The following is a 72089-nucleotide window of genomic DNA, read 5'->3' as shown; positions in this document are numbered from 1 at the left end:
ACGCACATTGCAGAAGGAAGTGAAAAAGAGCAGCTCACGTGCAAGTGCAAGTGGGAGCAAATCAAGTTCAACTGCAAGCAAGAAAAAATCAGACGTTCCTCAGTTTGGACAACAGGCCAAACAGTCGATCCCACCCCTCAAGGTGTTAACCGAGAATGTTCCCCCTCCGGTGCAGGGGCAAGCTTTTGAAAGAGCAAAGGAGTTGGCGGATGAATGTGGTATCTCGGTTGAAGATTTGCTGGCTTCCCAAGACGACAGGATACCCAAGGCTGTGGTAGCCCCTAAGCCACAGTTTTTCATGGAAGAGCCTTTGGTCAGCAAAGATGATCTCCCAACAAATATGCGTTACTTGCATAAATGGTACTTAAGTGAATCAAAGAATGGGAGAACGATGATCGTGCTGAGTGTCCCACGGGAGTACTACGGCCGCTCCGAAGAAATCCATATCGATTTTGATGAACTCTTCCAGATGTACAATGGTGACGCCCTCGACAAATCGCTTATGAGTTGCTATTGTCTGTATGTTTTTTAATTCGTTGCCTACATATAACTTGTTTAGTTATTTCAATTCATTGTCTGTATATAACTTGTACTCTATTATGCAGAATGTAGATTATGGAGTGTAAAAGTAAGAGCATCCTAAATATTGGGTTTATTGACCCAGATAAAATACATATAGCGACGCTAACTGACAAACCCAAGGAGACGGAGGAAAACCTTCTAAGGTTTCTAACAGATGAAAATTTCTGTGTCCACATACTGTTTCCATACAAGTTCAGGTGAGGGTCTTTACTCTTTGTGTTCATTCACTTATAAGTGTAATTGATAAGTTATTGACACAGACACACACACATATATATATATACATGTGCAGCTTTCATTGGATTCTGTTGGACATTCAAATTGATAAGGGAAGAGTTGATGCCTTCGACCCATTATCGAGATCCTTGGAACGGTTCCAAAGCCTGCAGGACATGCTCCAAAGGTAATTTTAATCATTCTTGCGCTCTATGTCTCTTTCGATGATTTTCTGATATATCAATTAATGAAAAACTTAACAAATCATTATCCTTGTCAGGCAGGGTTTGGAAGCGGTTCAAGTGCGTGACTACCGGTAACTTTCCTGAGAAGCTGACCTTTAGAGCGGCTCAGGTAAGTAGTAGTATGATATACTTCTATTAATTTTCAATACATTTATGATGCTAGATTATTATTTTGATTATATATATTCTATTCTCGTAAAGTGCGACCAGCAGCCACGGGGAACACATCTATGCGGATACTATGTTTGCGAGACCATTCGCACGTTTACCTCTGAGTTCAAGGATCACAGATCCGACGTAAGCAATGAACATTCACACCTCTATTTTTACCCGTCATTCTTTGTTATCATGATTGATATTCATATTCATCTCCTCTTCTTATATAGCACACGGCCATGAGGACGAAGGTCCTACCACAGCAACGCGCGATTGCTGTTGCAGAGGAGCTTGCGGGATTTCTGAGGACGGAAGCTATAGAAGACAAAGGACGATTTAGTGTAGCTAAGGGCCATTACTGATGTTCGTCCATGTAATCGAATAGACGGGCTCTAGTCCCGATAATTCAGATCTCCATATAATTGTATATATATGATCGCTTGTAAGATAAGTTAATCTTATATATATATATATATATATATATATATATATATACATATATAATTATTTCTATTTAAATTATATGAAAACTAATTCTTGAACACCAAACGAGGCATCACGTTAATCTCACGAACACCTAAACCCTAAAACCCTAAAACCCAAAAATAATTTCATTCGAAAAAAACCCAAAAACCAGCAAAAACAGAAAATCTTTAGTCCCGGTCCGTGTAACGAACCAGGACTAAAGGGCCTGCCCCTAGGGCGCTACGAGGCGCCCACGTGGAGCACCTTTAGCCCCGGCTTGTAATAGGGCCGGGACGAAATGGTTAGGCCTTTAGTCCCGCCCCTTTAGTCCCGGTTGGTGAACCGGGACTAAAGCCCCTTACGGGCCGGGGCTATAGGCCCTGTCCCCACTAGTGATTTGGAGTTCAAGAGGTCTTGTTTGTAGTATGTAGCCATCTAACAAGTTCATGTGGTTCTAATAGAATCTACCTATGAGTAATTATGTGCACATTTATGAACAGAGGAATAAAACTATTGTTTGACGTGATATTTTGGTATTATCTGCTTATCTAGCAAACATCATTCTAGATCGCTAAGACAAAGACATGTCAAATAACTTGCAGGTTCATTATAATGTCATAAACTGAAGCCAAGCTACGCCGAGTATTAGCAGCAAAAAAAATAAAAATAAAAGATTCATGAATTTGCATGTGTGTGAGACTCTTGTGAGACTGCGTCATATGATGTGAGACATATGCTATCTAAATTATCATATGTCTTAGTTTTGAGATGTTTATCTTGTATACATACAAGATATTAAAGTGGCTAAGCTACTGCCCCTCTCGTGAGTTTCAAGTGTTAGCCATGATATCCTCTATGGTTGACACGTGTTCATTTATTTTTTGGGTTCATTCTTTATTTCTTTGTCTGATTCTTCATTCGGTTACTTATCAAATTTTCTTTTGTGTTCTGCTAATGGTTTTTAAACCCAATACAATAAAAATGGTCGGATACATACATACTCTCATCATTATGAATTCACGTACGCACATTATATCTCTATGAAAACCTTTGAAATACTAAGCCGGTACAACATATTGAGATTGATGAACTTACTGCAAGTGTTTTTGTAATCGACGACGATGCCCACATACAGGTACATACACTCACTCTTATGAACACACGCACACATACCGTGCCTCTGTGAGCACTTCCGACATACTGCGCCGGTACAACATCTTAAGATTAACAAAGTCAACAATGTGTGTTGGTACTCGACGTTGATTCCCGCATACACTCATACACTCACCCCTAAGAACCAGCTTGACATCTTGAGATTTACAAAGTCATTGCATGCATCTTCATGATCGACATTGAAACCCACATACACGCACATACACTCACTTCTATGATCCACATTTCATCTTCAACTACTCTCTCTCTCTCCCTCCCTTCCTCCCTCCCTCCCTTCCTCCCTCTAAACTGATCTATAATTTCCCATTTGAAGTACATCTACCCTTATATATTCCTCCGTCGGTATTTTTGAGTTAATTAAGATTTTTGAGTCGATTGGTGTCTAAACTTAGGGATGCATTCCTGACGTGCTTGCTTGGCACTCTTCCTCCAGATCCCTAATTCTTATTTTCCAATGTGTTGTGTGCACGTCTATGGCAAGGAGGCGTAGTCGCCTAGGACACCTTAGCTGCTTTGCTGATCAATCTTTTTGTGGTGCCATTTATCTGTCCATCTCGAGATCGAAGACTCTTTTGATGCACATTTTTTTGTTCAACCCCAGATCCTCATCCCTAAAGCCAAGGACCAACTAATGATAATCATTCCACACACTTAATTTATGTGGACATGTCATGTAGCCGTGTTTTTGAACTTCCAATATTTTGTAGTACAGAGCATAGTAAGTGTATGGCAAGGAGGAGTAGTCGCCTAGGACACCTCTGTTGCTTCGTTGATCAATCTTTTGTGGTGCCATTTATCTGTCCATCTTCAGATTGCAGATTTTTTTGTTGCACATTTTTTTATTCAAACCCACATCCTCATCCCTGAAGTCAAGGATCAACTAATGATAATCATTCCACACACTTCAGATTATTCATGCCGACATGTCATGTAGTCATGTTTTTTAGCTTTTAATATTTTGTAGTACAAAGTACACTAATCTACTATGAAGATAATTAGACAATAAGAAAGTCAGTTAAAATTTAGATGGTTATTTAATTTACCATTTTACATTGTATATTGTTGCGAGTAGCTAAGTAGCAAAGCTGTTGGCTTTTAATTCACTTATTTTTTTTGACATGGCTTACAACTACCTCATTTATAAAATAGTTATCTTTAGATTTCTGTCTAGATTATACATTTTTTCTTAAACATCAACTTCACTGTATATGAAGAAAATTCAATTCTCTCCTTGGCAATAATTACTTTGAGTTATTAATTTTCTAATTTTCATTCTTCATGTTTCCGCCAAGCAAGAAAACAAGGTATGCAAAATTGTATCTTATGTAATACTACAAATAACACAACTTATTTTCTCAGGTTTCAAATATATAGATAAAATATTATTTTAGTGGTGGTCAATTAACAATTCCGAATCTTAAGGGTGTACCAACACATTGTTTTCATGCTTCCTGTAGGTTTCGCCGTCCCTCCTTCCACATGTTCTCAACAGACATTTTCACTCTTGGATTGATCAAGAAAACATATGCTTCATTTTAGAAGTTTTTTCTAGCATTCTCCTATAGTTAGCTAGGCATGCATGTTTAACACTTTCCTACTTTTTCATATGATGTCTTTGTCATGTGTATCCATTGGGAAGAATTGAGTATATTGATTATCATCTAATGTGGAAAAGACAAATCTTGCCTGTTTGTCCATCTAAGCATTGTCGTAGCAATTTTTTTGTGTCCCCTTATCTTACATGAAAAGATAACAATCCAGTACTAGTCTTGATTCATTTGTTATTACGCACCATTGCTAGCAACTAAATCAGTAAGTTTCAGGACAAAAAATCTCTTTACATGCCTTGCACGGGCGTGGCGTGCCGCCGCGCCTTCGCCCGCTAGTGCCCTTTTATTAGTGCTCACTCATCACTTCTTGCATCTATATTGCTTTCATATTCTCTTAATGCAAGTAGTGTATGTCTATTAAATATAAGGGGAGTGTTGAACCTAGTGTGTGCATTTGCATCCCAAAAAGCATACTCAAAATAGTTCACACATCTAGGGGGAGCTCGTCTATATTTTGTAGATGATGGGGTTTGCTTTCTATCATGTTATACTTCCTGTGCAAATCATGTGTTGTCATCAATCCACCAAAAAGGGGTAGGGCATATATCTACCCTAGTGGTTTTGGTGATTGATGACAATGCATTTGTGGACTAATCGTGTGCACTAAGCCTTTCAGGTATTTTATCATTTGTCACAAGATGATTCATGCCCCTCGATGTATTAAAGTGAAGACAAGTTTCTTTATTGTTTTTCACAACTGGTGGACTTGAGTTGTAGGAAAAGCCGTACTATTAAGAGGGGATCCGCATCAAAAAGGTTTTGGTGGAATCATCACGTACACATTTTATCGCACCATTGCTTCTTTCCCGCCTCGATGGAGCCCCAACCTTGCCTCTGCCCTGCGTGAAAAGATCCAAGAGGTAGTACCTCTTATCTACGGTAGTACCACCCTGGTTAGCAGTAGTACTGCTCTACGGCGGAAGTGCCCTGGCCAGTGCCGCTACCCTTGGGTCTCGACACTTTTCTCGTACTGAGCGGTTTCTGGAGGGGTAGTTTTGGGCGGTAGTACGGCTCAGTGAGCGGTAGTACCTCTTGTTACTACCGCGCCAGGAACACTCAGGTTTTCTTTGTTTGGTCTCGTATCAGATCTTGAGTGGATATAGGAGGCAGCACTACCCCTTATGGGCGGTAGTACCGCTCGTGGCAGCGATAGTACCTCATGGTAGTACTACCTACCTCTACCTCCCTCAGGAGTGGTATTACCTCTAATGGGCGGTAATACTGCTCCCTAGAACGGTAGCGCCGCTCATGTGCGAGTTGTGTGAGTAGGTAATAGTTGGAAATGCCCCCCCCCACTATATAAAGGAGGTCTTCTTTCCCAAGAAGCTCACCTTTCCCAATCTAAGCTCCATTGTTGTTTCAACCTCCATTTTTGCCTTATCTCTCTCCCTAGCCAACAAAACTTGTTGATACTCTAAGAGCATCTCCAACAGCCGCGCTTCGCGCCGTGCCCAAAAAATGTGTTTGCCGCGCGCGCTTCGGCTGGTTTAGCGCGGGGTTAGGCGCATTCTCCAGCAGCCGCGCTATAATGCAGCGCGCGCGCGCCGCTCCAACAGTGCCCAAAAATGCAGCGCGCGCAAACCATTTTTTAAATAGATTGCATTCAAATAAAAAAGCATACAAAGTTATTTTACATAGATTGCAACTTGATAGGTAGTTCGAAAACATAGATAGATAATTCGGTGCTAGATAGTTCGAAAACATAAAAACTAATCTCAGTCGCTTCAATCATCTGCACCATCATCATCGTCGTTGGTGTCGTCGGAGGTTTGTGGAAAAAAAATTATTGGCTTAAAATAGAAAAAACATGGACCAGATAAATGCGAGATGGGCTAATCTTTTGGGCTGAAATTATGTGGCCTTGCACCAATCTGAAATGTAATGGCCTAAAATTCCAATTGGGCCGACTACTACATGGGTTGTAGGTCTTGCGTTGAGATGTACAATAATGGGCTGAAATTTTTATTGGGTTGCTTACTTCATGGGCCGCCACGTCAGATCCATGTCAAACGATGACGTGGTAGACGAGTTAACGCCGTTATGAGCATATGAGTTAAGTGTAAGTCATGACGGTCAAAAAACTGTCACAGATCCATGACGGTTTCGAAGATCCGTCAGTGAGCGCACTTTGGTCAAATTATGACGCGATATACATGACGGAATCTGAATACGTCACGGCTGCCCTTCCTTGACAGTTTACTGCTGGTCTATGACAGATTAAATCCGTCATGTATTAACAAGATTCTTGTAGTGTTGACAGCCAGATTTCGAACCAACGCTCGTCTTCTTTAGTGAAGAAGGAGCTCCCGCCTGCATTGACGAGGTCGGCCTGCGCACTCGCCAATGCCTTCCGCCGACGCCTGTCCAACCGCTCCTCGCGAGGCCGGCGCGTGTCCTCCTCGCGGCGCCTTGCCCAATAACTCTGCTCGTAGGCGACATCCTCTGGGTGGCGCCGGCGCCACTCCGCCATGACCCGCTCGTCCTCCTGGGCGACGAGGAGGCGGCGCTGCCACGCAGTGTGCTCCGCACAGTCTTGTGCGGAGTTTACACGAGGCGGCGGGGCAACGTCTAACGCCTGCTGGAGCGTGTAGACGTCTTGGAAGTTCATTTGGCGGCGCGGCCTACCTAGGCGCCACGCCGCCGCGTCGAACGTGCGGGCGGCCTCGTGCGTCGTGTCATACGTGCCGAGGCTAAGCCGGAGATCGCCGGAGCGTATCTCGGCGTAGAACCCGCCGTTGGGGTGCTCGCGGACGCCGCGGTAGCCGGACGCAGAACGGCGGCACGGTGGCGCGTCGGGGGCGGGGCGCTGGAGCGGTGGCGGCGCGCTGGAGTGGTGGCGGCGCGCTGGAGCGGCGGTGGCGCGAGAGGCAGAGGGAGAGAGAGAGGAGCGGTGGCGGCGCGAGGGAGCGGCAGCACTGCGCTTTTATATGCGCGCGCGAAGCGGCGCGACAAAAATGGCGCGCGAGCTGCCGCCTTTTCGCGCGCGCGCAACTGGTTACCATGCGCGTTGTTTTTCCGCCGCCGCTGGAGCGCGTCATTCCGTACCGCGCGCGCTAAAATGGAGGTTTACTGCGCACGCGCTCCTTTTCGCGCGTCTGTTGGAGATGCTCTAAGGTTTTCTTGAGAGGGCATTGATCTACACTTCCACCAAGAGAAATTTGATTCTCCACACTAATCCCTTGCAGATCTTGTTACTCCTGGTTGTTTGAGCACCCTAGACGGTTGAGGTCACCTCGAAGCCAAATTGCATTGTGGTGAAGCTTCATGGTTTCGTCGGGAGGCTCCAATTAATTCGTAAAGATTGCCCCAACCTTGTTTGTAAATGTTCAGTCGCCGCTTTCAAGGACATCACTAGTGGAATCACGGCATCTCGCATTGCGTGAGGGCATGAGGAGAATACGATGGCCTTAGTAACATTTTGGGGAGCATTGTGCCCCCACACCGCTCCAACGAAGACGTACTTCCCCTCAAAGGAAAGGAATTTCGATAGCACATCTCGTATTCATCGGTTCCACTTGTGGTTACTTCTTACCTTTACTTTGTACTTGTTACTTGCTCGTCGTTGTTGTTGTTAGCATCATATTGGTTGTTCACCTAATTGCATATCTAGACAACCTATTTATTGCTAAACTTACTTTATTGAAGAAAAACCAAAAATTGATAGTTGTCTATTCACCCCCCTCTAGTCAACCATATCGGTCCTTTCAACCGCCTCATCTCCCTCCTCTAAGTTGTCAATCTCCCCCCCCCATCGCCACTCATCTCGTTGGATATCCGAGCGAGGCGACCTCATCGACATCCAATTCTCGCCCTCTCACCTTCCTCTCATCTCAGGCCCCTTTTTCCTGGCCCAAGCTACGCTGGCCAGCCCTCCTCATCACTGGGCTGCCAGCCCATGTAGCGGGGACAGCTCCATCTGCCGTCCCAAATGCGGGGGGAACTCCTATGCAGTGTTGCAAGCTCCCTTAACGATCCAACGCGTGCAGCGCTGCTAGCATGGGCCGGCCCACTAGAGTGCTTTCCAGTTTTTTCTTTTTTGATTTTTTTCGTTATGAAAAAAATATATAATAAAAAAAGTTTTACATATTTAAATAAAAAAGATTCATCCATTTGAAAAAAAGTTCATATCCTTAAAAACGGTTCACCAATTTTGAAAAAAGATCATCAATTTTCATTGAAAATAAAAAAAAGTTCATCCAATTTAGGAAAAGTTCATTAAACTTTTCAACAGTTCAATTAATTTGAAAAAGTTCATGAAAATTCAAAAAATGTTTATGTATTTAAAAAAATCATTGAACTAAAAATAGTTCATAAATCTTAAAAAATGTCATCCATTTTCAAAGAGATGTTCATCAAATTTCAAAAAACATTATCGATATTCAAAATATTTCATAGAATTTTAAAAAATATCACAAAGCCTAGATGCGCCGGCCCAATTCGAACGCCACAGGCGCCCATTAACAATAATTCCCGTTAACTGGTGCCTGTGGCTCCAAATAGAAAATTCCAAACGCGGGTGCCTCCATACTTATTTGTGCAAAATGACCATACACTACTTTATAATGGTGTCTACATACTTTCAAAAATATTAAGGTATTTCAAACAAGTGCTCACACCTTTTAAAAAATATACTATGTTTTCTATTAAATCTTATCATGTAACTCACTCTGTTTCTAAATATAAATCTTTTTTGAGATTTCACTATGGATTACATACGGAGCAAAATAAATAATAAATGAATCTACACTCTAAAATATGACTATATACATTCGTAGTGAAATCTCTAAAAATACTTATATTTAGTAACTGAGAGAGTATCAAAAACTGGTGAGCATGTCTTAAAAGAATTTTATCATGCCTCAAATCAAAAAATAATCATTGTATATTATAAAACATTAAGTTTGTATTTAAAAAAATCGGTGTGTTATACAAAATTATCAGTCAAGCATTAAAAAAATTTCAACGTGTATGAAGGATGCGTTTTGCTTTTTATAATGTATGTGGTGCATTTAAGAAAATGTACATATCATATTTAGAAAATATGTATCAACTTTTAGAAAAAAGGACTGCCGCCTAAAAAAAGTGATCATAGGAAAAAAGGCCAGCCCTCGTGATTACTAGGCTGCCAGCCCATGTAGCGGAGGGCAGCTCATTCCAAACACGGGTGCCCCTAGGCGTATCTTGCACAGTGACAATGTACTTTATAATGATGTCCACATATTTTCGAAAATATTAACGTATTTCAAACAATCGCTCACAAATTTATTAAGAATAAAGTTTTTATTAAAATTTTATCGTGTATCAAAAAGTGTTGAGCGTGTCGTAAAAAAAGTTTGTCATGTGTCAAAATAAAAAGTAATCATTGAAAATTTTAAAACACTAACTTCGTATTTTAAAAAATCGTTGTGTTTCTAGAAAATTGTCAGTCATGCATTTAAAACTTGTTCAACATGTATTAAGCATACTTTAGTTTTTTAATAAATGTCTGTAGTGCATTTAATAAATGATCATATAATGTTTAGAAAAATATTCATCTATTTTTTTGGAAAATACATATTAGAAAAAAGTGATCATAGGAAAAAGGGCGAAACTCCCAAAAAAAGAAATATAGAAAATAGGGACGTGGAAAATATAAATTAAATTAAACAAAAAGGGAGAAAAGTACATAGGAAAATAGGAACACAAAATAATTTAAAAAAATGTTCACTTATGTATTTTTTTAAAATTCACGTATACTTGCACAAAAATTTATTTTGGTAAAATTGACGTATATTGGCGCAAAAATATATTCAAAATATGTTTATGAAATTAATAAATGATGCACGCATTAAAAAATCATGTATTCATCAAATATATTCATGTAATTAAAATTTCGTATGTCTTTTAAAAAAACGTTTGTGTACATTTTGAAAAAGTGTTTGCATTATTTCAAATTGATTGAGTATTTTCAAAAAATAGGTATGTATTTGTTATAACAAGAGACCAAAAATATAAGAAAACAAGAAAGGAACACTAAAAAAATAGGAAATGCAAATAAAAGAAATAGAAAAGGGCAAGCTTTACTTAGCAGGTGTAGACCACCACTATCTGCATTGTATCTTCAAAATTTGAAAGCCTGCTTTCAACTGGACGTCTCAACTTCTGACGGGCTGAATTTTGTTCAGCAATTCATAAGTTTGATATATCTGTTACGCTGGCGCAAATCAATATTTCAGCTAAGCAGGGCAAACCTTTCACACCTTAATCGTGCACTGCATCGCACTTGTTAATTAAGATAAGAAAAGAAAAAGATATTAACACTGAAGAGCATCTGCATTGGTCTCTACTATGGCAGATCGTGCAACCATAGTTTCTGCCTTCGAAACGTACTTGGCCACCTCCTTGTCATCACCGTCCAGCCTTCGCCGAAGTTTCAAAGCTCCGGCGAAGGGATACCTCCCTCTGGGCCGGGGTTGTGCCGCTGGAGCTCTGCAACAGCAACATTCGCCGCACAGCACACGTCCATTCTGCAGCTGTGTCAGTTTGACATCATCTTCTTCGTCTGTCTTTTGAATGATGCAGTTTGACGATACAGTGGAACACAGGCTTATACGAGCAAAATGTTCTTTCTTACATTCAAAGAAACAAAACGAAGTTCCTCACTTGCATTGAAAGAATCAAAATCATAAAGAAACAGAATGCAGGTTTGGCAATACAGGTTACGCAATTTCAGTGTGGCAACGCCTCAGGCCCAAGCTCAGAATGAAACACAACGAAATTCATCACTTCCACTGAAAGAAAAGAACCGTGCCAAAACAAACTTCATCTATTACATTCAGACAACGAAACCGTGCGGCGCAGATTCACTACAGCAAAGGGCCCCCGACCCCAAGTTCAGAATGAAATAAAACGAAATCTGCGGGTTACATCCAAAGAACGAGACCATGCCATGCAGATTCAGTACAACTAAGGTCTCCGGAAAAAATTCAAAAAGGAGTAACATGAAACTCGATACATTAATTCCAGGGAACCTGCCCAAAGAAAAAAAGGACACTTCCTTCACCAGCTCGCTACACATCTTCAGCATGGACAAGCCTCCTCAGCTTGGTATGAGTATGACTCGTGTTTTGCCACCCGAAAAGAACCGCACCACCAGTCCTAGGCTGCCACCATTTTATATAATATGATTAGCAATATGGGAGCAAATGTTGAGAAGTTATGTTTAGATGCCAATATTATAAACTCTAAAAGGACGATCATGATAACCTAAGTAACAACATAGGGTTCCAATGCATGAATCGAATGAGTTACAAAATTGTCTTGTGGTTCCACCCTCTCCTTGTTCATATATACGTGGTTGACACATTCAAAATTGTCTTGTGGTTGCAACCTAAGTAACAATATAACCTAAGTAACTATGACTACGTGGTTGACACATTCAAAGACAATACAAAATATCCAACCGGTGTGCAGTGTTCATATATACCTTGAGCCTTCGACCTCCCAAACATCGTGAAGACATCCAGGTCCTCGCCATGAAGTCGCTGGTGCTGGTCTTGAAGCCCAGACACCCAACCTAAGGATATCTCTTGCATATCCTTGACCAGCCCCAGCCGCTGCAAACTATCCAATCCATCTACATGGCTTAAGTTTGGACAACCACCCACATACAACTCCGCCACTTCAGGGAGGTTGGAGACCTTCTCTAGGCCTTCACAATCCTCAATAATAAGGACCTCAGAGAGCACTTGGCGGTCCTCCACAGCCTTCAAGTTGTTTAGTCCTCTTAAACTGAGCTGCTTCAAACAAGCGGTGTCCTTTCCAAGCTGTTGCGGCAGATCCCTCAGCTTCGGGCAACCGTGAAGTTGCAGCCCCACCAAACGAGGAAGCAGTTGCAACCTTGAAGATTGGGCATCCACTTTTCGAATCTCACTGGTTCCACCCTCTCCTTGTTCAGCAACAACTTCTTCCACAAAAAAAGACCACATCTCCCAGTTGGGCATACCATTGAAGATCAACCATTCAAGTTTAGGGAAAGCAACCAACTCATTGCATACATGATCTCCCTTCTTGCAGCCAACAAATTCAGGCCCAACCTTGGTAACTGCATGTGCTCCATCAATCCTCAGATATTTCAAGTTCGGTAACTGCCAGATCGCTGGAAGTTCCACACATGATCGTACATGTTTGAGTTTCAAGTATACTAATGAAGACAAAGAGGTGGTATCAAACCAGGCAGGATACCGCCGACCAAAGAATCCAAAGATACACAGATCTTCCAGGTTGTGTGGAGGTATTAGCTGCTCAAAGACCTTCTCAGCATTGCTGACGTCATCTTCTGAATATGATCCCTTTCCACGTCCATCCCAATCTAGTACTAGTGTTTTTAGATGCTTTTTGTCCGTAAGCACTGTATTTGTACTGCAATAAGCAGCTCTTTCCAAATTAACAAGAGAAAGATACCTTATCTGCAACAAAGAAGACAACTCTTCCAAATTCCATCCATCTTGTATACCAGGATTATCACTTCCATCACCAACATGGTAATCTCCTAAATAAGTGAGGAGATTCAGTTTTCCTATCCCTCGTGGAACTTGATTTATTTTTGTGCCATAAAGGTCAATACATCTTAAACGGCTCAACAGTGTCACTGCTGAAGGAAGACCTTGCAGATCATTACAACATTTCAAGCTCAGTACTTGAAGGTTCTTTAGGGAGCCAATGGATTCCGGAAGACAAGATATGCCGGTATAATCTAGATTCAGTAGGCGTAGATGTACCATTTTTCCTATATAGTCCGGAATGCTTTGCACAAGTGAGTAATTCAGTACTAAAACACGAAGGAGGAGAAATCTCTTTAACAATGTATCATCAATTCTCTGTGGACCACGAACAGTTAGGAAAGTCCTCACCTTAACTACCACCTTATCCTTGCTAGGCAACACTAATATATCCTTCTTAGCCGCGACAGCAGTAACACGTCGCAGTTTTGACATATTTTCACCCCTTAATGATTCAATATCTCCAACAAAACATTCTTCTCTTGATATATTTAAAGCAAGCTGTCTTAAGAGGTCATGCATTTTGCATTTAGTCTGGTCAAAACTTATCCTATCTGGCTGGAGGAGACTCCGATGGATTAGCTCGTAGTAGTACTCTTCTGCTATGTCTTCTAGTAGTTGGCCTGGTTGATCCTCGATGAAGCCTTCAGCGATCCATAACATAGTAACTTGTTTACGTTCAATGATAGAGTCTTCAACATACATAGCACAATATAGGAAACACTGCTTCAGACGATGAGGTAACTCGTCATAGCTTAGATATAAAGCTAATTCTATTTCATCCAAGAGAATGCTCTCGGAGCCAATATATTTGCCTAGATACTGTTTCCACTCATTCTCTGTTAGATCTCTGCTGGCCAAAGCACTAGATGTGACCTTGATTGCAAGAGGCAGGTGACCACATTTACGAACAATCTCAATCCCAGTGTTTCTCAACTTCTGCACTTGTTTCTCTTCATCAATGTTCATGCTCCTCCAAAGCAGCTCCCATCCCACCTCTGCTGACATGAGATCAACTTGATGGGTGTACTGTGTGCCTATTCTCAATGCAATTTGATCATCTCGTGTCGTTACTAATATTACTTCTGTAGTTGTTGCATGTAAGGGAAGTCTAAATAAATCCGTCCATACATTGGAATGCCATAGATCATCTAGAACCAGAAAGAAACTCTTTCCTTCAATTGTTTTTGCAAGCTTACTCTGCAGCTCTGCTATGGTTTCACCTTGTTCATGATGCACACCAATATTCCGGAGAACCTCTTTCAGAAGAGTAACTTCATTGTAGTCCCGTGAAACACAAATCCATGCATGCATCTTGAAGCTTCCTTTTATTTTTGTGTCATTGTAAATTTTCTGAGCGAGTGTTGTCTTTCCAACTCCGCCCGTTCCAACAATAGCAAGCTTGTAAGACTTATTTTCCTTGTGTGCAAGCACTAAGTCCACCAACTTCCTACTTGAATGAATGATCTCCTTTCCCACAAGATTAGGCTCAGCAAGATTGGAGCTTCTTTTCAGTTTGGATGTTGAGCCATTTTCTGTAGGTTGTGTACTACTATTTAATGATAAGAATATCTTGTCCTTTGAGATATTCTCTATCTTTCTATTGAGGCTTCTAATCCGAATAGCAACATTGCGATGTGACCGGATGTTACAGAAGAAAGAGGAAACTGAAAGGGCTTTACAATTTGCTGATTTGCTTGATGATGGTGATGAAGGATCATCAAGCAGTAGCCTGCTTCCTTTACATCTAGCCACGTCCACGATTTCATCAACATCATATATAACATCTCTTAGTTGACCAAGCCAATTGTTCACTGCCAGCTCTTTTGTCCTCCTTTTCTCAGCATCATGTATACAACACTGTATCAGTTCTACCCGCCGCAACACTTCTTCGAGCTCTTGTTTCACCCCTAAGATTAGTATGGCCTCACTAGTAATGATATCTTGCAATTTGCTGGCACATGATCGAAGCAAAACTTCCAGTATTGTTCCCATGGATGAGACAAACTCAACGCTAGGGGTCACCAAAAAACACCAAGGTGTGATGACTTGTTTTGGGGAATGGCAAAAACTGAAGGCTGAAAATGAACAAACACACACACACACACGGTGTTAACATGCTTTCAACATGTGTCAAGTCTCACAAAATTTATAATGAAATAAAAGATATTTACCTATATAACTACTGACTTGCTATTAACATATTTTTTCAAAATTAGCATACTGGAGCTATGCAACATACGTACAGATACAATACCCCTGGTGTATATAAGCATACATATATACTGAATCACAGGAAATACTGCATTGAGTTTGAGTATTTGAGTTACAACATACTGATTGACCATACAACTCATTTTTTGTTTGTCGGTTCCAGCTTCTTTACCCCTGATCAATGCATATGCTAGACTAGAAATGTTACTACTTATTCCATCTTAGTTATACATGAAAGTATGATAGCAAGTCTTTACCTCACAAACCACCCTTCCAACAAGGGAAAAATCGTCAATAATAAGACATAGTTTGCTCCAATTGTCAGCCAATTGCTAGTTTTCAGACCTTGCAAGGCCGAGCGCAAGATAGAATCATTAGATAATAGAAGATCACCGGCCAATCACCAAGAGAAAACTATGGTGCTACAGCTGCAATAGATGACACAAGATTATCGACGAACTAGTGAACAATAGGAATACCACCAACTGTGTTATAGATCCACAAGTGCAGCACACTGAGATCGGATATATATACCTGAATCTATACCACGACTCACCTCAATCGGGGGTGATCAATGGACTAAACTGATCAGAGTTCTGCAAGGGAACCAGCAGCAGTAGAGTAAATGCACATACAGATACTCTAATTAACTGGAGAAGATCGAACAAATCCTTCCGATTTCAGATGCCGTACCAGATCCAATTGCAACAGCGTACTGGAGGAAACAACAGTTCTGCTATAAAGCCGTCGGGTGCCTTCCTCAACTTGTGTAAAAACTGCAAGCTAGATAGCGGAGCCTACCAAGCCAGCCAGCTGCAATATATGGTGTCTCGACTCTTGTGACGGAGAATGGTGGGCTGTCCATTGCTTACTTATTGTCATTACTGCTTGATTTACCAGCACAATCGTCGATACCAATGAAACACTTTTGTTTGTACTGATACCTCCAGATCCAGTCTGTTTCGCAGAGAGTATTATACATATATATGTGGTATGTACTACATGTTTTGTATCGAGCTGAGAGAGACCTTTTACTTGTTTTTCCTTTTTTGAAGCAACAACACTAGTTCCCTTTTCTAAGTGGTCTCCAGCTGGGCTCATGTTTTTCACAAAAGAATAACTTGTAGGTTTTGTGTTTTGTGCGTTCAAAGAATTTTGCCGTATGCTAGGGGGAAAAAACATTGCGCGGAGGCCGGGCGTGTTATACCTCTTTTCAAAAGAGAAAAAAGGAAAAGAGGAACAACAACGGAAGAAAAACTAAATACAAATGGTGAAAATGCAATGCTGACTGTCCAGCGCATAACAAAGATAGCTGTCCAAAAGCTTTGGCATCCTAGCTCATCCTGAAAATTAGAAAGGCCTTTCGATGTCAGTTTACAGTTACACATGAGGTTCCTTGACATTGCCTCAAAATATGAAGACAAATAGTGAGCAGGAGAAACCACACTCATTGTCATAATTAAGGAAAGGGATATCATTTCAATGTGAAAGTACATCTACATCTGACCATAAGCTGATTTGTTGTATAAGAAGGCGTGGCGGTATATATGAACACGTGGAGACAGAAACCTTACCAACTGAGCCTAATCAAAGAGTAGTGCAACAGTTCACAGTAGCAAAAAATGTAGCACCAAATCAATCAGGAGCCAGATGCACCTCCGTGGACCCTGTGCTTTCTAGCCACGTTGTGGCTTGGAGCTAGGGTGTAACAGCGAACAGGCATAAACCTTGGCCTGGCCTGTTCACCTTCAAACTGTAAAAGACAAGTAGTGAAAATTTAAAGCCATTTGCTCTTCCTGATTCCTGTGATTATCATTTTTTCAGATCAACATTCCTGTGATTATCTTGTATGGACTACAACATAGCAGTGTGTGGAGGCGTAGCTTTGTTCGAATATAATCCACTGCAAGTGTGCACGCGAAACAGGAAAAATGGGCAAATGAAAATACTGAGAGAACTTGAGAAACTTTACATTGTTGGATCTCTATGGTGATGAAGATAGCTATCGATAGCATTGTAAGTTCAGAGACTTGTACAATGTACAACGCCCGGCATCGTAAGCTTTCAGCAAGTTGGATACACCTAATGCAGTAGGTGCTTTCGGACATCAACTTTATAACAACCGCAGCTGGTTCCAATTCCAATCATAAAAAACTCAAAAGAATGAAAAAGAGGTGATGCTTTCCTACGCATTTCATGTCTCAGTTGCAGAAACAAACGTGGTCCATGTGCTGCCAGACATATATGACTTTAATCCTCTAGCAAACAGATACACGATTCATACCCCAAACATGCCCCCATTTTGTGAAGTATAGAGCTACAGACTGCATTGGTCACAGCTGGTCCAGAGCACACGCTACAGACTGAGAACGCACCATCAAAGGGATCTCAGATTGGCCTATTTTATACACCACGTCCAGCTCTCCAAAATTACATCAAGAGATTTGCACTGCTATACACACGAATGAGATCTCCCCCAGACCCAAGTGAATCGCCGAGCGAGCGAGCGAGCATAGACTCACTGCACAAGGAATACAATACCTGACGGCTGACGCCCTTGGCAAGAGGACTAGCCGCGAGGTGGAGAAGGAGTTGGTCGGTCGTTGTGCCGCCACCGCACGCTGGAGGAGTCTCCGTATGCGCCCGCGCCGGCGCCGGCTAGTCGGGGTTGGTCGGCCAGCGGCGAAGAAGAGGAACACACGGGGGTGGGGTCGCCCCGTCAGTGTCGGTCCTCTTTTTAGGGATACATACACTTCTCTGTTTTTCGATTTTCCCTTATGAATTCTTTATGGGGAGATGACACATTTCATCTGTGCTCGTACTCGTGCTCTGACATGTTCATCTTCTAGATGTGTCCTTGTTGTTATACATCTAAGTGACTTAATCAAATACAACGTATATAAAAAAATATGCATACATATACTCTGTGTAAGATCAGTAACATAAGATTTAGATGTGCAATACTTATAACACATCAACATGTGTTTCAACGGTGCTAGTTGCCCCCTCCCACGGCCTAACCCTAGACGACACGAGCGGCGTCCTTCACTGTGCCACCACATGCTCCCTTCACTTTCGGCCTTCCACTCGTCGCAGTCGGTGGCCACCTTCAGGCGAAGCCTGTGTTGAGGCGGCGGCAGCAGGCCACACTTCCGTGCAGGCGTGGGCCCTTGTTGCTTGCGCTACGACAGATGACGGCGCGGCATGGTGGGTGGTCACGTGGCTCCTGCGCAACCCCTGCTCCGACGGGAGGCGGCCTCGCACGGTGGACGCCCCTCCCCTGCCGGATCTGCGGTGGTGGCGCCTTGCTGGTTCCCTTTGGCACGTGGGGCTCTCGTGGCGTTCCTATTCTAGTCCATTGGATGCCCGTCCTGTGTGCACCTCGCCCCTTTCCCGACAGCTTCACGGTCCGGGTCGTTCTCCAGATCCACCTCCTCCAACGTCCCCGCCCAACCTGACGGCTACTGGTTTGACCATGTCGGTTGCTCCCCCAGTAGCCGAGTGTTGCCTCGTTTCCTCTCTCGGGCTGCCTGCGTGATGTTGCCGGTGGCAGCAGTTCTCGGCCTCACCTGCCCAGATCTGGCTTCTTGTGGATGATGCCCGGCTCGGGTGCCTGCTGTAAGGTTGGCGTTAGTCGACGCTATAGATGGTGGTGATTTCAGCGGCGCCCAATTACAGGTGCATCTCTCCTTCTAATGAAGTGGTTCCAGCCAAGCAATTTGGTTTCACCACTCTTGATCCAGTGGCATTTGTGATCGTTCGGTCAAAAGCCAGGCCAAAACCCTGCTCGGCCTCTCATGCTGCCAGCGATGACACCTGCGGGCGTCATCTCCTTCTTGAAGGCGATGCCATGGCGAGGTGTGGTTTACCAGATCGTACGACATCGACTAGGATGTTAGTGTTGAAGATTTTTGAGACATGAATGTTGCCGGCACTACTACCCTTCATAGCCTTTTGATTCTATTTTCACTATATATTTTTTGTTTGGGGTATATCCAATTACTTGTTGTTTGTGCTTGGAGGGTTTGTGGTGTTGGTTATCATAATTTGTGGAAATCAGTATGGACAGGTGTTCTGTTGAATATAAAAATTATACATGGGCACTTACCAAACTACAAAAATGATGTATTGTTGGACAAGTGTCGATGTATGTAGCTATTCATTTTCTCAATCCATCAACAAAATGTTCTATTATCTTTATTACTTATCATCAAAGATCACTGGACATATGATAATTGAATGAAGGGAAAATCTAACGAGTGGCATGCGCACGGTCGTCGTCCCGGTGCGACGACGGTGCGAGACCTGAGTGCCCTGACTCGCGGACAAATTGTGACATGCAGGTGGACAAATGGGACTGGTTTTCTTTGTTGTTGTTTTCTGCGGAAAGGAACTAATTTTCTCGTTGAATGCTTCTCGCCGTTGAGTACAAACGTGCACTATGCATGCATGCAAGGCCTACTACTAGGATCTTGTACGGCTACATGACCAGCTATAGGATTCTCTTCAATGCTTGAAATTCAAAAAAAAATCTTTAAAACCGTTAATTCAATCGATGATCTGTTTTCACTGTTGACTTTGCCGCGACAAGATCTTCGAAACTAGATGCCATGTCGACATGTTTCGATAAACTTTTTTCCTTCCGTAATTGCCACATTGTTCCACTCACTTGCTATATTATTAACCACTTACTTTCTCAATAAAAATAACTTAATTGCCATATTTTTTGACGTCGTTTCGTGCAAAGATTGCCGATGGTTATAAATGCAGTCCTCAAAATGTTTTGATGTGCTTGTCATTTTTATTCTACTAAGTTGTCATGTGGTCTCGCAAAGCTTGTAGGTGCTTATAAAATCATAGTTGCCACATATATTTTTTGTGCTTGTTTTAATCCTACCTCATTATCATATTGTCTCATACAACTTGTCGGTCATTGTAAAAAAAGAAGTTGTCACGGTGTTTGTTGTATTTATCTGTTAAATTCTATCCTCGATTGTTATGTTGTGTCTAAATAAAAGGACATTTGATTGTTCTGAAACGTAGTTGTGGTAGTGTTTTATTGTATCGGTCAGTTAAATTCTACTCAAATCTCATATAAGCTTGTCAGTTGTTATAAATACTATAGTTGTCGTTTTTTTTGGATGTGCTTGTCATTTTAATGCTACCTAGTTGCCATGTTGTCTCATAAAGCTTTTCATTGCTTATAAAATACACTTGTCACAATGACAAGCACACTTTTTTTTTGTGGCAACTGGATTTAAAAACACCAACAAGCTTTGTACGAAACAACATTGAAATATGGTAATTAAGTTATTTATCTCAGACAAGTAAGTAGTTAATAATATGGCAAGTGGGTTAAACATTGTGGCAAGTACGGACGTGAAAAAAGTTATCAAAACATATCGATATGGGATCTAGTTTTGAAGAGCTCGTCGCGAGAAAATCAACGACGAAAACGGATCATCGATCAAATTAACGGTTCTTTAGATAAAACTTTTTAAAGTTTAAACATTAAAGAGAATCCTGATAATATCAATGCATGCATGCATGATAGAATGAGGAACAATTAACGCATAGCAATACATATGACAAGTACATGCATGTGCATGTAGCTGGGCCCCTTTGTTAATCTTTTTGCAAATGTCTGTGCATGCGACACCATAGTAGCCGCCGCACCGGAGTACCTGGGTGCGGGGCCGCTACCTAGTTAACTCCTTGAATGAATCAAGCGGGTTGGGTTATGTGTTGTCCCCCTTTGTAAGAAGTGTTTTTTTGTTTCTTATTTGGATGATATGCAGAAGTATTTAACCCTTCATCTTTTTAGCCGTTAATTAATATGGAATTACATGATCCTTATATGTGGATTCGATTTGGGCTTTTTGTACATAGACAAATTCAGATCCATAGTGAACTACAATTTATTACTTTTAATCATCAGTAATTTCATAAATTCTCTAATAAAACACATATTAATCTAGTTAACTAAACTAATTATTTTTATTTTTATAACCTGACAAGTTGGATACACATGGTTCTTGTGGCACCAGCGACCAACTAGGTTAACAAACTAACCTGTGCATGAAAGTTTGAAGAGGCACAAGGGATGAGTCACCTATCATATATGCAGAACTGCCCCAGTCTAAGGCAGAAAAATTCCCCCCCCCCCCCCCCCCCCACTTTTCTAGGGAAAAGGAAGTTCTTATAATGGATATAATTATCTTATATACTACTCGAAACTCATAGGAAAGCTCATGTCAAAAGACTTTAGATAGTCTCTGTACATGGTCAGCAAGCCACCTATGGGACCATTGTTTCCCGCAGCATTATATTTTCTTTGTATTAGTATGAACCGCAGATCTATTTTTTGTTGGATATCTTCGTTGGTGTAATGCACCTGATCTATAAGCATCAGGGTTCATTCATTGTGTTCCTTTTTCTGGTTTTAGCGAATGTGTATTCAAGTGAGTCGATCGAATACCTTTCTTTTCTTGTCTTTAACTGTCTGATGCATGTTGCATATGATTTTTCTAGGTACATCAAGATGATCAATTTTGTTTACATTGGTAAATATTCCTTTCGGTTGGTCACATATTTCATCTGTGTTGGTTCCCTCGAGCATGTTAATGTTTAGTTTACAAATTTTCGCCTATCAATGGACTTTACATGGCATTTTGGAAAATAAAAATAAAATAGACTTACATGGCTCGAGTTATTTTGCTCGAGAGGATTCACTCATAGATTATAATAGTGAGTGGCTTAAAATTATTGTCACTGCTAGAAGGAGTCAGAAGAGGAGACGTCGGCAACGGCGTGCGACAGTCCGAGTTGGAGCCGAGTCGCCACCCCACCTCCTCTCCTTCCTCTTGGGCGCGACCCCACCGACACCCATCCGCCATCCCATCGCCTCCATATCCTGTCGCTGGATCCCAGCGGGGCGACCTCGTCGACGCCCACCTGTCACCCCGACGCCTTCCTCTCCTTCCGGGCTCCTTTTCCCTAGCCCGAGTTGCGTTACACTCGCCAACCATCATCCTCACCGCTGGGCTGCCAGCCAACCCATATGTAGCGGGGTGCCTCTCTAAATGGCTTGTTGCGAGGTGTAAAATTCGAGAATATATGTTGAGGTTGCTCTAAAGAAATATATATTGGAGACATGAACACTTATTTTTTCTAAATGACCATGTCCTTCAAAAAGGTGTCCATATATTTAAAATAATACCCACTCCATTCCATAATTCCTGTCGTGGTTTTAGACCACGACAAGTATTATGGAACGAAGGGAGTATTAATGTATTTCAAAGAAGTGTTCATACATTTATAAAAGAATCATATAGTTTATAAAAGTTTATCGTGTACCAATAAATGTTGAGAAAGTTTCTAAGAAAGGTTCATCATGCCTCCAAAAATTATCATCATGTGTTTTAAAAGAAACTAATATACATTTATAAAAAACTGTTATATTTGTTAATCCTGCATTTAAAAAAACATTCTATGTGTATTAAGTTCTTGTTTATTTTAAAATGTTATTGGTGCATTTAACAAATGTTCACATCCTAGTTTTAAAACAGTATGTATCCAGCCTTTTAAAAAAATCATCATGTTTCAAAAAGTGTTCGTAGGGAAAAGAGGGAAACTCCAAAAACAGAAATAGAAAATATAGGAGAGTGAAAAGAATAAAAAGAATAAGAAAAGGAAAACAACAAAAGGGGAGAAAATGTACATAGGAGCACATCTCTCCCTAATAATAAAGCAATGATAATTTCTATCGTCCGTCTTGGCTCTTTTGCAGAAAGGCTCCTGTATTTTCCTCTAATTAACCCGCAGTCGGTTTATAAGTGAGGCCGAACCGTTTTTTCGCATTTTACACAAGACCCCCTTACTTTCGTGTTAAATAACCCGCGGTCCAAATTGTAGTCAGAGTGAATCGTTTTTATTTTTTTATGTAAACCCCTCACATATGCGTTAATAACCTCGAAGTCCATTCAGAATAAATATGTATTTTCAAATAACAATATCTTTTAAACTGTAAATTCAATTTAAACATGTTATATATGAAACTTGATTAGAAAAATGTGTAGAGTTTGAATATGTTGTTATTTTACATGTTAAATATTTTTTTTTTAAATACTATATATGATACAATACTAATCAATATTTGTCTTTATTTCGTATCGACTATTTGTATTGTAACATGTTAACTTAAGCATCAATATTTGAGAAATGTTATAATCTTTGGACATGATGTACTTGCACTGGGTTTTTTCTTTGTACATATTTTATAGTCGACCTTACGTATGTGCCTTTTTTTTGACAGTATCCATGCACGTTTTTACCAATGGACTACACTTTTTTCATTGTTCATTTTTCTCCCCCTTGCAGCGCACGGGCATTTGTGCTAGTAAACACAAAAAGAATAAAAGATGTTCAACTACGTACTTTAAAAAAATGTTCACATATATTGAGACAAAAATTATCTACATTAAAATAGGTTTATGGAACTAATTTTTTTCTTTACATTTGTTTATTTTGACGTATTTAAGAAAAATATTCATGTAATAAAAAATACCGTGTCATTTAAAAATATTTTTTGCGTAAATTTTAGAAAGTGTCAGCACCCTTTTAGAAAGGTTTGTATATTTTCAAAAATATTTCTCTTTTTCTTGTAACAAGAACACAAAAATAAAGAAAACCAAGAAAAGAACGTAAAAAAGAATGGAAAAAATAGGAAAAGAAGTAGTAAAGGGCAAGCTCTAGTTAGCAGGTGCAGACAACTACTATCGGCATTACATTTTCAAATTTCCAAAGCCTGATGTGAGCTCGACTTCTGACTGAATTTCATTCAGCGTTTCAACCAGGAAATTTGATACTACACTTTATAAACTAGGGCGAATTCAATACTTTTGAGCTAAGGAGGGCAAACCTTTCATCGTCTTAATTCCGCGCTGCAGTGCACTAATTAAGTTTAGAAATAAAAGGATAGCACTGAAGAGCATTTGACAGAGCTCGCCCATTCATAGCTCACGCTTCTCCCCCAAATAGATGCTTCAAAACGTACTTGGCCCCACCTTTGGTCGAAGTTGCAGAGCCCCGGTGCAAGGTACCTCCTGAACAAAATCAACATTCGCCGCATTGCACAGTCGTGACGTGTTCATTCTGAAGCTGTGTCAGTATATGCCATCATCTTCATCGTCCACGATTTACCGCATGTTGAAGTAATCTAAACATGTGATAGTTGTGTCGAGTTAGAATCAATAGTGTAATCAGCATTGCCGGTGATTAAATTAGGTAAGTTGAGTTAGTACTAGTTGAAGCAGCCTGTGCTACGTGTGTGTCAGCTAGCCTAGTCCAAACCGGATTGATGTGTTTCCATGTTAGTTTCGGTTGGAATAGCTAGTCGTAATATTTACGTGTTGTGTATGCATCGGGTCGTGTATCAACTAGTACTAACCCTTAGGTGTTTCGAAAGAGATTGTCCGTTTTGTACACGAAGTGCATCCAGTTTTTGCCGTAACCCTCTCAACTTTCTCGCACATGCTATGTGGGCGAAATGATGATACCATGCCAACTTGGAACCTTTTCAGAGTTCATTTCAAATGCTTTTCAATTTCATGGTCTTATAGCTCAAAATAATCATTAAATGCATGAAAAATAACAAATGAAGTCCGAAAGGGTTGTAAATTGATGATGTGGCTTTGAATGGTGCATTTTGAACACAGAAAAACTATGGAGTTCAAATAAGTTCAAAAAAATGAAATCCCTTTGTAACAGACGAGTTTCCGGGACTAAAGGTCCAGCGAAACCACGTGGCGTGACGTGCAAACACGTGGCGTGCCGCATATGTTATTAGTCCCGGTTCAGGACAAAAACCGGGACTAAAGATCCAGCAAAACCACGTGGCGTGCCGCGCAAACATGTGGCATGCCGCATATGTTATTAGTCCCGGTTTTAGATATGAACCGGGACTAAAGGATTGCCTATATAAACCCTCCTCCTCCCACCCCTCTCTTGTGTTTTTGGGCGTTGAGGTGTGAGCATGCATGCCATGCTCTTGCCACTCTAGCTCATGCATGTGAGAGAAGAAGAATGCCGGCTGTTGTTATGGGGGTCACTCTTCCTTCTTCTCCTTGTGCTAGATATTTGTTATGCATTAGGGGAAGAAGGAATAGCGGCCATCATCGACGGTCGAAAAATCAGGTGAGGGAGTGTCCACCATATATGAAAAAAACTTTAATAGCAAAAAGAATTATCATAAAATAAAATTAATAAGTAATTATAAACAAAATAAAATAAAATAAATAATTATTTGGTTGTAAGTAGAAACAAAACAAAATAAGCTAACTAGCACTTTGAAGTTAAATAGAAACAAAACAAAAAATAAAAGAAAAAATAATCAGTAAATGCAACTAAAATTATCAAAGTATTTTCTGTTAAAAATCATTAAAAGCAAAAAGAATTTACATAAAGAACTTTTTTTGTTAGAAACTTTAATGGCAAAAAGAATTTTCATAAAATAAAATAAATAAGTAATTAGAAACAAAAAGATCAAAAAAATAAGTATTTTGTTGTAAGAAGAAACAAAACAAAATAAGCTAACTAAAAAAAATAAACAAAACAAAAATAAAGCAAAAAACAAAACAAAAATAATGGAAAAAAAATAAAAAATAGATGTTCCTCCCCACGTTGTAGCCGCGGCGGAGCTTATAGACAGGCTCGGAAGCCCTTCGCTTGGCGAGGTGAGACTAAACATTCAACCGCACCACGGCTATGGCAGGCAACCGGTACCAATGCAAAAAAGAAATAAAATAAATAAAGCAAAAAAGAAAACAAAAAAAACTGGGAAAAAATAAAAAAAATGCCACCAACTGGGCCACCACGCCCTGAATACGACTAGAAACCCATCCATGGGCCAGGATTCAGGCCCGCAGTAGGCCCAGAAGGCCCATCAGGCAAAGCATTAGCAAGTAGGCCCGTAAGCCTGCAGTGGAGAGGAGCTCGAGAGGGGTGCGGCAGTGGGGCTTATAAACCACTGCGCGCCCCTCTCAACTAGCGAGGTGGGACTAAACTTTGGCCGCGACGCGGGCACACATGGGCCTTTGGTACCGGTTCGTGGCACCAACCGGTACCAATGCCCACCCTTTAGTCCCGGTTGGTGCCACCAACCGGGACCAAAGGCGCCGCTTCCCGCCCTTTGGGCTGCTGAAAAGTGACCTTTGGTCCCGGTTGGTGGTACCAACCGGGACTAAAGGGGGCATTGGTACTGGTTGGTGCCACGAACTGGTACCAATGGCTTTGCTATATAAGCCAGCAGTTGTGAAGATTTCATCAGTTTCTTCGATTCCTTCGACGACGACGCTAGGCTGCCCGAGCTCGCCGTCGTTGCCCGTGCCCCCGACCACGCCGCCGTTACCCGGCCCGACCACGCCGTCGTCGCCCCTGCCCCCCCCCCCCCCCCCCCGACCACGCCGCGCGCCCTCGTCGTGCCTCTACCACGCCCCTACCCGCCATGTCGACGCCATCGCCGCCCTTTGCCCCGTCGATCGCCATCGCCCCTGCCCCGACCACGCCGCCGTCGCCGCCCTCTACACCGACGCCGGCGCCGTGCCTCTCCTTGGTCAGGACGGCGCCGCCCACCCTGTCCGCTCCTTTGTTCATATAAATGATGATTTGTTTTTTGCATTTTTATAAAAATGTATATATGTATGTATGTTCTTTGTGCATATAAAAGTTAGATTTTTAGTACATTTTGGTACATTTTAGGTTAGTTTTATCTATATATGTTATCTGATTTAGTACATTTTAGGTTAGTTTAATTTTTAGAATTTTTTTATATATTTAGGAAAAGAAGGAAGAGAAGGAAGAAGGAAGAAGAAGAAAAAGTTTTATATATGCAAAAGTTACATTTTTAGAAAAGTATTATATATAGCTAGGAAGATAACGAAGAAGAAGAAAAAGAATGAGAGGAGAAAAAGGAAAATAAGAAGAGGAAGAAAGGAGAAGAAGAGGAGACGAAGAAGAGGAGAAATAAATAAGAAGAGGAAAAAAGAAGAAAAAGAAGAGGAGGAGAAGAAAGGAATAGAGGAGAAAGAAGAAAAAAAATAGAATTCTCCTTTTTTTCTTCTTTTTTTTCTTCGATTGCTTCTCTTCTATTCCTTTCTTCTTCTCCTCTTTTTATTTCTTCTTTTGTCTTCTTATTTTTTATCGGGTATGTCGTTGTCGATATACCCCCTCCCGATCGAACTTCAACACGAGGGGGGGTTACCGATATACCCCCTCCCCGATAACATTATTTTCCCATGTATATGTATGTCGCGTCGTTGTCGATATAACCCCCTCCCGGATAACTTCGACATGAGGGGCGGTCGATATATATACCCACTCTCGACCGTGATAACTTATACCACGGGAGCACCCCCCTCGGCCCTCTCGCTCGACCAAAACTCTCGAGGACACCCAAACCCTAGAGAAAAAACGATGTTGGTCTCCTACCCCCTCCCGCCGCTCCCCTACCCGACAAACTCTCTCGAGGCCACCCAAATTTACCAAGTTAAAAGAGGTTGTCATCGAGGCCACCCCAAACCCTTGAAGCGTTGTGTCGAGGCCACCCCAAACCCTTGAAGCGTTGTCTAGGCCACCCCAAACCCTAGAGAAGCAGCGTCGAGGCCACTAACATGATTCCTTATTGTGATTAGCTAGCTAGTTCTATGTTTGCCACTAATATATATCCATCTGTACCATGTTCAAATAATAATTGACATGTTGTAAATATTTGCAGAAACTATGGATCACTCCCGAGACGAAGAGGAAGAAGCGATGTTGGGGGAGATAATCGCACAAGGAAGTGATGTCATTGCGTCGTTTCTCACAGACACCGATGGTTTGGAAGGACCGGGTGGAGAAGAGGGGTATGTTCATGATAATATGGAAGGACCGGGTGAAGAAGAGGGCGTTCATGATGACCTGGAAGGACCGGGTGAAGAAGAGGGTGTTCATGACGGCTCCGTTGAGCGAACCGAGTCCGGCCAGGTATATATATATTAGTTAAGCCCGTGTTGACTAGTTAATTGATGCATTCATTGTTTTCATATGTACACACATTAATTAACTCTCGTCTTTCTTCTTTTTTCTCTAGCCCTCCGGATCGACCTCAACTTCGGTAAAGAAACGAGGCCCGAAGAAAAAGTTGCGCTCGGATGAAAGGTTTGAGATCACAGCAATCGCGCGCGATGGCAAGCCGGTTGAACCCATCCGGACAAGGCATGCATTTCGTGCTTAGTGCGGGGTTCTTGTTAGGGACAAGATCCCGATCAGTATCCAGCAATGGTTAAAGCCAAAGCAGGAAGACCCTGAGGTGCCGACGTCTTATGTCTCCGATAAACCGAAAGAAGATCTTTGGACAACGCTTAAGGAAAATTTCACCCTACCGCCAAAGGAGGATCCGGAGAAGCCAGTTAAAGAGGAATTGATCAAGTCTCATGCTCTTAAGAAGATGGCAGAACTATTCAGGAGGTGGAAGAATGAGCTAAAAATGTTTGTCGACAAAGAAGAGACACCAGAATTCACCGGCCGGTTTGAGAAGATCAGAGATCAATGGCCCACATTTGTGGCCCACAAGACATCGGAAAAGAGTAAGAAGATGTCGGCGACAAACAAGAAAAATGTTGCGAAGAAGAAGCATCACCATCGCACGGGGTCAGGTGGTTACCTCAAAGCCCGACCTTTGTGGGACAAGGCTGAGAATGACCTGATTGCTAAAGGGGTCGAACCAGAGACATTGAGATGGCCAGACCGTTGCCGGACTTGGTTCTTCGGGGTTGGCGGAACCTTGGACCCTGTATCAGGGGAGTGCATTTGGACAGAAGAGCAACTGCGAATACCCGTCAGGAAGCTTCATCACTATATCGCCGCAGCACAGGAAGGGGCGTTCATTCCAGACAGAGAGAATGACGAGCTCACAATGGCTCTCAGGAATCCTGAGCACCCTGGACGGACACGAGGCACGCCAGACTCCCTTCCGTGGAAGGCTGGGTTTCCGGACGCAGGGGGTTACAAAACCCAGGAGAGGAGGAAGAAAGCGGGGCATAGCCAACTGCAGGCGCTGCACGAAAGGGTACAATGACTAGAGGAACGAGAAGCAGATCGCAGCAAACGACCTGCCGAAGCTTCCCCTGAAGCTACCCCGCCATCTCAGCGGAGAAGCAGCGTGGCTTCCACCGAGTAGACTCAGCAGCTGGAGCCTGTCTTCACGTGCTACCCCATGGATGCTATCACACAGTCTCAACATTGCTACCTTATGACGCAATGGATGACATTCAAAGTCAAGGCGGCTGTTGGCTCTGTTATACCTAATGAACCTGGCTCAACCTATCACGGCCAGCCGATTCCAGAAGGATATGCTAGGGTGATGGTGGATCAAATAACGGAAGGATTTGAGGACCTTGAGCTTGACCACCCTACGGGTGAAGGGGAGATTCGGCTGAGTTCTTCTCTGAAGACTCCATGCCTATGGCGGAAGGAGCTCATCCACCTTCCGAACTGGACGCCTCCGCCTCCTCCTCCTCCTCCGGCGAGTCAAGGCCTTCCTCCTCCTCCGCCTCCTCCAGCGAGTGATCAGGGCACTCAGCCTCCTTCTCTGACGCGTGACGGCACTCCGCCTCCTTCTCCGCCTGCGCCGGCGCGCCCGAGCAGCCAGCTGCCTCCTCCGTCTCCACCTCGTCAACAAGGGCTGAAGAGACCCGCCGCTGCTCCGGCTCCTCCGGCGCGTAGTCCTTCTCCTCCGCCTGGTAAGAAAGGAAAGACAGTCGCAGCCGCTCCGTCTGCTCCGACGTGTAGCAGTACAGCCAGAGGAAGACAATACAAATACGGTCCTTCTCTGAAGCCTCTAGAGAAGTTACCATACGAGAGGAGCCCGGGGGAAAACGAGAAGATCGTGGAAGCCGAAGTGAAGAACTTCTTTGAAGGGGTGAAAGCAAAAAAACATCCACCTCCGGAGGAGAAGATAGATCTGGTAAAAGCAAAGCGTACTCTGGCTGCCCTAAAGAAACCACCAAAGTCTCCGACGAAAGGCAACTATGAGCGCATTATTACAAAGTCATTTATCGAAGCGCAGCGGTCGGGAAGTACTGTCAGTGATCAAAGGTTAGCAGAGCGACGAGCTTGGAAAAAAGTTTCCCAGCTCGGCGAACAAGCATACCAGTCGTCCCCCCCCCCCCCCCCCGCTCAAGGTGTCTAGCGATATCGTCGCTAATCATCCGGGGATCTTGTTGCCCGGTACCAATCCTGCAGATTACCTGCCCGATGATGCACATTTTGATTTATGGGAGGTGGACGAACACAAATACGTGTACGGGAAGCCTCTCATCAAAGATGAAAGATCTCTATCAACGATGATGCGAAGATTCCATGATTGGTACATGAAAACTTGCAAAGAGTCTGGGGGAGTAATATTTTGCCGCTGGGAGTTAGAAAGGAGGATGACCTCGTTGGACTTGAACTGTTGATGGTTCCATTTGACGAGTTCTTCCCGTTTTTCAATCTAAAGGCCCTCGATAAATTAATGATCACTTGCTATTGCCTGTAAGTAGTACTACTTTTGTCATTAAGTCTCTATACATAGGTCAGCTCTTTCATTGCATGCATTTTTAATTATCCTCACTATATTATATGCAGATTGAAGATCGTCGAATTGAAGAAAAGACAAATTGGTGATATTGGGTTCATTAACACAAATCTCGTAGATGCATTTATGATTAAATCTCAGGCCAAAGATACCGAGGCCAACCTGCTACAATCGTTTGTATTGAATCAAAACAAAGCTATAATACTCTTCCCTTACGAATTCCAGTGAGTGTTACTGTCTTGTGCATATTCGGTTTCCCTTATTAGTCAAGGTTATAGTAATGTAATTGATGAGTTATGCATGCGTGCGCAGCTTCCACTATATTCTCCTAGAGATTAAGCTTGAGCAGGGACAAGTAACCGTCTTAGACTCGAGACGAAAAGATCCCAACGAGTATGCGGACATAACTGAAATTCTAGAGAAGTAAGTTAAATCGATCATTATCGCACCATATCGGCAACTTTGTTCATTTCCTGATATCAAGTAATTGTTTTCTTTGTCTGACAGGGTTTGGAAAAAATTCACCGCAAAAACTCCAGGACTGCCGAAGAAGCTGCAATTTAGACACCCAAAAGTAAGTACTATAGTAGCATGTTCCACACATCTCCTAGTGATTCAAGCGCTAGTTTCATCAATACCATTTAGCATGCTTGCAAACTATCAGTTTGATTGACCTCTATTTCTTGTAAAGTGGTTGTGGCAGGAACCAGGGAATGATTACTGTGGATACTACATTTGCGAGTCCATCCGCCACGTGACCTGTGAGCACGGCTACTCTGACAAACAATATGACGTGCGTAAATAATAATATTCACAATTTTATTTTATTACCATCATTTGTGTTCAGTTTCATTTATTCATATATATGTATTGATCCCCTTCTTCAAATTAGATATATCGGATGCGGAATGAACTCCTACCAGCGGATCGTATGCGAGGAATTCAAGAGGAATTGACGGCATTCTTTCTTGACCACATGATCGCTAAAGACGGAGAATACCATGTGAACCCTAACGAGTTGAATTTTAATTAGGAGATTATATTGTAAGAGATAATTATATTGTATATATGTAGCCAGTAGCGTCGGATAGATATACGAGAACTTGTTGTTCGACCAATCTCTCAGAGAAGGAGAGGTGGTCGATATCACTTCTCTTTGTATGCATATGTTCATGACGATCTTCTGTTTCCTTCATTTGCTTACTAGCTAGTGTGTCTAGTCCTCTCTATACATATAGTATGCAGCGTCGACCAAGCACGGAGATAAGAGAGGACAATTCTCTCTATTCATTAGCTAGCTAACACAATATATGAAACACCTAAATTAACCCCCCCAAAACCCCCAATCCCCCCCCCCTTTAAAAAAAAACCCATCACCTGAAATGCTAACGCGTGGATGCCTTTTGGTCCCGGTTGGTGTCACCAACCGGGACTAAAGGCCCCCCTGCCCGGCTTCGCCGCACCGGCCACGTGGAGGCCCATCTGTCTCGGTTCGTGTAAGAACCGGGACTAAAGGCCAAGGGCATTAGTAACGACCTTTTAGTCTCGGTTCCGAAACCGGGACAGAAGGCCCTTACGAACCGGGACAAAATGCCCTTTTTCTACTAGTGTGATGTGACATCTTCTTTTGACAACCCATCTTCTCTTGATACTTATGTTGTATCTTCAAGTGATGTGATGTCTTCCTCTGATGTGCCATCTCTTCGGTGTCTTCCTCTGATGTGCCATCTTCTTTTGACAACCCATCTTCTCTTGATACTTATCTTGTATCTTCAAGTGATGCGGTGTCTACTTCTGATGTGCCTTCTTTTCGTTATCCCCTTCGGCGACTCGACAAGTTTTGGAGACTCTTGATGCTACGACGACACTCTCAAGACGCGGATTTGAATTATCATTTTTTTAGTATTACACTTCTTCAAATGCAATGCTATTGCATACGCTTTGCATTTGAGGGGGGTGTTAGGAAGTATTAGTATTAGTCTAGAAGTCCTTATTAGTCTATGTTTACTTTCCTTGCACCTCAAGTCATGTGTATAATATATATATGCCCCTTGGGCCTTCAATAAAGATAAGTTGCTTTCCTAACAGTTTTGTCCAGCATAACTGGGTTGGGAAAGAAACCGTAGTAGTTACAAAAAACATATAATATGGTTAGACAAACAAGTTACTACAAGTATATGTGGCCGTTCAGATATAAAACTGGGGTATTATTCGTCACAATAAGAGATCAAGGCACGCAGCAGTTTATGCAAGCACACATGTAGAGAAAATAGGTTTAGATCACTGCCTATATTATAAACTCTAAAAGGACAATTATGAGAATCTAAGCAACATAAATAAGTTCAGATTAATAATTTGTATGCCTGCAATCTGTGCGTCCATGGACATCTACTAAAGCACTTTTGGAATATGTACAGGAGATTTAAGCATTTCTGGTGCTTAACAGCATACACATAATGGCATATAAAGGTTGAAATATATGTATCAGATGAGGCAGAAAACTATGATGTGTGAATACTAATTATGGTTCAGTAAATCGAAGGAACAAAACGACATGTCCAACTAGTGTATATATACAATGCTTGTACCTTGTGCCTTCACCACTGGCATCTAACTAGTAGACAAAGTGTAGATGTCCAGGTCTTCACCATGAAGCTGCTGGTGCTGGTTTTGAAGCCCAGACACCCAGCGGGAAGAGATCTCTTGCATATCCTCGCCCAGCCCCAGCTGCTGCAAACTTACCAACCCCTCTACATGGCTTAGGTTTGGACAACCACGTACACGCAGTTCTGTCACTTGAGGAAGGTTGGAGATCCTCTGCAGGCTTTCACATTTCTGAATGTTAAGGAGTTCAGAGAGCAACGGGAGGTGCTCCACGGCCTTCAAGCTGTTTGTACCAATTAATTTGAGCTCCTTCAGGCGGGTGGTCTCCTTCAAACTGTTTCAGACGATGCGGCAACTCATCATAGCTTAGATACAGAGCTCCTTCTATTTCATCAGAGAGCATGCTCTGAGAACCAGCATATTTGCCCAAATAATTTTTCCACTCATTCTCCATTAGATCTCTGGTTGCCAAAGCACTAGCGGTAACCTTGATTGCAAGAGGGAGGTGACCACATTTACGAACAATCTCAATCCCCATGTTTCTTAAATTCTGCACTTCTTTCTCTTCCTCAATGTTCATGCTCTTCCAAAGTAGCTCCCATCCCACCTCTGCTGACATGAGATCAACGCGGTGGGTATGCTCTACACCTATTCTCCTTGTAATTTGATCATCTCGTGTGGTTACCAATATTACTCCGGATTTTGTTTCATGTAATGCAGGCCTTAATAAATCCGTCCATACATTGGAGTGCCACACATCATCTAGAACCAGAAAGAAACTCTTCCCTTCAATTGTTTCTGCAAGCTTCCTCTGGAGCTCTGTTATGGTTTCACCTTGCTCATGATGCACACCAATGTTCCGGAGAACCTCTTTCAGAAGAGTTACTTCATTGTAGTCTTGTGAAACACAAATCCATGCTTGCATCTTGAAGCTTCCTTTAACTTTTTGGTTATTGTATATTTTCTGAGCTAGTGTTGTCTTGCCAACTCCTCCTGTTCCAACAATAGCAAGCTTGTAAGACTTACTTTCCTTGTGTGCAACAACCAAGTCCACCAGCTTCCTGCTAGCATATTTGATCTCCTTCCCCACAAGGTTGGGCTCAACAAGGTTGGAGCTTCTTATCAGTTTGGATGTTGGACTATTTCTGGTAGGATGTATACTCGTGTTGAGTGTTAAGAATACTGTGTCCTTTATAATGTTCTCTATTTGTTTGTTGAGGCTTCTAACCCGAACAGCAACATCACGACGTGACCAGATGGTACAAAAGCAAGAGGAAACTGAGAGGCCTTTACATGCAGCCGATTTGCTTGATGATGATGAAGTCGGCTGCATGTAAAGTAGATTTGCTTGATGATGATGAAGGATCGTCTGGAAGTAACTTGCTTCCTTTACACCTAGCCACGTCCAGGATTTCATCAACATCATATATAACATGACCAGATCTACGATCGCGACCGAGATGTCTCCCGAGGCGACAGGAGGGGCGATCTCCGAGGCGGCCAACGGGGCCCTCTCCTTGGTCGCCCGAGAGTTGATCGGAGGGACCTCTCCAGCCACCCATAGATCGCTTGGAGTGGAGTCCGTGCAGCTGGGCGGCGCGTCTTCCATCTCAGCGAAAGGAGGGGCGATCTCGGAGGAGGCCAACGGGGCTCTCCCCTTGGTCGTCAGAGAGCCGATCGGAGGGACCTGTCCGGCCACCCATGGATCGGTGGAGTCCGTTCAGCTGGGCGGCGCGTCTTCCATCTCAGAAGATGGGATTTGCAGGGATACGCATCAGACCTGGACGGTGTTGTTCGTGGACACCTCCTCCGAGGAACATGTGCAGAGATCGGGTTCCATCAAACTCCATCAGGTATCTCGCTGGATCACTATTAGGGATGAAGATAATGATATTCTTGCAGGCCGTTACTTGCAAGATGAGGAAACTCCGACGATCGAACAAACCATGGACATAGATGGATTCAAGCTCATAGTTGAAGACCGCTATGAGGCTCATCAGGTGAGTACTGACCTTATTTCTAGTTCCCCTCGGTTTGGAGGGCGATTTTGGGTCCTGGCAGATCAGGAATCGGAGGACGAGGTCGAAGAGATCGATGTCGAGGTTTTTGAGCGTTCTACTGCTGCAGATTATGTTGTTCGTTTTGAGAATGCCATCAGACAACAGGTAAAAATTACAGCTAGGGGGCCGAAGAAGGCTGTGTTGAAGCACACCGTTCGTCCATGGATCGGCCCCTTACCAGCGGTGCAGCTTGCACCGATTACGCTTTCTGATTTCCTACCGGCGGCGAGATGGTGCCTAGCCAAGGGAAGGAAGAAGAAGAACTTGGCAGGTCCGAAAATTGTGCCGACAACGACGACCGAGCCGAGTTCTACGCGATCTGATCACAGGGAGGCTTTTCTCAAATCGGTAACGGAGGCTGCTGGGTTCGTTTTCGAACCGGCCAAAGTTAACTCTATTGGGTATAAGGCCCAGGAGGAAAGCCCGGTCGACAAGTCCAAGTCGGACAGCGTCTGTTCTGGGTATAAGGCCCAGGCGACAGCTACGTTGACGACACATAATCCGGAGCGATTGATTGCTTCAGGTGATTTGCATCACGGGAACTCTACCACCTGCACGAGGACGCCTGAACCTAGGGTTCCTCGACATCAGCACCGTGGCTTCCCATCGCTGGGGTCTGGACGAGCTGCGCGGGTGCCGCCTCCTCCTTCCACTGCTGTGAGCATGGCAGGTAGGGGCAATGCCAAACCTCCACCGGCTGCGTAGCCGCGAACTGCTGGGCAGGGGGATCGCCCCAACGCAAAGCAGCCTGCTGCTGCTCATATGGCGCGGCCACCAGGGGCAGCAGCACAGGCAGGACGGCAGCTCGGCCCTCCCGGTCAGGTTGGGGAACATGCAGATCAGCGGCCACAGCAGTGCAGTAGATGGGGCAGTGACGACGACAATGCTTATGGAGAGGGCCAGTTTCGAGGGCCAGCATATGGTGGCGGCCGTGGGCATGCAGCTCCCAACAATGGACCTAACCAGACTTTCACTGCACCGCCCGGGAATTTTGTGCCAGGGACGTCGGGACCTCCTCATCACAAGAGAGGGGGATTTCGACAGAATTGGGCGGGCACAGGTGGAGGTAGGAAGCCAAGGCCTAATCTGCCTGTTCAAGAGCCGCCGGCAGATGATGCTGTTAGGGCGGCTCTTCCAGAGAAGGTGGCGGCTGACCCGGTTTTACCTGAACAAGCTACTGTGGTTGCAAAAGGAGAGGGAGGTGATAGGCCCTCCAAGTGGGCACGCAAGAAAGAGAAGATGGTCTGTTATCGCTGCAGTGAGACGGGGCACTTTATGTCTGAGTGCAAGGCTGAGCTCTGTGTGATTTGCCTTAAGCCGACGCATGGTGAGGCTAAGTGTCCTCTGACAGTTGGGAGTATGCCGGTTGTGACCATCTATGGCGTATCCAGTCAAGAACTTATGTTCTTTGAGTCACCGGCGGCAACGGCAACTCTTCACACCCCGGATGCTGGTTTCACGGGCACGGTGACGGTGACTCGGGGAGTCTTGACTGTGGAGCAGGTGGTGCAACAGCTTAAGGAACTTGTTTCAGCAACTTTTCGGTGGGAACCGGTTTTGATTTCAGACAATGTCTTCAAGGTCGTTTTTCCTACCAAGGAGGACTTAGCTCGCTTGCTGAAGTTCGGTATGTGCAGAGTGGCTAGCACAAGTTGTGTTCTTGAGTTTGATGCCTGGAAGAGTGAGGAGCCGAAGGGCGTTCCTCTACCTCAGATCTGGGTCCACTTTGCAGGAGCTCCTACCAGGGCTATGAATGACTTTAGCGTTGTATGGAGTTTGGGTTCACTTATTGGTAAGACAGAGGAGGTGGACATGGTGTTCACTAGAGCCAAAGGTATCGCCAGGATGCTTGTGAGTGTGCTAAATATTCAGATTATTCCAGATGACGTCATTTGGACTTTTGAGGGGATGCGATACACACTCAAGTTGGAAATAGAGAGTCCTACTCTTTTTGATTCACCGGTCATCGATAAAGATACCAATATGACCGATGGAGATGATGCAGATGGAGCCAAGGACAATGGTAGTTCTTTTGAGCCAGGGCCTACTTTTTCTTCTCAGAAGAATTCACAACCCACTCAGGATATGCAACACTCAGGCACTCGTACAAATCACGGGGTTTCTGCGTCTGATCTGGATTTGCGGTTTGGTTCTTTTAAACCTGCATCGGCACCGGCAAAACTCGGTCGGTCCTTATACTCGTCTTCGGGTATACAGACGAGACTTCCGAGGTTCACGGGAAAGAATCCTCGAAACAACATAGGTATTCTGCAGTCTACCAATATGTTGCAACCGGTTTCTTTGGAGGCATATTTGGCAGATGCAAAGTTTGTTAGTAACCGAACTGAGAATATGTAGTTGGATTCGGAGGCTCATCCAGAGAGGTGTCTTAGCACGGTTGAAGATGCTCCAGTGAGGGAGTGAGGTGCTGGGGAGGTTCCCGCTACCATGCATGATGTTCATGCTCAGGAGGTTCCCACTACCGTGCATGGTGCCGCTAGTTCCGACAATATGGCTGCACCAGCACCAGTGCACTACCAGCGTGCTGCGACTGAGGTGATGGACGTTGGGGCTTGCACGGGTGGGGAACCACGTGCGCTCGACGCATCCTGCATGGCGGTGCAAGTACACCATGCAGCAGAGACGCGGGTCCATGCTGCGGCTCGACCCAATACCCTGGCTGACAGCTAGGTACACGTTGATGCACACGCTTGCATGACCGTTTCTGAGCCGGAAGTTGGAGGTGAGCTGGGAGCAGCGTTGGAGGAAGCCAACAATGGAGAGGCGACTTTGGCCACAGATGGTGTTCTCACTGGGATAGTTCGACATGCACTGGAAGAGGGTGCTGATGTTTCTACGACACGGCCTGTTGAGATCTCAGTTGATGAAGTCATAGCGTTTGGTGGAGTTCCAGATCCGATGGGTCCAGACAGACGGTCTAGTAATCGGGTACAATCCTAGCCGGACGTGGATGACTTGCAGATTGGCCCTGCTATGAGGGCGGCTAGAATGAAGGATGTTCAGAATTCGACAGGTATGTCCATTAATACTGAGCACTCTATTCTTCATTTTTCACCGCAAGACATCATAGATAATGCCACCTCTGTGGGGGTCATCTTGGGTAGTAATAGCAAAGAAATTTCTAAATCTATTAATGACTTATTGGACTTAGAAGTTGATAGTGTTGGAATTATGCCCTAGAGGCAATAATAAATGTATAGTTATTATTATAATTCCTGTATCAAGATAATAGTTTATTATCCATGCTATAATTGTATTGAATGAAGACTCATTTACATGTGTGGATACATAGACAAAACACCGTCCCTAGCATGCCTCTAGTTGGCTGGCCAGTTGATCAATGATAGTCAGTGTCTTCTGATTATGAACAAGGTGTTGTTGCTTGATAACTGGATCACGTCATTGGGAGAATCACGTGATGGACTAGACCCAAACTAATAGACGTAGCATGTTGATCGTGTCATTTTGTTGCTACTGTTTTCTGCGTGTCAAGTATTTATTCCTATGACCATGAGATCATATAACTCACTGACACCGGAGGAATGCTTTGTGTGTATCAAACGTCGCAACGTAACTGGGTGACTATAAAGATGCTCTACAAGTATCTCCGAAGGTGTTAGTTGGGTTAGTATGGATCAAGACTGAGATTTGTCACTCCGTGTGACGGAGAGGTATCTCGGGGCCCACTCGGTAATACAACATCACACACAAGCCTTGCAAGCAATGTAACTTAGTGTAAGTTGCGGGATCTTGTATTACGGAACGAGTAAAGAGACTTGCCGGTAAACGAGATTGAAATAGGTATGCGGATACTGACGATCGAATCTCGGGCAAGTAACATACCGAAGGACAAAGGGAATGACATACGGGATTATTCGAATCCTTGGCATTGAGGTTCAAACGATAAGATCTTCGTAGAATATGTAGGATCCAATATGGGCATCCAGGTCCCGCTGTTGGATATTGACCGAGGAGTCTCTCGGGTCATGTCTACATAGTTCTCGAACCCGCAGGGTCTGCACACTTAAGGTTCGACGTTGTTTTATGCGTATTTGAGTTATATGGTTGGTTACCGAATGTTGTTCGGAGTCCCGGATGAGATCACGGACGTCACGAGGGTTTCCGGAATGGTCCGGAAACGAAGATTGATATATAGGATGACCTCATTTGATTACCGGAAGGTTTTCGGAGTTACCGGGAATGTACCGGGAATGACGAATGGGTTCCGGGAGTTCACCGGGGGGGGGGGCAACCCACCCCGGGGAAGCCCATAGGCTTTGGGGAGACACACTAGCCCTTAGTGGGCTGGTGGGACAGCCCCAAGGGGGCCTATGCGCCAAGAGAAGGAAATCAAAGGAAAAGAAAAAAAAAAGAGGGAAGAAGTGGGAAGGGAGGGGGACTCCTCCCACCAAACCAAGTCCAACTCGGTTTGGGGGGGGGGAGTCCTCCCCCCCTTGGCTCGGCCGACCCCTTGAGGGTCCCTTGGACCCCAAGGCAAGGTCCCCCTCCCTCCTCCTATATATATGGGGCTTTTAGGGCAGATTTGAGACGACTTTCTCACGGCTGCCCGACCACATACCTCCATAGTTTTTCCTCTAGATCGCGTTTCTGCGGAGCTCGGGCGGAGCCCTGCTGAGACAAGGTCATCACCAACCTCCGGAGCGCCGTCACGCTGCCGAGAACTCTTCTACCTCTCCGTCTCTCTTGCTGGATCAAGAAGGCCGAGATCATCGTCGAGCTGTACGTGTGCTGAACGCGGAGGTGCCGTCCGTTCGGTACTAGATCGTGGGACTGATCGCGGGATTGTTCACGGGGCGGATCGAGGGACGTGAGGACGTTCCACTACATCAACCGCGTTCCCTAACGCTTCTGCTGTACGATCTACAAGGGTACGTAGATCACTCATCCCCTCTCGTAGATGGACATCACCATGATAGGTCTTCGTGCGCGTAGGAAAATTTTTGTTTCCCATGCGACGTTCCCCAACAGATAGGGCTTTGGATATTATTCGAACCATAGCTGCCATTATACCAATGAATGATGAGGCAATATCTAACATGGGAGGTCTGAATTTACTATGTGATAATTTAGTCTCACCTGAAGATAGAGAGGAGTCTTAGGAGGGCTTGCAGATAGATCAGCAGCCCAATGCTACACTACATGAGGGTGCCGAAAATACGACTGGTTATATGACCAGGAGTATGTTTCTGAAAAACCAAAACGCACTTATAAAAGGAGGGTCTATACTGTCTCTGCAATTCGTAGGAGTGCTAGATTCAAGACTGCTAAAAGATTCCATGATGAAATATGAAAGGAATGTTTTGGAACAGCAGAGGTGTGAGAGACTTGGCTAAAATCCGGTTCCTTGCAGAAACAACGTTACATCATAGTCTTGACTTCATCGCGTCGATGGAGACGGGTCGGGATAATTTTACATCGCAATTTCTAAACTCTCTTTCGGGAGGTGTTGATTTTGATTGGCATTGTCTACCACCAAGAGGAAGATCCGGAGGGATCTTACTTGGTGTCCGGTGTCATACACTCCAAGTCCGAGAAGTAGTGCTTGGGGAGTTCTCGGTCAAATTTTGAATTAGAACCAAGGAAGATGGGTTCCAATGGGCTCTGGTTGCGATTTATGGGGCTGCACAAACAGAGCAAAAGCCAGCTTTTCTGGCTGATCTGGTTCGAATTTGCGATGAAACTTTACCACTAGTGGTGGATGGTGATTTTAATATTATCAGGAGAGCTGATGAGAAGAACAATGATAACTTTGATGGCAGATGGCCTTTTATGTTCAACACAATTATAGAGAGTCTCAACCTACGGGAGATCGATCTCTCAGGTAGGAAATTTACTTGGGCCAATTCTCTACCTAATCAAACTTTTGAAAAATTGGACAGGGTACTTACGAGTGTTGACTGGGAACAGAAGTTCCCGTTAGTCACAGTATGTGCACTTCAAAGGGCGATATCTGACCATACACCTCTCCTACTAGATTCTGGCCTGGCCACTCACAAAGGGAAAAGTGATGCTTTCTCTTTTGAATCAAGCTGGTTCTCACGTGAGGGGTTTGTCGACATGATTTCTAGGGAATGGAACAAGCATGCGGTTGGGAACTCTAGTGTTGATGTCTGGCAAAATAAGATACGTCATCTTAGACAATTTCTGAGAGGTTGGGTTAAGAATATATCTGGGGTCTATCGAGATGAGCAAGATAGACTGCTCAAATTTATAGATACTCTAGATCGTCAGGCAGAAACTCGCATGCTGGATGACCAAGAGAGGGCCTTAAAGTACGAGGCTGAACAAAGAGTCCGGATCCTTCTTCGAGAAGAGGAAATGAAATGGGCTGTCAGAGCAAAAGTTAGGGCAATTGTCCAGGGGGATGATAACACTAAATTTTTCCATTTGATTGCAAACGGCAAACATCGGAAAAAGAGGATTATACAACTTGAGCAAGATGAGGGTACAATAGTAGGTCATGAGAATCTAAAGTTGTACATCACAAACTATTATAAAAGGTTGTTTGGTGCTACGACTCATAGTTTTGTGTCTATGGACGAGCATCAGACCGCGGATATTCCTCAGATCGGACAAACCGATAATGAGTGTTTATCCGCTCCATTCCTAGAGAAAGAGGTGCTACAGGCGATTCAGGGTATGAAAAACGGTAAAGCGCCGGGGCCAGATGGGTTCCCGGCTGAGTTTTATAAGAGATGTTGGCATATTATTAAGAAAGATCTCATGGCAATGTTTCACGATTTGTTCTCCGGGCACTTACAACTCTTTCATCTTAATTTTGGTACCATCACGCTGCTACCAAAAAAAGAGGGTGCTTCGCGTATTGAACAATTTCGCCCCATATGTCTGCTTAATGTTAGCTTCAAAATCTTCACAAAGGTGGGGACAGATAGGTTAACTAAGATGGCACATTCTATGGTGCAATCTTCGCAGACGGCTTTCATGCCTGGTCGGAATATTCTTTAAGGGGTGGTTGTTCTCCATGAAACCCTTCACGAATTACATTCCAAGAAGCTTAACGGAGTCTTATTTAAGGTAGACTTCGAAAAGGCTTACGACAAAGTCAAATGGTCTTTCTTGCAACAAACTCCGCGCATGAAGGGGTTTTGCGAGATTTGGCGAAAGCATATCGATCGTTTTATACGAAAGGGTAGTGTCGGTATTAAAGTGAATGATGATATTGGTCATTTCTTTCAGACACTAAAGGGTCTTAGGCAGGGAGATCCTATGTCACCTATTTTATTTAACATCGTAGCAGATATGTTAACGCTCATGATCAGGAGGGCTAATGAAAAAGGGTTAGTAGGGGGACTAGTACCACATCTAGTAGATGGGGGTGTTTCCATCCTACAATATGCGGATGACACAATCCTTTTCATGGAACATGATCTCAACAAAGCCAGAAACATGAAGTTAATATTATGTTTATTCGAACAGCTATCTGGGCTGAAAATTGTAACGACCAAGATACGGTCCTTTCCGATCTGGGGGTCGAGGCCCCCGAATAGGAAAGAAGCGCATCTAAGTGTTTTGCAAGCAAGTAAACATAGCACATAATAATAAATATGGTAGACAATCTGGGATTCAACTGTCTTCTTATTAATAATACAGAGTACAACGCAGATACAATCAAGGTAGTTCCGGTACGGACTACAAAACAAGGAAAATGTTATGCTACCCGCTGCAGGCCCACGATCACGACCACGGCTCAGTCCTCTGAATAGTTCACGTAAAGGCGATATGTCTCCTCGTCGTACTGCCACGCCAGCTGGGTGCCGTCGGGATCATCAGTCTCTGGGGTACCTGTACCTGCTGGGAGTTTCGGAGGAATCCGTGAGCCACGGGGACTCAGCAATCTAAGACCTTGGTGCCAGAACTAGTCATGTTATTGGGAAAGGAAGGGATGAAGTGTTTCAGGCTGCTGCAACCTATGATTGAATAAGTGGCTAACCAACGCGAGAAGGAAGTGAAAGGGGTCTACGCTAACGATCGTGAATACTTGATCAGAAAGTGATCCTGAACACCTACCTACGGCATTCATAACCCCACCGTGTTCCCGGTCGAAGAGAGATCTTCGAAGGGACAGTCACGGTTACGCACACAGTTTGCATTTTTTTATTAGTTTATGTTTAAGTTCTCTAATACCGGGTGTTAACAAAATATTCCAAGTTGCCACATAACCGCGGGCACGGCTTTCCGAAAGATTAAACCCTGCAGGGGTGCTCCAACTAGTCCATCACAAACGAACACAGGCCGCAAAGGCATCCTCTATCACGAATCTCGTGATCTCGTCGGATACCTTAGAGGAAAACCTCAACTCTGGGTGAAACCAAAGCTTCACCGGGATTCCTATACGCAAGATATACCGCTAAGGAAAGACAAGACTAGCAGGACCTCCCGACGTGTCGGCGACCCTGATAAGAGCCGCGTATCTCAGTCACAGGACACGCCGGATGAGCACAGCGTACGGTGGCCTGATAGACATCTCCCGAGTTGCCCCGGGTTGGCCCCGCACACGACTCAAGTTTGGACCAACGCTCATGAGGAGCACTGGCCCGGGTTGTTGATTAGATTCCTCGGGGTAGCTATTCCCTATGCAGTTTATTATTAAGTGATTGGCAGATTAATACCAAAGTTGGGTCCTGCCGGACAAGTCTTAACACTACGCGATTTATCAAGGGGGTCCCCATAACAACCCCGAACGTGTTAGGAGCGATCATTATGGAATCAAACACCGGTAACCGGTAACTAAGGCGGCAATAACGGAACAAGACACCCGGCAAAAGGCTAGGCCTCCCGTCATTTACCAAGTATATAGATAAATTAATTAAATAATAGTAATTAATATAATGATATCAAGCTCATGTCAACTCCTGAGTTATAAACACCTGCAACTAACAATGCTAACATTAGTAGCTGAGCAAGCCTACCTAGCCATGCAAGTTTGCTAGGAAAGAGTAAGGTGTTTAGGCTCATGGCATATGAAGAGGCAATATATTTTCAGTGGTAGGCAGCGAGCAATATGACGAGGAATCGAAACTAACATAACAAGTCTAGATATGGGATCAAGGTCATGTCATCTTGCCTGTGATATCCTCAGCTTGGAATGGTTCTGGATCGTCCTGCACGTACTCTCCTGACTCCACGTAATCGGTCTCCGCTCCCGGTGCTACCCAACACAATAATAACAGCCAATGAACAGCAGCACCTCAAAATGCAACAATCACATGATGCATGAGATGAAAGTTGAGCATGCACCACTATTTCTAACACTAGCACAAGCAAGATAAACTACAACAAGTTCCTGGACAGAACTTTGCACTAAACTATTTGGACATGCATGGGAATGATATGAACAAATGCATCTCGTAAAAACGGTGCAAAACCATGTAAAGAACTTTGCAAACGGAGCTACGGATCAACGGGAATCAACGAAACACGATATGAAGCCCTACGTGAAAGATTCATCACCACACACAGAATTGGCACAAATCTGGTGTTCCCAGGTTGCCAAGACATATATTAACCCAACATGAATGAAATGGAGCAAGGTAGAACACCCCAACAACAATTAAACACAAACTTTGAACAAAATGGCAAAACTACACAATCTGCCAGTTTCTGCATCTTAGCTGTTTGTAAGCCACATGCAACATAGCTACAGGTCTTCAAATATGACAAATAATATATGTGGCTGTTGCCAACCAAGACCACTACAAGCTCCAGCAAGAATCACAGCAAAAGGAATCAAACTCTAGAAGATACACGGCCACAAACTTTCCCAAAACCATCAGTTCTCAGGGACTAGTGAAAATTCCTGCACCTGAGTTTCTGTTTCTGTTCTGAAGCTTTTTTACAGCAATCCAAACACAAGCTAATGGACTCCAAATAACTTTAAAATTAACAGGAAGCTTCACAAACATCCCAGGTTCAAAACACTAGCACTGAACTAAGTCCAGTTCTCAACAGAATGACCAGCACAACCTTATCTACAGGGGAAGAAAATGTTTTCAGCATTCCAGACTTAGTGAAATTTTCAGAGTTCAAAAATCTGGAATTTTCCAGCCACATGCCCACTTTGTCTAGGCATAGTTTGCACACACATGTCACCAAGAGGTGATTGACACCACTATGGTGTTGAGCACAAACCCCTACTACTAACACACAAAATTCATGCCCTTGGGCTCCATCTATACCATGGAAACAAAGGCCAAACTTTCAACAAAGTGCAAATGCAATTCCACAAGGTATGCTTCTAAGATGACAAATACATAGGTGAATCTTATGTGCACAATGACAAAGTGACATGGGGGTTTGAACCCCATGTTTGTGTCATGCACATCAACAACACCCACACCCATATCACAATATTATTAGATTAAACACATCACAATGGAACCCTAGGCCATCAAGAGAGTATGCACCCCCCACATATGGGCATGTGATGGTACACACTCTCACATGCATTACTAGGATCTTCCTAGGAATTATGTCTTACTCAAGGTGCAACCCTCACAACAATCTACCCTAGCTAAACTAGGAATCCACACCTACACATGCTATGATGGCAATAAGCACTAGAATTAGCTCGCACACATAATTATATGTGGTGGGGAGGGCACCCCTACATTCACACACTTGCACAAGGCCACCCTCATGAGGGCCACTAGCACCCACATGCACTAGGCTAGCAAGGCACCCAAGTGAGAGCACCAATATACACACACTTGCACACACATCACACCTCAAGCACCATTTGCGAGCACCTAGGTCCACACCACTACTACCATCACAATTATTCTCCTACTCCCCCAACAAGTAACATGGAAGGAAGGAATACATAGGCATAGATTCACCACTAATATCATCACAAGCTACTCCTACACCTCCTACAATTAACATGGAAGAAAGAACCACATAGGGCAAAATATTCTCTGAGCTGGACATGGGGTTGCTCACATAGCAAGGGGAAAAAAATGACTGCAAACAGGAAAAAAAATAAAAGAAAAAGAAATCTGGGCTCACTGGTTTTCGAACCCCAGCCCCCTTAGTGCAACAACTCCACAACACACCACTGCGCTGCTGCTACTGATGTTAACAGGAGAAGGGAAAATGGCAAGGTAAGGTACCTGCAGGAATAAATCAAAACAAAAGAACAAAAGGCGCTGAGGGGGGGACTCGAACCCACGCCCTTCTACAGGCGCAAGCATAAGACAGAGCAACACTACCATCGGGCTACGGATCGAAGACTGGCTAAGACAAGAAGGTAAAATAGAAAACCCACTCCACTCGCGAGAAGAACTCCGCCGGCGGCCGGACCCGAGGGAGCTGGCGGCGCCACTCCCGGCCACCACCAGCAGGGGAAGCTATCGGCGGGGGCTGCGGGAACCTCAGGGGCTCCATTCCCGCCCTGAGCATGGGAAAAGGCCCCTCCTTTGGCTGCCCGGAACGGCACTGGTGTACCCTGCCGCTGCAGCTGCTAAGTTTGCATCGTCTAGCTGCTGCTGCTACTGCTAGCGCCTGCTACCGGCTGCTGCCGCTGCTACTACGCACACACACGCACGTAACTCGCCCAGCTACTGCCCCGCACGCTCTGTTGCCGAACTACTGACAAGGAAGAAAACCGAAGCATCACGGCGACTCCGGCCGACCCAAGGAGGAAGAAGCACAGGGGCGACGTGCAGCCTCACCTTGGGGCGAAGAGGGGGCGCCGAACCGACGGAGAGGAAGCCGGACCGAGGAAGGAGACGCTGAAGAAGTTCCTCCGCCGTAGACCGAAGCAGGGAAGGAGACTCCTGGTTCGCCCCGTTGACGAGGACGAGCTCGACGGGGGGGGGGGGGGATCGCTCCTTGGGGGTCCTAACGCCGGGAATGGGACGCGGGGAGCCGCCCCGAGCCCCCGGACATGGCGGCCATGCCGCCGACGACGCAACGGCGGATTGACGGAGGAGGCGCTGCACTCTCTCTCTCTCTCTCTCTCTCTCTGCTACCTCTCAGAAGCTTACCAGGGAAGAACGAGGGAAGGAGGAAACTGGCGGCGCTGGGGGGGAGGGAGAGGGAACCCTAGGGCGGAGGAGGAGGCCCCGGGCTCCTTTTATCGTCTTGGAAGGCGAGCTCGAGCCGCTGGATCAAGGAGAAAGCGATCGAGAGGTGGAGCGTAGGTCGTACAAGAGTGACGTCGGGAGGAAGAAGAAAACGCTCGCCAGCGGGCTCTGTCGCCAAGGGTGGAGACCTACTGGGCCAGCACGGGAGAAGACTTAATGGGCCAGGGAAAGAAATGATTACACAGGAGGTTTATCCAATTAGGTAAACAGAAAAACAAATGCACCCAGGGAAGAAAAAAGATATTACCCAAAATAACTACTGGGTTAAAAATTAAAAGGAAAATCCTGCTAAACATAAGAAATTATGGCCCAATAGGGAAAAATAGGAAAGCAATATTTGGAGATGTTTGAAATAAATGCAAAACAGTAATTAACCTACTGTTTTGAGTTTATTTGCACCTCTAAAAATCAAAGAACAAACCAGAAAAATTGCACCCCCTCATAAACACATTTTTATCTAACCACCAGACATTTTAGAATCATTTTTGGGAAGAAGGAATTTTGACATGGAAAAAATAGAGGGAAAAGGAGTTAAATAGCAAGAGCTAAAAAAAATGACTAGCTCTCACTCCTACATTACACACACCATCATCACATGCATCACAAGATAGTGCAATACCACCACTTAACCCTAGCAAGAACACATGCACTCACAACACCACATCACTACTCCTAGCAAGAACCAATGCAACATGATCATGGCATGCAAACATAAGGTATGGCAAGGAATGATATGTTATGCATGCATGCAAGGGAAGTAAGTACTAGGGAACACACATGAAATCATGGCACAAAATGATATCATCACAATCTTTGACAAGGTGGCCCCACATGGAAGGTTACAAAAAGGGAAAGTCCTACACTTGGGGCATTACAAACTCTCCCACACTACAAAGAAGATCTCGACCCCGAGATCTAAGACTGAAAGAAATCGGGAAATTCGAAACGGAGGTGATCCTCGCGTTCCCACGTAGCCTCTTTATCGGAATGGTGTGACCACTGCACTTTGAGAAACTTGACAGACTTGTTACGGGTCTTGCGCTCAGTCGCCTCGAGAACCGCAACTGGATGCTCGCAATAAGAGAGGTCAGGCTGAAGATCGATATCTTGAAGATGCACAGTGCGCTCGGGGTTCTTGAAACACCTCCGAAGCTGAGAAACATGGAACACATCATGGACATTTGCAAAGGTTGACGGAAGCTCGAGCTGGTACGCGAGGTCGCCCCTCTTGCCAACCACTCTGAACGGACCAACGAAACGAGGCGCAAGCTTTCCTTTTATGCCAAAACGCTGCATACCCTTCATAGGCGACACCTTGAGATAGACAAAATCATCAAGCTCATACGACATGTCACGGTGCTTGCTATCATAATAGCTCTTCTGACGGGACTGAGCTGCTCTGAGGTTGTCGCGAATGATCCGACACATCTCCTCGGCTTCTTCTATCATATCATTGCCAAGGATCTGACGCTCGCCTGCCTGGGACCAGTTGAGCGGAGTACGGCACTTCCTGCCATAGAGAATTTCGAACGGAGCCTTGCCAGAGCTAGCTTGATAACTGTTGTTATACGAGAACTCCGCGAAAGGCAGACAATCCTCCCACTTCATGTCGAACGAGATAACACAGGCTCTCAGCATGTCCTCAAGAACTTGATTCACCCTCTCCACTTGACCACTAGTCTGAGGATGGAACGCTGTGCTGAAGCGGATCTTCGTGCCCATAGCAGACTGAAAAGAGTCCCAGAACTTGGAAGTGAAGATACTCCCGCGATCTGATGAGATCATCATAGGTACACCGTGCAACGAGACAACCCTCGAGGTGTACAACTCTGCCAGCTGAGCTGCTGAAATGGACTCCTTGACGGGAAGGAAATGCGCCACCTTACTCAATTTGTCGATGACGACGAAGATAGCGTCATTGCCCTTCTTGGACTTCGGAAACCCTGTGACGAAGTCCATCTCAATGTGATCGAACTTCCACTCGGGAATCGGCAAAGGCTGCCAGAGGCCCGCTGGTCTTTGATGTTCTGCTTTCACCCTTCGACATACATCACACTCATTAACGAATTGAGCAATTTCACGCTTCATACGGGTCCACCAGAACGACTGCTTCAAGTCATGGTACATCTTGGAACTTCCCGGATGAATAGAAAGCGGAGAATTATGAGCTTCTTCCATGATCACCTTCCTGAGATCACCTTTCGGGACGACAAGGCGGTCCTCGAAAAACAAAGTGTCCCTGGCATCCACAGTGAAACACTTATACTTGGGAAGGCTCTTTCCCACACCAATCTTGACCTTCTTCACCATAGTATCAAGTAGCTGAGCTGCTCTGACCTGATCTTCCAAGGTAGGAGAGATCTGAAGGTTCGCAAGAAAACCCTGAGGAACCAGCTGAAGATTGAGCTTCCTGAAAGACTCAGAAAGACCCGGCTGGAGAGGTTGCAGAATCAGACTGTTGCAATATGCTTTCCTGCTCAATGCATCTGCCACAACATTTGCCTTGCCTGGCGTGTACTCAACACTCGGATTAAAATCCTGGAGCATTTCCACCCAACGTGTTTGCCGAAGATTCAAGTTAGGCTGAGTGAATATATACTTGAGGCTCTTGTGATCGGTGAAAACTTCAACCTTACGTTCCAACAAGAGATGTCTCCAAGTCATCAAGGCGTGCACCACAGCTGCTAGCTCAAGATCGTGCACAGGATAGTTCTTCTCCGCAGGCTTCAGCTGCCTGGCGGTATAAGCAACCACCTTCCTATCTTGCATCAAGACTGCCCCGAAACCCTGGAGAGAAGCATCGCAAAAGACCTGGTACGGCTTGGAATCATCTGGAGGAGCCAATACCGGAGTGGAGGTAAGCTTCTCTTTGAGTGTATCAAAAGCCAGTTGACACTCTGGAGACCACACATACTTGACACCCTTCTGAAGAAGACTAGAGAGCGGCTTGGCGATTTTGGAGAAGTTCTCAACGAATCTTCTCCAATATCCGGCAAGACCGAGAAAGCTTCGAAGCTGCTTCACATTCTGCGGAGGTTCCCATTCAACAATGGCTTGAACCTTGGACGGGTCAACCTTAATGCCCTCGGCAGAGATAATATGCCCAAGATACACCACTTCTTTCAGCTAGAACTCGCACTTAGAAAACTTGGCGTACAGCTTGTATTCTCTCAGTTTATCAAGCACCAACCTGAGATGTTTCTCATGTTCTTCCTCATCCTCAGAAAAGACCAGAATGTCATCGAGATAGAGCAAGACAAACTCATTCTTGAATGGCGAGAAAATATAGTTCATCAATCGGCAAAAAGTCGGAGGAGCATTAGCCAGACCAGAAGACATGACCGTATACTCATATGAGCCAAAACTGGTCCTGAATGCCGTCTTTGGAATGTCTTCCTCACGAATGCGAATCTGATGATAGCCCATTCTGAGATCAAGCTTGGAGAATACTTTGGCACCTTTCAGCTGCTCGAACAACTCATTTATGTTCGGAAGCGGATATTTGTTCTTGATTGTCTTCTTGTTCAATGGGCGGTAATCGACACACAGTCGTTCCGTGCCATCCTTCTTCTTGACAAACAGAACACCACATCCCCACGGAGACGAGCTTGTTCTGATCAAACCCAAACGCTCCTGCTCATCGAGTTGTCTCTTGAGTTCCTTCAACTCCTCTGGACCCAGCTTGTACGGCCGCTTGCACACTGGCTCTGTGCCTGGCTCAAGCTCAATGACGAACTCCACTTCACGGTGCGGAGGCATCCCTGGCAGCTCTTCAGGAAACACGTCCTGATATTCGCAGACAACTGGAACTTGCTCAATGGGATTGATCTCACCCTTTTCATTCAAGGAGAACAAGCGGACTGTGTCATCGCGCGCCGTGAATATAATCACATCCTCCGAAGAGTGGGTCAGCTTCACTTCTTTAGCCGCACAATCAATTGATGCTTTGTTCATGGCCAACAAGTCCATACCAAGGATCGAATCAATGTCGGACTTGCCCAAGACAATAGGAGACGCCAGAAAAGCATAATTGTCCAACTTGATAGAAACATCCGGAACCCGACAATTGAAATTCATCAATCTACCAGGAGACACTATGGACATAGGCTTAACCAAATCTTGACAAACAAACTCATGCTTAGCAAAGAAAGGACGGGACATGAAGCAGTGTGATGCACCAGAATCAAACAAGACTTTAGCAGGAAAATCATTGACTAAGAGATTACCCATGATCACATCCGATGAATTTTCTGCCTCAGCTGCATTCACCATGTTAACTCGAGCTGATCTGGGGTTGAACTTCACAAGAGCGTTGCTAGGAGGTTTGCCTGGAGGAGGAGGCGGCAGACGGAGCTGAGAAGTGCATTTGTTGGCATAGTGACCCTTCTGCCCACATTTGTGACAAGTGACATCTGCTGGCTGCCGGAACTGAATCTGAGGAGGCCCTTGCTTCTGATGCTGATATCTCTGCTGGAATCCAGGGTTGGGTGGGCAGGAAGAACCACGTCCACCTGAGTGCTTCGGCTGCTGAGAGTGCTGAGGAGGAGGAGGAGAAACCCAAAACCTCTGTTGCTTCTGAACCACCTGAGTCGAGGAAGAGCTGGAATCTCTGAAACGTTTCTTGGAGTTCTCCACCCTGAGCAAGGCTGCCTCTTCTCTGAGAGCTAAATTATAGAATTTGTCAAACTCCTCAGGGTCGTGCAAAGCAAGTGCTAACTGCAAATCCTCCTTCAAGCCACCCCTAAACTGGTATATCTTGCTCTTCTGATCCGGAACATCATGCAATGCGTAACGGGCCAGCTCGTGGAACTCAACATTGTACTTGTACACAGAATTGCTGCCCTGCTTCAAGCGCCTGAACTTCTCATGCATCTCCTCAACAAAACTGGAAGGAATGTAGTGGGACCTGAAGTCACGACAGAACTCGTCCCAAGACATCACCCTGCCACCTCTGGAGTCCTTAAGCTGTTGCCACCAAATAGAAGCCTGCCCCTTCAACTGGAATGTTGCAAACTTGACATAATCCTCTGGACGGACATTGCTACACTCAAAATGCTTGTTCATATCACGGATCCAATCTTCCGCATCAAAAGGCTGGTCGCAAGAAGTGAACGTCCTAGGCTGGTTTGAGAGGAACTGACTCAGACTGGCGAAGTGATTGCCACCGTGCTGGAAATTGCCTTGCTGATGATTGGCTCTGTCTTGGATCAACTGCAACAGCATCTGAGTATTTGCATTGGTAGCTGCCATCATTGCCTGCCAAGCCTCTGCAAGAGGAGGCGGCGGCGGTGGCGGAGGAGGAGGTGGAGGCGGCATATCCTCACGCGCTGGGGTCTGACGAGTTGGTGGAGCCATCCTGAAAACGGACAGCAAATTAGTCCACAGAATAATTGAAGATAAGCTGAATCAAAAGACAGAATATCTGAATAGAACTTAGCATTGCACTCGAACAACATAGCAAGAGTGCATTCTCAAAGTAACAGACGACAAAATTCCGATAAGGCCACAGCAAACAAGTGTGAGCTAGAACTGCTCGGAACAAACATATGATCGAGATTTCCCAAACCTCAATCAAGCGTCTGAAGGAAGATAGTCCTATAAGATACTACCACATATCCCACCTATGAATTCCCGAAATAACTGGTCATGCAATCAGGCACCCGGATACAAGGAGTATTTCACACAACTCCTAAACTAACCCGTCACCTGTATCACACCCTTCAACACACGACCAGCATCTCGGACCTTCGTCTACCACAGATCCTCGTGATCACCCGATACCAAGTGTGGTAGTACCCCCGAACAATCTACACCAGTACTGGGGACGTCGGGGTTATCTCACCACTACCCGTATTGAAGCAATAACGAACACCCTCCGTTCTTAGGTACTCAGAAATCTGAATGATGGTGATGTGCGCGATAATCCCTGGAGCTCGACTCCCCTGATACTTAGAGCCGATAGGAGGCACCAGGACACGATTTCGTCACATCGAAATCATATAGATTTCGCAAACACCCGCGTGATCCTAAAAAAAAATTGAGCGAGAAAAGGAGTAGAGTTAAAGATTTCCTAAGACGGAAGCCTCACCAGAGCAAAGAAGAGGAGAAAAATGAAACCTACTCTCCGATATAACTAAGACTCAAAACATTTACTAGACTCGACTCGGCCAAATACGATCACACAAAGGCTCCTATGGTCGTAAGGCTCTGATTACCAACTTGTAACGACCAAGATACAGTCCTTTCCGATCTGGGGGTCGAGGCCCCCGAATAGGAAAGAAGCGCATCTAAGTGTTTTGCAAGCAAGTAAACATAGCACATAATAATAAATATGGTAGACAATCTGGGATTCAACTGTCTTCTTATTAATAATACAGAGTACAACGCAGATACAATCAAGGTAGTTCCGGTACGGACTACAAAACAAGGAAAATGCTATGCTACCCGCTGCAGGCCCACGATCACGACCACGGCTCAGTCCTCTGAATAGTTCACGTAAAGGCGATATGTCTCCTCGTCGTACTGCCACGCCAGCTGGGTGCCGTCGGGATCATCAGTCTCTGGGGTACCTGTACCTGCTGGGAGTTTCGGAGGAATCCGTGAGCCACGGGGACTCAGCAATCTAAGACCTTGGTGCCAGAACTAGTCATGTTATTGGGAAAGGAAGGGATGAAGTGTTTCAGGCTGCTGCAACCTATGATTGAATAAGTGGCTAACCAACGCGAGAAGGAAGTGAAAGGGGTCTACGCTAACGATCGTGAATACTTGATCAGAAAGTGATCCTGAACACCTACCTACGGCATTCATAACCCCACCGTGTTCCCGGTCGAAGAGAGATCTTCGAAGGGACAGTCACGGTTACGCACACAGTTTGCATTTTTTTATTAGTTTATGTTTAAGTTCTCTAATACCGGGTGTTAACAAAATATTCCAAGTTGCCACATAACCGCGGGCACGGCTTTCCGAAAGATTAAACCCTGCAGGGGTGCTCCAACTAGTCCATCACAAACGAACACAGGCCGCAAAGGCATCCTCTATCACGAATCTCGTGATCTCGTCGGATACCTTAGAGGAAAACCTCAACTCTGGGTGAAACCAAAGCTTCACCGGGATTCCTATACGCAAGATATACCGCTAAGGAAAGACAAGACTAGCAGGACCTCCCGACGTGTCGGCGACCCTGATAAGAGCCGCGTATCTCAGTCTCAGGACACGCCGGATGAGCACAGTGTACGGTGGCCTGATAGACATCTCCCGAGTTGCCCCGGGTTGTCCCCGCACACGACTCAAGTTTGGACCAACGCTCATGAGGAGCACTCGCCCGGGTTGTTGATTAGATTCCTCGGGGTAGCTATTCCCTATGCAGTTTATTATTAAGTGATTAGCAGATTAATACCAAAGTTGGGTCCTGCCGGACAAGTCTTAACACTACGCGATTTATCAAGGGGGTCCCCATAGCAACCCCGAACGTGTTAGGAGCGATCATTATGGAATCAAACACCGGTAACCGGTAACTAAGGCGGCAATAACGGAACAAGACACCCGGCAAAAGGCTAGGCCTCCCGTCATTTACCAAGTATATAGATACATTAATTAAATAATAGTAATTAATATAATGATATCAAGCTCATGTCAACTCCTGTGTTATAAACACCTGCAACTAACAATGCCAACATTAGTAGCTGAGCAAGCCTACCTAGCCATGCAAGTTTGCTAGGAAAGAGTAAGGTGTTTAGGCTCATGGCATATGAAGAGGCAATATATTTTCAGTGGTAGGCAGCGAGCAATATGACGTGGAATCGAAACTAACATAACAAGTCTAGATATGGGATCAAGGTCATGTCATCTTGCCTGTGATATCCTCAGCTTGGAATGGTTCTGGATCGTCCTGCACGTACTCTCCTGACTCCACGTAATCGGTCTCCGCTCTCGGTGCTACCCAACACAATAATAACAGCCAATGAACAGCAGCACCTCAAAATGCAACAATCACATGATGCATGAGATGAAAGTTGAGCATGCACCACTATTTCTAACACTAGCACAAGCAAGATAAACTACAACAAGTTCCTGGACAGAACTTTGCACTAAACTATTTGGACATGCATGGGAATGATATGAACAGATGCATCTCGTAAAAACGGTGCAAAACCATGTAAAGAACTTTGCAAACGGAGCTACGGATCAACGGGAATCAACGAAACACGATATGAAGCCCTACGTGAAAGATTCATCACCACACACACAATTGGCACAAATCTGGTGTTCCCAGGTTGCCAAGACATATATTAACCCAACATGAATGAAATGGAGCAAGGTAGAACACCCCAACAACAATTAAACACAAACTTTGAACAAAATGGCAAAACTACGCAATCTGCCAGTTTCTGCATCTTAGCTGTTTGTGAGCCACATGCAACATAGCTACAGGTCTTCAAATATGACAAATAATATAGGTGGCTGTTGCCAACCAAGAACACTACAAGCTCCAGTAAGAATCACAGCAAAAGGAATCAAACTCTAGAAGATACACTGCCACAAACTTTCCCAAAACCATCAGTTCTCAGGGACTAGTGAAAATTCCTGCACCTGAGTTTCTGTTTCTGTTCTGAAGCTTTTTGACAGCAATCAAAACACAAGCTACTGGACTCCAAATGACTTGAAAATTGACAGGAAGCTTCAGAAACATCCCAGGTTCAAAACACTACCACTGAACTAAGTCCAGTTCTCAACAGAATGACCAGCACAACCTTATCTACAGGGGAATAAAATGTTTTCAGCATTCCAGACTTAGTGAAATTTTCGGAGTTCAAAAATCTGGAATTTTCCAGCCACATGCCCACTTTGTCTAGGCATAGTTTGCACACACATGTCACCAAGAGGTGATTGACACCACTATGGTGTTGAGCACAAACCCCTACTACTAACACATAAAATTCATGCCCTTGGGCTCCATCTATACCATGGAAACAAAGGCCAAACTTTCAACAAAGTGCAAATGCAATTCCACAAGGTATGCTTCTAAGATGACAAATACATAGGTGAATCTTATGTGCACAATGACAAAGTGACATGGTGGTTTGAACCCCATGTTTGTGTCATGCACATCAACAACACCCACACCCATATCACAATATTATTAGATCAAACACATCATAATGGAACCCTAGGCCATCAAGAGAGTATGCACCCCCCACATATGGGCATGTGATGGTACACACTCTCACATGCATTACTAGGATCTTCCTAGGAATCATGTCTTACTCAAGGTGCAACCCTCACAACAATCTACCCTAGCTAAACTAGGAATCCACACCTACACATGCTATGATGGCAATAAGCACTAGAATTAGCTCGCACACACAATTATATGTGGTGGAGAGGGCACCCCTACATTCACACACTTGCACAAGGCCACCCTCATGAGGGCCACTAGCACCCACATGCACTAGGCTAGCAAGGCACCCAAGTGAGAGCACCAATATACACACACTTGCACACACATCACACCTCAAGCACCATTTGCGAGCACCTAGGTCCACACCACTACTACCATCACAATTATTCTCCTACTCCCCCAACAAGTAACATGGAAGGAAGGAATACATAGGCATAGATTCACCACTAATATCATCACAAGCTACTCCTACACCTCCTACAATTAACATGGAAGAAAGAACCACATAGGGCAAAATATTCTCTGAGCTGGACATGGGGTTGCTCACATAGCAAGGGGAAAAAATGACTGCAAACAGGAAAAAAATAAAAGAAAAAGAAATCTGGGCTCACTGGGTTTCGAACCCCAGCCCCCTTAGTGCAACAACTCCACAACACACCACTGCGCTGCTGCTACTGATGTTAACAAGAGAAGGGAAAATGGCAAGGTAAGCTACCTGCAGGAATAAATCAAAACAAAAGAACAAAAGGCGTCGAGGGGGGGACTCGAACCCACGCCCTCCTACAGGCGCAAGCATAAGACAGAGCAACACTACCATCGGGCTACGGATCGAAGACTGGCTAAGACAAGAAGGTAAAATAGAAAACCCACTCCACTCGCGAGAAGAACTCCGCCGGCGGCCGGACCCGAGGGAGCTGGCGGCGCCACTCCCGGCCACCACCAGCAGGGGAAGCTATCGGCGGGGGCTGCGGGAACCTCAGGGGCTCCATTCCCGCCCTGAGCATGGGAAAAGGCCCCTCCTTTGGCTGCCCGGAACGGCACCGGTGTACCCTGCCGCTGCAGTTGCTAAGTTTGCATCGGCTAGCTGCTGCTGCTACTGCTAGTGCCTGCTACCGGCTGCTGCCGCTGCTACTACGCACACACACGCACGTAACTCGCCCAGCTACTGCACCGCACGCTGTGTTGCCGAACTACTGACAGGGAAGAAAACCGAAGCATCACGGCGACTCCGGCCGACCCAAGGAGGAAGAAGCACAGGGGCGACGTGCAGCCTCGCCTTGGGGCGAAGAGGGGGCGCCGAACCGACGGAGAGGAAGCCGGACCGGGGAAGGAGACGCTGATGAAGTTCCTCCGCCGTAGACCGAAGCAGGGAAGGAGACTCCCGGTTCGCCCCGTTGACGAGGACGAGCTCGACGGGGGGTCGCTCCTTGGGGGTCCTAACGCCGGGAATGGGACGCGGGAAGCCGCCCCGAGCCCCCGGACATGGCGGCCGTGCCGCCGACGACGCAACGGCGGATTGACGGAGGAGGCGCTGCACTCTCTCTCTCTCTCTCTGCTACCTCTCAGAAGCTTACCAGGGAAGAACGAGGGAAGGAGGAAACTGGCGGCGCTGGGGGGGAACGGAGTGGGAACCCTAGGGCGGAGGAGGAGGCCCCGGGCTCCTTTTATCGTCTCGGGAGGCGAGCTCGAGCCGCTGGATCAAGGAGAAAGCGATCGAGAGGTGGAGCGTAGGTCGTACAAGAGTGACGTCGGGAGGAAGAAGAAAACGCTCGCCAGCGGGCTCTGCCGCCAGGGGTGGAGACCTACTGGGCCAGCACGGGAGAAGACTTAATGGGCCAGGGAAAGAAATGATTACACACGAGGTTTATCCAATTAGGTAAACAGAAAAACAAATGCACCCAGGGAAGAAAAAAAATATTACCCAAAATAACTACTGGGTTAAAAATTAAAAGGAAAATCCTGCTAGACATAAGAAATTATGGCCCAATAGGGAAAAATAGGAAAGCAATATTTGGAGATGTTTGAAATAAATGCAAAACAGTAATTAACCTACTGTTTTGAGTTTATTTGCACCTCTAAAAATCAAAGAACAAACCAGAAAAATTGCACCCCCTCATAAACACATTTTTATCTAACCACCAGACATTTTAGAATCATTTTGGGGAAGAAGGAATTTTGACTTGGAAAAAATAGGAGGGAAAAGGAGTTAAATAGCAAGAGCTAAAAAAAATGACTAGCTCTTACTCCTACATTACACACACCATCATCACATGCATAACAAGATAGTGCAATACCACCACTTAACCCTAGCAAGAACACATGCACTCACAACACCACATCACTACTCCTAGCAAGAACCAATGCAACATGATCATGGCATGCAAACATAAGGTATGGCAAGGAATGATATGTTATGCATGCATGCAAGGGAAGTAAGTACTAGGGAACACACATGAAATCATGGCACAAAATGATATCATCACAATCTCTGACAAGGTGGCCCCACATGGAAGGTTACAAAAAGGGAAAGTCCTACACTTGGGGCATTATAAAAATTAACTTCTTTAAAAGTGAACTCTTTTGCTTTGGAGACGCAAAAGAAGAACAAATCACTTATAATCAACTATTTGGTTGTGAGAGTGGTTCGCTACCGTTTACGTACTTAGGGATCCCTATTCATCACCGAAAATTATCCATTAAGGAATGGAAGTGCATCGAGGATCGGTTTGAGAAAAAGTTGAGCTGTCGGAAGGGCAAGCTATTATCCTACGGAGGACGATTGGTCTTAGTTAACTCGGTGTTGACAAGTATGCCAATGTTCCTACTATCCTTTTTCGAAGTACCAGTTGGGGTGCGCAAAAGGTTGGATTTTTACCGATCAAGATTTTTCTGGCAGAGTGATGAGGTCAAGACCAAATATAGGCTGGCTCGATGGGATATTATTTGTAGACCCAAAGATCAGGGAGGGTTGGGGATTGAAAATTTAGAGGTTAAGAACAGGTGTCTGCTCAGCAAGTGGCTGTTCAGGCTATCTGTGGAATCAGAAGGTATGTGGATACAAATTCTGAAGAACAAGTATCTACAGCAAAAAACCTTGGCTCAGGTCACTGTGAGACCTGGAGATTCACCTTTTTGGAAGGGTATCATGAAGACAAAAACAGCCTTTTTTAACAGGACTAGATTCATCATTGGAAATGGTGAAGCTACTAGATTCTGGGAGGATATCTGGCTAGGTGACGAGCCTCTGGCCCTTCAATATCCGCAGTTGTATCACATTACCCAACGCAGACAGACAACTGTTGCGGCAGTGTTACGTGAGACGCCTCTCAACATTCAGTTTCGCAGATCCTTGGTAGGAAATAGATGGGTCAGATGGCTACATCTAGTCAGAAGGCTAATGGATGTTAATCTTTCTGATGCTCCGGATAGGATTGTTTGGAAACTCAACTCCAATGGGAAGTTTACCGTGAAATCGATGTATGACCATGTTATTGACAGTTCAGTTATTCCAAAATCTTCACATATTTGGAACGTCAAGATTCCCCTTAAGTTAAAAATCTTTTTGTGGTTTGTCCACAAAGGAGTTGTTCTAACTAAGGATAACTTGGCCAAGCGAAATTGGAAAGGAAATCGGAGATGTACCTTCTGTCAGACATATGAAACTATCAAGCACCTCTTTCTGGACTGCCCTATGGCTAAAATATTATGGCGCTCAATCCATATAGCTTTTAACATAACCCCGCCGACTAGCATTAACATGTTATTTGGGACATGGCTTGACGTGGTTAATATCTCGTTCGCTAAGTTAATTCGAGTTGGAACTTCTGCACTTTTATGGGCTATATGGAACTGCAGAAATGACCTAGTTTTTAACAGACAACAATCTATTAACTTTTTGCAGGTCATCTTCAAGGCTACCGCATTGATCCACATGTGGTCCTTACTCACTCATGTGGAAACGAGAGAGCCTTTGGTTACTAGGTGTGCCCGATGGGAGATGGTAGCTCAGGCTATCTTCAGCCGATATGGATGGCGACATGTTGATAGAATAGGGAATTAGTCAACTACTCCTATCCAGATATTCGGCTTGGGCGTTCATCGCCTTGTAATTTATTTTACCTTTACTTTTTCGACTTTGTAACTACTTCGGATCTTTTCAGTTATTAAATAAAATGGTTGTACGCATCACTCGATGCAGAGGCCGGGGCGTGGCCTCCTTTTCGAAAAAAATATATAACATCTCTCAGTTGACCAAGCCAATTGTTTACTGCTAGCTCTTTTGTCCTCCTTTTCTCAGCATCATATATGCAACATTGTATCAGCTGTACTCGTCGCAGGACTTCTCTAAACTCTTCTTCCACCCCAAGGATTAGTATGGCCTCATCTGTAACGATATTTTGCAACTTACTGGCACATGATCCAAGCAAGGATTCAAGTATGGCTGCCATGGATCAGACAAACTCGACAAAGAAGATCAACTGAAAACACCACAATGACTTGATTCCGAGAATGGCAGAAACTGGAAGCTGAAAATGAATGCACAAGATATCTTAGCATGCTTTCCAAAATGAGACAAGGCTCTACAGATACATTAGAAGATATCACTACTTAGTTGCGATATGCATTTATAATAGATTTTGCATAATGAAAGCTATGTATGCAACGTACATACAGATTCAGCACCTTGAGTAGCGCCATGTATCGAGGACTAAGTTCACATGTGCTTGTGCTTGCCATGTATCGAGCTGCCACTGGGTCTTTTAATTCATTGCTTGTGCTTGCAAATTCACATGTGTGTTAGTTTTTCATGCAAAGTATTTATTGGTTTGTCTTGCCCAGTTAAGGGCGCCGTCCAATGGCAGCTGCATAGCAGCCTGCATATGGACTGAATCAAAAGAAATGTTGCACCGAGTTATATTTCTATCTGTTACAACACATGGATTGATCATCCAGCAATTTTTTTTGTTTTTCTCATCCATCTTCCCGATGAATAGCCCTAATGCTAGCCTAGAAATCTTGACAACTAGTTTATTCGATTGGAGTAATGGAAGTTAAGTCGATTGCAAGTCTTTACCTTACAAACCACTCTTCAGTCAAGGAAAAACCATCAATAATTATAATCAATAGTGATCATAATAAATCTTGAAGAAGCAGTTTGCTTTGATGACCAGTCGATCTCATAGAAGATTATCGGTCAATCACCACTAGAAAACCATGCTGCTCTTACACCTGTAGTATATAGATAATACAAGATTATGGACCAACTAGTGAACAGAAGGAGTATCTCCCACCGCGTTACAGATCAAGAAGTTCAGGACAATGAGATCAAATATATACCTCAACACGGGCGGTAAGTCCACAGGATCTGTTCAATCAATGGTGATCACTGGACCAACGGGGGAGGAACGGCGAACTTGGGCGGATCAAGACAAACATTTCCTATGCGTGCTGAGAAGAGGAAGAACAGAGCAAGGACACAGGAGGAAGCGACCTCAGCTGGGAATTCCTTGGGTCTGAAGCAAGAATTAGTCGCATAAAGGCAGGCTTTGATGATGGCTGGAAGAGAAAAGTGGCAAAGAAGGCTAATGATGCTTACCTTAATTTTTTTTACTTGGACACTGAACCCACTAACTATTCCTTCCTTCCCACCATTGCAGCAAAAGGCAAAAGCAAAAGCACTCAAGGTGGCTCATTTTTTATTTCTGGAGGATTGAACCTGATGCCTTACCTGAGCCAGTAGCAGCATATATGTACTGGAAAGCCAAGCAACAGCAAAGGCCCCATCTCCTCTGCTTCCATTATTAATTGATGTGTCAGGATATTTAACCAAACAACATCAGCCCATCATTTTCAACAACCAGCCATGAAAGCAAGTGTCAACATAACGGCACCATACATATATGGTCAGTAGGAGCAGAGTCTGCACATGCCACAATTGCGATTAATAAAGATCCCCCATAAGAGATTTGCGATACATCTTACAAACGACGATATCGTATCCATCACAGTAAATCCAAGCAGTCAAGGAGGTTCAACTTGGGGTTACTACAAAGGTAACTAGAGCACACTTGCCAACAAAATTTCGAGATTACTTGCATTAGCTTTGCTAGCTATCGTCCTTGATTCTCTTGAGCAGCTTGGTAGCCAACCGGCGCAGCCTTTTATTCAGGGTGAAGCCAACCACGACGCCAACAACAAAGCTGACAGCGCCGAACTTCGCGCAAGCCGACAGAGACACCATCTGGCTGCAATACCAAAGGATCGTACGTCAGTTGCAAACTTGCAAGGGGCATAACTTCAGTCAGGGATTACAGTACAACATGTGCACGTTTACATCACCAAAAATGTTACAGCTGCAGCCTGAATCTAGAAAAGAAGACTAGAGAGTACTCCATCCGTTCCTAAATATAAGACCTTTTAGAAATTCCACTATGGACTATATAGTATATAGACATATTTTAGAATATAGATTCATTCATTTTGCTCCGTATCTAGTCTATAGTAAAATCTCTAAAATGTCTTATATTTAGGAGCGGATGGAGTAGATGCCAAATGTGGAAAACATGCATGTGCCATTCAGATTTCACTATATAGGCACAGGGTCTATTTGGCGGACGACTGCAGCTTTGGTTGGCAGATGCATATCCCAACCCTCCACATTGTCCGTGTTCCATCCCCAGCATTCAATTGCATGTCTCAAAACTTCAAAGCATGCTATCTACTGGAACTTGCGATTGATTTTTCCAGTCTCTAAAGTTTAAACTGGGAGGATCTGATAGAACTTCAGACTAGTGCAAATAAATACTTCCAATTTCAACTAAGAGGGGACAAACCTTTCAACGAAAACTTGTATAAAAAATGAAACAGAAACCAAACTTTCACCTAAAGCATCTTTCAATCAGCTACTAACCAAATAAATAAATAAGTGTTGCAGGGATGATGTGTTGCAGGGATTTCCAGCTCTGATGTGTTGCAGGGATTTCCTACGTCTGCGTCACCTACTACTACCACAGTGTAGTACAGTACAACATGCTTGATATCCCCCAAACTACAGGCAGCATAGCGCGAAATCCGCCCCCAAATCAGCAATCTACCGGGCGAGCGAGCCAAAGCAGGGCGCATCGATCGAATCTCGAACCAGAGGAGGAGGAGGAGGACGGGGAGGGGAAGCTCGGACATACCCTGCCTCCCTGGGCAGAAGGAGCTGGTCGGAGAAGGAGGAGCGCGAGGAGGAGGACGAGGAGGAGTTGGCGGCGGCCTGCAGCCTCCCCACCGCCGACGAAGTGGAAGGCATCTCCGCGGATCCCGACCTCTCCCTGGCCTCGCTGGGGGCTCGAGCTAGCTAGGGTTTTGCGGCGGAGCCCGTTGAGAGAGCCCATGATTAGGGTTGTCGAAAATCACTAATTCCGAGGCTACTTTTTTACAAAAACATTTATCAAAAATTTAGCCTTGGTATTAGTGGTTTTGGGCACAAAAGTGTAGAACCGTGGTTCCCGCAACCCTAGCCTTTAATGTTGATGTTTCCGGCAATTAACTCTCTTTCTCGCCATGTCCTTCAAAGAGAAATCGAACGTTTCTAAGTGGACGCGCTACTGCTGCCAGATATAGAAGATCGTGGCTTCCGACGTCTGAACGGTGTTGTAGAGCTCATCAAAGATCGTTCTGTACATCCACGGGATGATCATGATATCATCATTGCGCCAGATGGCATCCTCATTCAGCGGCTCAACCTCCTCGAGCATGTGATCCCCGACGCGGTACTTGCACAGGACGTACCAGAGGAGGTTGCGCCACTTGGAGTAGTTCCTGGAGTCGAGCAAGAGCTTGAAGAGGATGTACGAAGTGATGTTAATATGATGCATCAAGGGAAGAGGGGCAGGTGGAACCTGGGGTGGTCGGAGAGCAAGCACGTCAACATGCAGACACACGGCTTAGAGGGGCGGTACCATAAGTGCAGCGGGAGACCAGCGCAAGGCTCAGACGTCAGGGGTGCCAAAGCGGCAAGCGGCAACAGCTGAGCGGGAGGCGGAGCGGCCGACGCAAGGTTGGGGGCACTTCCGACAGGATGAAGACAGCGTCGACGTCCCTGAACGAGCGAGTCTGACGAAGGGGGCGACGGATGCTCATGGCGGAAGAGAGGTAGAATGGAGACCAGCTGATACCAAGTAAGATAGATGAACTCTTTGTATATTCATCATCGTTCACTGCAAGTGTTTATATACACAAAAAGAAGCAGCCTACTCTTACAACATAATCGAAGATCAGACTGTGCGTGGCTAAGTTGGTGGAGGCGACGTGCACGGAGGCGTGGGCGCTGTAGGACTTGGGCTGCCTCATTGTACACACATGGGTGTGGATGCATGTCACGTTTCCATAGCGCTTTTGGTAAAGTGAAACATCATGTCAACACACTAAGACGGACGCAGAGTTTTTGAGCCCGAGCTCAAATGAGATCGGGTGAATATAGTCTTTACCTACTAATAGAGCAAATAGTGCTTCTTCCGTACGTCATCCAAATTATACTTAAAGTTGATTAAAATTACCCACCAATGCCACCTATAAGTCATAAAAAACGTTTCAAACAGAAAAATATCCGGACTGGGCCGGCATGTAGGCACCTCCTATATTACGGTCTGGGCGTTAGGAAAAGATGCACCACACCTATTTGGGCCGGCACATGCGTGGGCGCCTGTTTTTTTAGTTTCGTTTTTTTATTTTTCTTTTCAGTTTCATTTTGTTTTTCTACTTTAAAAAATTAAAACTTTAAACAACTTTTCTCAATTTTAAGAAACTGAGAATTTTGAAATAAAATATTCAAAAAAAACATATTTTTTTTAGAATTCAAAAACTACTCAGGAGTTTTGAAAAATGTTTGCATATAAAAAATGTTTAAACTTTGAGAAAATGTCCATAAAATAAAAAAGTCAACGATTTTAAACAAAAGTCCGTGTAAAAATCTTAAAAACAGTTCGTGCCTCTGTTTTTAGTCTCATTTTTTATTTTAATTTTTCTGTTCCATTTTTTAGTTTAAATAATTTAGAACTTTGAAAAAAAATTGCAATTTATAAAACTGGGAATTTTGAAATAAAAGTTTAAAGAAATATAAATGTTTGTGAATTCAAAAAATGCTCGGGATTTTTGTAAAAATATTCGCATATTCCGAAAAATGTTCATAATTTTGAGAACAATGTTGGTGAAAACAATAAAAGTCCAGGATTTTGAAAAAAACTTTGTGTGTTATTTTTTGAGTGCAATTGAAAAAAATGTTTGCTAATTCAAAAAATGTTCATGCATTTCAAGAAATGTCCTAAAATTTTAAAGACATAATATGATCAGCACCATTAAAGATTATAATTGATTTTCTACCGTTGCAACGCACGGGTCCTTTTGCTAGTAAAACCAAAAAAAAATACAAAATAAATTAAAAAATATGAATTTGTTATGTGATAAACATTGACAAAAGTTTTAAGTGCTTGCAAATTTTCATCATAAAATCACATTCCTACAAGGCGTGGTAAAAAAAATAATACTCTGAAAACGCTACTTTCGAAAGAATTTTGGAGCACTGAATTATTTTATTTTACCACGCCTTATTGGAATGTGATTTCACGACGAATTTTTGCAAGCACTTAAAACTTTTGTTAATGTTTATGACAAAAAAATTAAGATCTTTTAAACTAATGTTGATTTTTTAAAACTTTTACTGTTCACCCAAGCTCATCTGAGCTGGGGAGCAGAAGCACACTTTCCCAATTTCCTTATTCTTCTTTTGTCAAGTTAAAGAGAACAGAGCTTGTCCTTCACACTTTCACAGCTTACGCTTCTCCCCCAGATAGCTGCTTCACAACGTATTTGGGAGTCTCCATCGTGGCCGTCATTTGCCGAAGTTCAGAACTCCTGCCGTGGTTGTGCTCCTAGACCTCAGCAATAGCAACCTTGGCCGAACTGCAGACACTCGTGCCCTGTTTATTCTGCAGCTGTGTATGTTCTGTGTTAAACATAGGGTTTGGGGAAACTGGCTCAACCCTTTAGGGGTGGCTTATCACATATATTTATAGATGGTGTACCAAGGGTACGTTACAATATACAAGTGTATATACAGATAACTATACAGTCTAACACCCTTCCTCAATCTTAACTACTCTCTAAAGAATCTAGGAGAGTAAGATTGCGCCTACAGGCCTCAAACTGTGGTAGAGGCAATGGCTTGGTGAAGATGTCTGCAAGTTGATCTTTTGAAGAGATGAACTTGATCTGTAATAGCTTCTGAGAAACACGTTCCCTCATAAAGTGATAGTCAACTTCGATGTGTTTGGTTCGAGCATGGAATACCGGATTCGCCGAGAGGTATGTAGCACCAATGTTATCACACCAAAGTATAGGAGGCTGCGGTTGTGAAATTCCCAATTCCTGAAGAAAAGACTGTACCCATATGAGCTCTGCAGTGGCATTGGCCACAACCTTATATTCAGCTTCAGTACTGCTACGTGACACAATAGCCTGTTTCCGAGCACTCCAGGCGATCAAGTTGGAGCCAAAGAACACAGCATAGCCCCCCGTGGATCGCCTGTCATCCGGACTGCCAGCCCAATCCGCATCAGAATACGCTGAGAGCACCCCAGTAGGGTTCGGCCGAAGGTGAAGCCCATGGGACGCTGTAAGTCGGACATAGCGCAGGATGCGCTTAACAGTAGACCAATGAGTGTCACGGGGTGCATGAAGATACTGACAAACTCTGTTGACCGTAAAAGAGATATCTGGTCTCGTGATCGTCAGATACTGAAGACCACCAACAATACTCCTGTACATAGTAGCATCAGCAGAGGACAGAAGCTCACCATCAACAGCAGTGATCTTGTCAGTGGTAGACATAGGGGTAGTTGACGTCTTGCACTTAAGCATCCCAGCTCGCTGCAACAAGTCTAATGAATACTTCTTTTGTGTCATAACAACACCAGCATCCCTAGGAGCCACTTCCACACCGAGAAAGTAGTGAAGTCTCCCAAGATCTTTGACAGCAAAATCAGTACCAAGAGCACGAACAAGAGCGTCAGCAGCAAACTGTGAAGAACTTAGCAGAATGATATCATCTACATAAACCAGTAAGTACATAGTGACCTCAGGTTTCTGTAGAAGAAATAATGATGAATCAGCAGTAGATGGTGCAAAACCATGAGCACGAAGAGCTGTCGCAAGACGGGCATGCCAGGCACGGGGTGCTTGCTTCAGACCATAGAGTGCTTTGGTAAGACGACATAGATAATCAGGACGATCAAGATCAGAAAAACCAGGCGGTTGTCGCATATAAACCTCCTCCTCCAATAAGCCATGAAGGAAAGCATTCTGCACATCAAGCTGACGAAGAGACCAACCTCGAGTAACTTCAAGCGACAGAAGAAGCCTGATAGTAGTAGGTTTGACCACAGGGCTGAAAGTGTCCTCATAATCAAGACCATAGCGCTGCCGAAATCCCCTAGCAACAAGACGCGCTCTGTAGCGCTCAATAGATCCATTAGAATGCTTTTTTACCTTGAAGACCCATTTAGAATCAATGACGTTGACCCTAGGGGGTGGAGGAACCAGAGTCCACGTCTCATTGCGAAGAAGAGCGTGATACTCCTGCTCCATAGCCTCTCTCCAATGAGGAATAGTCAGCGCAGCCTGATATGTACGTGGTTCCAAGGACGGGTCCGCAAGAGCAGCAGCCATGCAAGAGGCATACCACGCAACAGTACCGTCGGTGCGCTTAAGAGGGCATACAACACCACTGCGGCTGCGCGTGTGTGGGCGAGAGGCCACAGGAGCCGGCAAGGGGCCAGCCGGCGGTGAGCTGGGTGGCGGTGATGTGGGCCCAGCCGGCGAGGGGCTGGGCGTCGGCGAAGAGGGCCCAGCCAACGAAGGGCTGGGCGTCGAGGAAGACGACCCAGCCGGCGATGAGCTGGGCGGCGGTGACGGGTGCCCAGCCGGCGAGGGGCTGGACGGCGCCGACAAGCGTAGCGACGGTGACGCAGGCGAGGACAGCCGCACAGGCGAGACGAGGCGAGGGCTCACCGGGGGTGGCGCGAGGCACGAGGCCAGCGGCAGCAGCCCAGGCGCAGGCGAGACCGCCGGTTGCACCGGCGCCGAGAGGGGGGCCGACCGAACCGGCGTCGCCAGGGAACCACAGTCTTCGCGACCGGCAGCAGCCGGTGTCGCTGCAGGCTCGTCCAGAAGCTCAAGACGAGCACCTCTACCAACACATGCACCATGGTTAGGTAACAAAATAGGAGCATATGCAACATCATCAAATTGGTCAGGGGCAAGAGAGGATGAATGCATAGATGGCGACTCATGGGTGGACACAGGTAAGTTGGCAAAGGAAAACACATGTTCGTCAAACACAACATCCCGAGATATAAAGACACGATTTGTGGGAACATGAAGACATTTGTATCCTTTATGAAGGGAACTATAGCCAAGGAAAACACACTTCTTAGAACGAAACTCGAGCTTACGTTTATTGTAGGGACGTAAATGTGGCTAGCAAGCACACCCAAACACCTTAGAAAAGGTATAATCGGGTTGTTCATTAAGAAGGAGTTCGATAGGAGTCTTCATGTCTAAAACACGAGTAGGAGTACGGTTGATGAGGAAACATGCGGTGGTAAAAGCATCACTCCAAAACCTAAAAGGAACAGAAGCATGGGCCAAAAGAGTAAGACCAGTCTCAACAATATGACGATGCTTACGTTCGACAGAACCATTCTGCTGATGTGTATGTGGACATGCTAAACGATGAGCGATCCCAAGCGAGATGAAAAAGGAATCAAGGTTGCGATATTCGCCACCCCAATCCGACTGCACATGAACAATCTTATGCTTGAGAAGGCGTTCAACATGTTTTTGAAATTGAACAACTATATGGAATACATCAGATTTACGCTTAAGAAGATAAAGCCAAGTAAAGCGACTGTAAGCATCAATGAAACTGACATAATAATTATGACCACTGGTAGAAGTCTGGGCAGGACCCCATACATCTGAAAAGACAAGTTCAAGAGGATGTTTGACCTCACGACTAGGTGCTAAAAAAGGAAGTTGATGACTCTTCCCTTGCTGACAAGCATCACACACTGCTACATCTTTATTACTAGACATGCTAGGAAGCTCATGACGACGCAAAATATGACGGACGATAGGAGTGGCAGGATGACCCAGACGAGCATGCCACTGTGACGTCGAAACACGAACTCCGCTAAAAACCCGAGAGACGCCAGGATGCTCCAGACGATAGAGACCCTGGCATAGCCGTCCGCTAAGAAGAACGTCCCTCGTGGCCCGATCCTTAATAAAAAGATCAAAGGGGTGAAATTCACAGAGAACATTGTTATCAGTATTAAGCTTAGGAACTGAAAGGAGATTACGCGTCACAGCAGGAACGCGAAGAACATTACGAAGTTGAAGACTCCTATTTGGATGGCTAGTGAGAAAAGATGCTTGACCAATATGAGAGATGCGCATACCTACTCCATTGGCGGTGTGAACCTTGTCGGTGTCGTGGTAGGCCTCACAAGAGTGGAGCTTGCCGAGCTCGCTGGTGAGGTGATCCGTAGCCCCACTGTCCATGTACCAGTGGGGGTCAACGGGATAGGACTGTGTGTGTCCCTGCTGCTCCCGAGGTGCTGGCTTATCAGCCAACTGCGCCTGACGCTCGTTGTTGCGCGAGTCCTTGCCGTCGTTGTAGAGGCCAAGGAAACTCTTTTGGAAGCGGCGGTGGCACTTAGAGGCATAGTGACCCGCACGTCCACAGAGCTGGCACTCCCGGGTAGGACGACCCCCCCGAGAGGACGATGCAGGGGGAGGGGCCGAAAGGAGCGGCGCAGTGGGACCCTTGCCCGAGGGGGCCGAGTGGGCAGCAGATCCCGAACCGCCGTGACCCGCCTTGTAGGCGACGTTTGCCGAGGGAAGACCTTGGCCACGAGTGCGGCGCGCCTCCACGCGCTGCTCGGTGAGAAGAAGACGCGAGTAGAGCTCGTGCGCCGGCATCGGAGACGTGTGGCCACGCTCGTTGATGATCTCCACAAGTCCATCATACTCCTCGTCAAGCCCGTTGACGATGTAGGAGTTGAACTCGGTGTCGGTGAGAGGCTGGCCAATGGAGGCCAGAGTGTCGGCGATGGACTTGACCTTGTGGTAGAAGGCGGTGGCCGTGCCATAGAGCTTCTCGCACTCACCAAGTTGGCGACGGAGAGCACTGGAACGCGCCTGCGACTGCCACGCGAAGGAGCGCTCCAGGATAGTCCAGGCCTCGTGAGAGGTCTTGGCGAAGACGAGCATCCCGGCAACCTCCGGGGTAAGCGACCCCTGGATAGCCGAGAGGTTCGCCTGGTCCTGCCCTGTCCAGACGCGATGCGCCGGGTTGTAGACGGGTCCATTGACGCTGTCCACGACCGCAGGAGGGCACGGATAGGAGCCGTCGACGTAGCCGAGGAGGTAATGACTCCCAAGGAGTGGAAGAACCTGCGCACGCAAGAACACGTAGTTATCCGAAGATAGCTTAGTGGTGATGAGATGGCCGAACTGGAACGGCACAGGTAGACTCCCCGGCGTGAAGACAGCAGGCGGCGTATACGCCGCAGTAGCCGCTGTCACAGGCGCCGGCGCCACATAGGCACCGAGCGGCGGCGGCGGCTGGGCAGTGTTGGCGTCGAAGTAGGGCTCCATGGCGGGCGTCGTGGCCGGCGGCGTGGAGGCGGCTACCAGCGGCGCCGAGAGGGCAACGACCTGAGCGGGCGCCGAGGGGGTCCCCGAGGAGGGAACCAACGGCAGCACAGTCACCGGAGGTGGCGACGAGTACGATGCCGCCGAGAAGATGGAGCCGACGCTGAGGGTGCTGATCGGAGCAGCGACAGCAGCGGCGTCGGTCGGGCGAGAGAGGAGCGCAGCGAGGGAGGCCGGGAGGAAACCGGCGGAGGCGGAAGCGGTGGCGGCGGTCGTCATCGCAGCGGCCGGAGGGGCGCGGTAGCAGCGGCGGCCCGGGAGGATGCAGCGGCGGCGGCGAACAGAAGATCGCGGCGGCGGCAGCGGCCCGAGGCGGAGCGACGGCGGCGGCGGCCAGGAGAGAGGCGGTGGCGACCTAAAACCCTAACCTAGTCTGATACCATGTTAAACGTAGGGTTTGGGGGAACTGGCTCAACCCTCAGATGGCCTATCACATATATTTATAGATGGTGTACCAAGGATACGTTACAATATACAAGTGTATATACAGATAACTATACAGTCTAACATTCTGCATCATCTTC

General features: G+C 45.1%; 3 protein-coding genes across 3 annotated transcripts; all 3 read right to left on the bottom strand.

Annotated features, from left to right (window-relative positions):
- Window positions 1-11209: 11209 nt before the first annotated feature.
- On the bottom strand, window positions 11210-15685 carry LOC123442671 (putative disease resistance protein RGA4). The gene is made up of 3 exons (XM_045118775.1): window positions 15459-15685; window positions 11913-15065; window positions 11210-11589 (listed from the first exon to the last, which is right to left on the bottom strand). Exons 2-3 carry the CDS (start codon window positions 14980-14982, stop codon window positions 11585-11587), a joined length of 3075 nt encoding a protein of 1024 aa, XP_044974710.1. The 5' UTR covers window positions 14983-15065; window positions 15459-15685; the 3' UTR covers window positions 11210-11584.
- A 17983-nt stretch (window positions 15686-33668) lies between these two features.
- Window positions 33669-61327, bottom strand: LOC123441399 (putative disease resistance protein RGA1). The gene is made up of 3 exons (XM_045117854.1): window positions 61046-61327; window positions 34781-34856; window positions 33669-34743 (listed from the first exon to the last, which is right to left on the bottom strand). Exons 1-3 carry the CDS (start codon window positions 61251-61253, stop codon window positions 33669-33671), a joined length of 1359 nt encoding a protein of 452 aa, XP_044973789.1. The 5' UTR covers window positions 61254-61327.
- A 1394-nt stretch (window positions 61328-62721) lies between these two features.
- LOC123442672 lies at window positions 62722-64183 on the bottom strand. Its single transcript, XM_045118776.1, has 2 exons — window positions 63987-64183; window positions 62722-63050 (listed from the first exon to the last, which is right to left on the bottom strand). The coding sequence occupies exons 1-2, from the start codon at window positions 64097-64099 to the stop codon at window positions 62912-62914; spliced, it is 252 nt and encodes an 83-aa protein (XP_044974711.1). The 5' UTR covers window positions 64100-64183; the 3' UTR covers window positions 62722-62911.
- Window positions 64184-72089: the final 7906 nt, after the last annotated feature.

This window comes from Hordeum vulgare, chromosome 3H (genome assembly GCF_904849725.1).
Source record: "Hordeum vulgare subsp. vulgare chromosome 3H, MorexV3_pseudomolecules_assembly, whole genome shotgun sequence".
Lineage (NCBI taxonomy): Eukaryota > Viridiplantae > Streptophyta > Magnoliopsida > Poales > Poaceae > Hordeum > Hordeum vulgare.
This window is presented reverse-complemented; position numbering and strand designations above follow the sequence as displayed.

What these genes read in the sequence shown, in the direction of transcription:
- LOC123442671 (XM_045118775.1), bottom strand. Translation starts at nt 14,982, where the DNA reads ATGGGAACAATACTGGAAGTTTTGCTTCGATCATGTGCCAGCAAATTG.
- LOC123441399 (XM_045117854.1), bottom strand. Translation starts at nt 61,253, where the DNA reads ATGGCAGCCATACTTGAATCCTTGCTTGGATCATGTGCCAGTAAGTTG. An exon ending in TTGGCTTGGTCAACTGAGAG is followed by an intron (nt 34,857 to 61,045) that starts ATGTTATATATT and finishes GTAGATCTGGTC; the next exon opens with ATGTTATATATGATGTTGAT. An exon ending in TTACTTCCAGACGATCCTTC is followed by an intron (nt 34,744 to 34,780) that starts ATCATCATCAAG and finishes CATGCAGCCGAC; the next exon opens with TTCATCATCATCAAGCAAAT.
- LOC123442672 (XM_045118776.1), bottom strand. Translation starts at nt 64,099, where the DNA reads ATGCCTTCCACTTCGTCGGCGGTGGGGAGGCTGCAGGCCGCCGCCAAC. An exon ending in CTTCTGCCCAGGGAGGCAGG is followed by an intron (nt 63,051 to 63,986) that starts GTATGTCCGAGC and finishes TTGGTATTGCAG; the next exon opens with CCAGATGGTGTCTCTGTCGG.